Below are 72089 nucleotides of genomic sequence, written 5' to 3'. Positions count from 1 at the left end.
GATTTTTCTGCGATTTTTGTTTTTTTGGCCTGTTGTGGCCTTTTCACCAGGGGGTAGTGAGTGGTGCATGTGCCTAGTCTTACTGTGGGTTGTCTTGAATTTAAACATCATGGAGGGGCTGGATGGCTTGGGATTGTGCTGATTATTCTGTGATTTTCGTTTTTTTGGCCTGTTGTGGACAGGCCATGTGGCTGGGGGCCATTTTGAGTGCTGCTACAGGCCCTGGCCATGTGCTGTGACGGAGGGGGCCATTTTGAATGCAGGCAGTGTTCTCAGGCCTGCACCCATTTTGCCTAGCTTTCATCCATTATGCCCAGGGGTAGTGAGTGGTGCATGGGCCTAGTCTTTCTGTGGGTTGTCTTGAATTTAAACATCATGGAGGGGCTGGATGGCTTGGGATTGTGCTGATTATTCTGTGATTTTCGTTTTTTTGGCCTGTTGTGGACAGGTCATGTGGTTGGGGGCCATTTTGAGTGCTGCTACAGGCCCTGGCCATGTGCTGTGATGGAGGGGGCCATTTTGAATGCAGGCAGTGTTCTCAGGCCTGCACCCATTTTGCCTAGCTTTCATCCATTATGCCCAGGGGTAGTGAGTGGTGCATGGGCCTAGTCTTTCTGTGGGTTGTCTTGAATTTAAACATCATGGAGGGGCTGTATGGCTTGGGATTGTGCTGATTTTTCTGTGATTTTCGTTTTTTTGGCCTGTTGTTGTGGCCTTTTCACCAGGGGTAGTGACTAGTGAGTGTTGCATGTGCCTAGTCTTTCTGTGGGGTGTCTTGAATTTAAGCATCATGGAGGGCATGGGATTGTGCTGATTTTTCTGTTTTTTTCCCGATTTTTTTGGGGTGTATAACTGAACTGATGTTCCTCTGTCTTCCATTGCTTTTAGGTGCACAAGACTCAAGAGAACCACCAGTGCCAGGAAGAAGTCCTGCAGCGGTGTGTGTGTGCAGCATAACGTCACGCGACGTCACGTCTGGCCTCAGACAACTCTGCAATTCGTGCAACTGCGGCCTGCTGTCTGACCTGCTCTGAAGAAGATGGCCCCAAAAAAAGGTCTCCGTAGCTCCTCTAGCAAGAAATTTGCTAGTAAGGAGCAGAAGAAGCAAGTTACCAAGGAGGCTGGTGTGCCGGCCGCCGCCTTTTTTGGGAGCAAAAAAAAAAGTACGCCTGCAGCAGCAGCGGTATCTGCTGGGGACCAAGCTGGGAGCAGCACCCCCGCTCCATTGGGTTCAGTGCCTCCACCACCACGCCAACTTAAGTCAAAGCCCTTGAGTGCTTCAGAGGCCGTCAGTGTACTTCTTCAATCACCATCGACCAGTGATGTTGGCTCATCGCAAGAAAGTAGCAGCAATGTCCCTGAATCAACACAGGTTGTTGTAACTCATCTGACAAGTGTTGAACAACCACAGCCGCAACAACAACACCATGTGCAAGTACAAGCCCAAGTACATGTGGAAGGAGAGGCATCGCAAGGAGATGCGCAAGCAGAGGTGCATGGAGGGTCACAAGTGCCCACAATAGTTGTTCCTCCCGAAGTAGGGGCACATCAGGAAATTGACAATCAAACCGAGGTATCATTTGAGGAAGCCACTCCTCCTGATGATCATTCATTGTCTTCCACATCCCTAGCAAGGAAAAGATCAAGGGGGTGTCTACATCTTCTTCAAGCCCACCTCCTTCTGATGATCTGGATGAAGATTGGGAACCATCAGCACGGCAGTCTGAGAGTGAGGCACACCATGATCTGACAAAGATACCTAAGCATAAAAGGAAGGTCGTCGAAAAACTCATAGCTATGGAGTGTGATGAGGCTCAACAAGAAGTGACGGATACTGCTGCTGATGAAGCCTCTCACGAGTCACGACGACGAGCCAGTCATCATAAAGGTCACTGCAGCACCAGCGGGCATGCAGCAAAGAGACATTTTGACCCTATCCCGAGAAGCTGCTGAGCGTGATGATGATGTCGACGAGGAGGCAATGGAAACACAACAATCATTGGATTTGGAGTTAACTAGTACACCAACACCTACCGCTTCCATATTTCTTCCTCGCAAGAAGGGACCTCCATCCACCTCGACCTCAATTAGTGGTGGTGAAAGTGCAAAACGTACTGAAGTTCGGCAATCCACATCCTCCACTTCATCTGGCATTAGCAGCAGGACCACCACCACCAGTATCGCCGCCTCCTCCGGCCCCCAAAGACATTTCAAGTCTGCAGTTTGGGACTTCTTTAGTGTTTGCCCAAAAAAGGAAAACGTAGCCATTTGTAGCATTTGTAAGCTTCGAGTTAGTCGTGGTAAGTTTGGTACCAACTATGGTACCGGAGGCCAGAGAGGTCATCTTAGGAGAACGTACGCTGTCCAATGGTTTGCGCACCTAGAGGCGATCAAGGAAGCCCGAATTGCACGTAATGAAAACGTTGATGTTTCATCTGATGATCACGAGGAGGAAGAAGACGTGTCAAACACTTCACTTACACCCAGTACCCCTGTCAGCAGCACATCCCATGTGAGCCACACTAAGAGTGTGGGAGAGAGTGAGACACCAATGCGAAAAAGTTCATCAGTGAGCGTAACTGGGTCGAAGATATCATCATCCCGTAAATCCTTGGTCCAGGGCAACATTAAAAAGATGTTGTTTACAGAAGCGCAATATGAACGCAACCACCCACTGACGCGTCTGTATAACACTAAGCTGGCTAAAATGCTAGCTCTGGACCTTCTCCCTTTTTCTTTTGTAGAAGGGGTTGGTTTTCTAGAATTAGTGGCAGCGCTCTGCCCTAAATGGAAGGTTCCTAGCCGGTTCTATTTTGCCCGAGTTGCGGTTCCAGCACTACATGAAGATGTTCTGGAGGTGATTGGGGCAGCTTTGCAGAAGAGTGCTGTTCACACTATACATCTGACAACAGACATGTGGACCAGTGGCGCAGGCGCTGATTACATGTGCATCACTGCACACTGGGTCTCTTTTTCAGGGGTTAAAGCAAAGCTAAACGCAGGTGTTGACCCGGACCAAGTTTTTAAAGCTGCTCGGAAACATGCAACACTAGCCATGTTTGGTTTGGAGAAACGTCAAACAGCAGAAAACATTTTGGATGTGTTTAACACAAAGGTCCTTGACTGGCTGTCCCCCAAAAAACGCCAGGTTGGTTATGTTTCCACGGATAATGGCGCCAATGTAGTTAAGGCCATGCAGCTGGGTGACTATTTCAGAGTGCCGTGTTTGGCGCACTGTATAAACCTGGTTGTCAAAAAATTCTTGAGTGATAAAGACAGTGCAGCGTACAGGGTAGTGGACACCTGCCGAAAAATGTGCAACCATTTCAGCCATTCTTTTAAGGCCCGGAAGCATCTGAGGAGCCTGCTATATGAACGTCAAATGCCAGTGAAAGCGCTCATCCAGGAGGTGGCAACACGTTGGAACTCAACCTTCTACATGCTTGAGCGTCTGTATGAGCAGTATACGGTACTCGATCACTATTTCTTAACACAGGGTACAGCTCAGAAGGAGGACCTGAGGATGGGTGCGGCGCAATGGGACATAGTTAAAAGCCTGACACGCATGCTTCGTCCTATTGAGTTCTTCACGCGTGCAGTCAGCAAGGAGGACTGTAATTTGGGAAAAGCTATCCCATTGTTGTACATGCTGGAGCACCAACTGAAGGAGGTGTGTTCTGTGTTTGAAAAAGATGAAGAAAACCAAGACCCTTTTGTTCTGGCGGAGAAATTATTAGAGCACCTACAAGGTGATGAACGTCTTAAAATGATCCACTCAAACCAGCATTACATTTGTGCTACTATTCTGGATCCACGCTACAAAAAGGCGCTGGCAGGCCAAGCATTCTTTCCTTTTGTTGATGAAGATGTTACAAAGTACAAACAGTGGCTAGCCTCCTCAGCCAAGAGGTTTGAAAGAGAACTGCAGCAAATTGAAGGAAAAGGCAGTACATCAGCATCAGCAGGCCATCCCCAGTCACAACAATCCACTTCTGCACCTGTGGCTGCGGCACAAGTGACCTCTCAGCCGTTAAAGAGACTGCCAACCGGATCATCTGCACCACCAGACACAACAGTAACATTGGAGGCTGAAGAGGATTGGCTAGCTCGGCTTGGGTTTGGTTCTCAAAAGGTCACAGCAACAGCTATGCAAAGTGGAGGAACCTTGGAAGAGAACCTTGAGTCGATGGTGAAGGACTATCTGAATGACTCAACAGAGGTCTATGTTAATGCTGACCCATTGGCGTATTGGCATGGGAAAAAAGAAGTGTGGCCACAGCTCTCCAACCTGGCTTTAAACTACTTGTCTTGCCCACTCGCAAGCGTGTCTTCTGAATGTGTTTTCAGTGCTGCTGGTGGTATTGTAACTTCCAAACGGAGCCGGCCCTCGCCCAAAAATGTGGAGAGGTTAACAATGATCAAGATGAATCAGCACCTCATACCACCAGATTACAGAGTACGAGAAAGCGCGCCGGATGAAGACGAGGTGGACAGCAACATAGATGAGGGAATTTCTTCTCTGTCAGGTGACACTGAGCTCACCCTGCCTGAATTCGCAGAGTATGATGACGAAGCCTTATTCTTATTCGTGGACCGTGACACCGAGCCCTGAAAATGAGACAATGAATCAATAACTTTCTTTTTCGTCCTTATTCACTTTTATTCCTGTGTGTCTGTCTTTCTTTGTTGTGCACAGTTAATATAATTCAAACTTTAATCACCTAATCACAAAAGCAAGCCCATCAGCAGAACTGTCTTCACTTGTTTGCTTATTGATTTGAAGGTGCCGCAGTCTGCATTCCTCAAGTTCACAAGTTCAGAAGAACATGCTCCTCTATCCTCCTCCTCCAGACTACTATTTCCATCAAAGCAGAGGGCTGGTTTATGCCCAATGAAGAAAGACTCAGCACTTGTGGGGGTGTTGTTCTACCTCTTTGCGGGTGAGTTGGCGGCTCTGGGGGCATTGCTGGGAAGCTCTAATACCGGATAAAAGTGGTTTGGACCAAATCTGAGGCGGAAATTTTTTTGTGTTTTTGCTGACTTGCTTGCCTTTGAGGTGCTCTTAGGGGGGGTTCCGGCTGTTTGTGGGTGAGTTTCGGGGTCTGTGAGCACTGCTGGGACACTCTAATCTTGATTGCATTTGCTTTTCAGGAAATCCGTGGTGGTAAACCGGGCTAATGGCCTAGCTACACAGCGCGTTTGGACCGAAGGCCGAGAAATATTGTAAGTATGAGATTTTGCTTTTGGCCTGTTTGGGGGTGTTATGCTTTTTGGCGGGTAGGTTGGCGGGTCTTGGGGCATTCCTGGGAAGGTCTAATACCGGGTCGAAGTGGTTGGGACAAAATCCACGCGGAAAAGCCTTTTGGCACTTTTTGTAACTTAGGGTTCGGTAGGGTTAGCCCTAGCAGCAGGATTGCATGTGTTTCGGGGTGTTCTAGATTTTTGCAACTGAGTTCTGGGGTCTTAGAGCACTCGTGAGAATGTGTAATTTTGGTTGCAAGTCATTTGAAGAAAATCCATGGTGGGAAAGGGGGGATTTGGCATAGTTAAAGAAAGCCTTTGCCACTATTCTTAACTTAGGGTTCGTTAGGGTTAGCAGTATTTCTATTGCATGTGTTTGGGTGGGGGGGTTTTCGAGTCTTGGAGCGATGCTGGCTATGGATACTTTTGCTTGGTTGCTTGCAAGTGGTTTGAATACAATCCACGGTGGGTAAGGGGGTATTTGGGCCTACTTTTACTTTCAAAGTACGTTTTGTCACCAGTTTTCTGCTAGGCCTCGTTTTTTGAGATTTGATTGGGGGTCTTCTACATTTTTGCAACTGGCTTTAGTAAGGGTCTGGGTGGGAGCACTGCTGGGAAGATCTAATTTTGTTCTAAAACACAGTTTACAGTACACCTAGCTTGAGGGGAAAGATCCGCTACATTAATTTGCCCATACTTATTTATCCTTCAAAAGGTGACTCAGACAGAGTACGTACTTTCAAAAATATTGTACTGTCTACTAGGAAAATCAAAGTGTGACTTTTTGCACTCCACAGCCTACAAACCATATATTTATTTATCAGTGGTGTTGTAATATTATATCACTTCCTGTTTTTCGTTGAATAATTACAGGCCGGGTTTCAGTCTGTGCAATGGGGAAAAAAGGATGGAGTCAGGCTTCACATTAGCGAGCCGCAATTCAGCATCCGCCAGGCAGGCAGTGGACAGGGTGTCTTCTGGTCACCAACATTGATGGACGAAGCGTCAGATGGAATGGAGGAGTGCCGCTAATAAGAGGAATTTTTTTCTGCATGCAACTTACTTACCAAATTCAACTGGACAACTACAACAACATACAGATACAGTATCCATTGTTTCTTTCTATGACTGTGACTGCATTTCTTGGATCTCTCTCTGCTTCTAAATTGATCCCTTAACACATCACTTAGTCCACTCCACTATCACATCTGCACCACACATAGTCATTTGTAAGTGCTCCTACGTAATTCGCAAGTCGCAGCACGCCCCAGCCCGTAGAGGACTGGGATGGCCCCAATGATGAAGCATGTCACCAAGGGGCAACCCTGGTGAGTGAGGGGACACCTAGAAAAAGAGCAATTTCTCCTTTTCTATCTACTATACCTTTCAGACCAACCCCATTGAGTGTTGTGAATGGATTTATAGTGACCAGCAAGGTTCTCAGGTATCTGGCAACAGAGACCTTATGTTGAATATAGTTATCAATAATTCCACACACGCCCTGTACTGTCGCATTCTTTCTTCCACAGTTGTCGAAAGTATTGCTCAGGAGGACAAACCAGATTTCATTTTCTTTTTTTTCATAGGCATGCAACTGCCTCTGTGTCACACCACTAGTACCACCGCTATGAGGAAATTTTATCCGCCCAGGATTGCCAACCTTATTTGCTGTTTCCAGTGGAGCCAGCCCTGGGTCTAGCCCTACTTTCAAACACAAATTACAGGTAAGATAAGCGTTTGGTGGGAGGGAGTATAATGGAGTATTAGGAGAGACGAGAGACTGACGGTAGTACTACTAAAGTCCTAGGACTCTTGAATTCACTTCACTTACTTTGTGAGAGGCACTTAGTGTTGAAAACATTTGGGCATTTACACTTAAAGGAAGAAAATGGAACTAAACTTTCAGGAAAACAAAGTTACTGTTAAACCCCCACCCACCAGGCAAGCAGTAAAAAACAGGTATGCTCAGATAAAGTTTGAAAAAGTATATTTATATCCCTAACAAAATAATCTCCCGCAAGACCCTTCCTAACCCCAACGGTTGTCCTTTAAAAGTCCCAAACCCAACTCCTGATTCCCACCCCCCAAAAGTCTCTAAAAAAGGGGCAAGGGACACTATGGGTGGATGCTGTTTACTTTTTGGGCCAGGGCATCATACTCCTGGTGGAGCAAGGCGTGCTCTACGCGGAGCCCCTCCAACACGTTTGTAAAGTGGTGGAGCTCCTGCTGAAGGCGGGACACCCTCAGGGTACTGCGGCGCAGGCGTGCCTTGCAGTTGCAATGGCTGTGAGAGGCAGCTATTGTCCTTGCTGCTCGGCGGCGGCGTTTGGCTTTGGCAGCCCGGCTCAGTCTGGCTGGAGCACTGTGCTGGGTGGCAGCCCGTGGGGGCACGGAGGCCGATGCAGACGACGTTGTTGTCGTGGTCGACTGCACACTTTCGTCGTCCTCCAGGGCCACCAGCCGCCGATATTCTGCAACAGTGGCATCGATCCTCCGTTGCCGGGCCGCTCTAGGCAGCTCCTTCCTCCTTGTTGGTTTGGAAGGAGTATCTATATGAAGAAAGAAAGACATAGTCTGTAACCAATGCTCTTTAAGATTAACTCAATCATTCAGCAGAAATTTGTGTTGCAGTACAACTAGCAACTTGCAAGCGCATTACATAACTATTGAGGCCAGTATCTATCTAACCTCCCACTTCTTCATCCTTGCTCTAACATTAGTGGGAGTTTAAGGAACAAATTCTACGAGCACTATGGACTTCCATTGGAGTCGACTATGAAAGTACACCAGTCTTATTCTTCTTCTTGTCTCTTGTTTAGGAAAATTGTTACGTTATCTTCTGCAAGCCGGCATAATGCCAGCGCAGTGAACTTGCACCCGAGAAAAAGAGACGCACGCCATGATGAGTGACCTAGACTTGCGTTACTGTACCGTTCCAGTACATGCAGGTGGTGAAGCTCTTACTTTTCTATTACGGGTGGCACTGAGAATACTCTGTTACAAGGGCTACTGCTTAATTAATTTAACTTTCACCCTACAGTGCAAATGAGTACTAGAAATGGAAAAATGAAGAAGATAAATAATCTGATTATCTATCACTTCACATGGGGTGTTTTTGCTTACATATGGGATGACTTTAGGTGCTTTGCTTTTTATTGAGTGACCAGTGATACATCCACACATGAATGACTGAGTACTACTAAACTTATTAAGAGAGGTAGGGAGTGGCCACCGTAATAACCGGATCTAGGCTGTGCTTGCAATACAAACTACTGCTACTATTGATGGTAGTATTTGGACAAAATTACAACTTCTTTTCCTTGCCTTTCCTACACTGGAACGGACGTGCGGGTGCAGTGTTACATGCTCTTCAAAGTTACACTTAGTTCATCCACTGACCGTCTACTCTCTCTAGATCATGGGTACTCACAAACTTTCTCTCAGGGGCTAAATTTGCAGTGTAGTTTGTGGCCGAGGGCCAAACTGGTGGGGGCGGAGTCAGAGGGGGCGGGGCTAAAGCAAAACGAAAACTTGTGACCATGAGGTTGCACACAGGTCCCTGCAGCAGATGCCTTCATCCACTGAGCCACCAGACCCAGCATTTACATACATCTCTCTCCCTCCTGCTCTCCCTCCTGCCCTCCCTCTCCATCTCTCTCTCCCTCCTGCCCTCCCTCTCCCTCCCCCTCTGTCATCTCACTGTGTGTGTGTCTGTCTGTGTCAGCCTTCAGCCCGGGCTGAGACAGCTTCCTCAACGCGCACACACAGACAGCCACACCAAAGTACTTAACAGGTCTTTAAAAGAACATTAACATATTATATTTAGGCTTTGTTTGTTGTAGCGCCCCTGCATCTCCACCCTGACAATCACTGCTTGCCCGGCCCCACAGAGCAGAGGCTTTGTTCAATTTCACCTCTTTGTGGCCCTGCATCTCCACTCTGCTCTGTGGGGGCCGGGGGAGCAGTGATTGTCAGAGTGGAGATGCAGGGGCGCTAACAGGTGAAATACAACACAGCCTCTGCTCTGTGGGGGCCGGGGGAGCAGTGATTGTCTGCAAGGTCTGCGCACTGCCAAGGAAGGCTTGCCGGGCCGCCACCGGCCCGCGGGCCGTACTATGAGTACCCCTGCTCTAGATACACATATGCTATCTAAGAGTCAGATAGTAGCATGATCCAGGTATATTATGGACACATACAGTTTCTGTGTCACCCACCCAGGTTGTTGTCCTTCCACCAATCATTGCTTCATCATTCACCCAGCCATGCATCTCATATTCTTTCCTTCCCAGCCACGTCTTCAATCTCAATAAGTAAGGAATATATAAGAGCTTACCTCTGCCCGCCACCACCACCGTCTCAACTCTCACAGCCGGCACTGGAGCCGCCGCCTCTTCCCCTGAAGAATTGCCCTCCGCCTCCGTGTCGAGCACCACCACCTCCACGCTGGCCCCGCCACCAGATGTTCCACCGACAAAGTACATTTAAGAATGTTAGAATAAACCACTCACTAGTAGGAATGAAGACATGTGAAAGCAATGTAATTTGTGACTGTCTACTCGAAAGTAAAAAAAAATTTCCCTTTTTCCAGGGAAGGGTGTTGTCTTGCTGCACTTTTTGGCACAACTGATGAAGGCTGGCTTTTTAACACGCACCATTTTTCTCCACACAGACAGAAGATGGACTTCTAACAACAAGATCAAGTTGAAACCAGGTGAGAGCTCGGCCCGACCACAAGAAATGTCTCCAATTAATCGTCAGCACTAACCACTTTTCCATTCTCAGTTAAACGTTTAGTTTTTTTATTATGACTTCATTTTAATAAATGTGTTTACTTTTAATAAAGCTTTTAAACTTAAATAGACTCTGTGTTTTTTGGTCCAGACTAGAGTGACTGAGCGAAAGGTTTTGCAATTTTTGCAAGCATGAGTCCGTGCCTCTGACACTTCTTGACTCTGACTCCGAGTCCGTACTCTTGAGCTACGTTGGATAATCATGATTGGGGATCAATCATCGATGAATTCGGGAGGTAAATGACTGTGCCACACTATGAAGTCAGTCAGTAAGGACATTGGGGGTTCAAAGTCTGTTATCACAGAGGTATGTGGAAACTCTAACAGCGCCTATTATAATTGATAAGCAATGCACTATTTATTGTCCATAGTTCTGTTTCTGCAGAAGGATTGTCCCCGCAACAGTAGTGGTATGGATTGTCCTCCTATCCAAACCAAAAGGTAGTATCTTATTCTTTCTTAGTGGTCATTCACATTTTATAGTTGGGAATTTTCAAAGCAGATAGAACACTTCAAAAGACATTATGGACAATCCCAGAGGACTGCACTGCACTAAGTTGATAGAGCTATTGCTGACTAGAATGGGAGTTTCGCCAACCGTGCAATCTTAGTTAGCTACACAGACAGACTAATAAGAATAATCTAGTAATACCACAGGGAGTCATAGTAGAGGCAGGATAAGAATTTAGATACAGTCTACAAGAAGATCAAAGACGATTTTGAAAAAATCAAATGAGGAACGCTAGGAAAAATAGGTACTAGTCTAAAATGAAAACTTACTGGGGCCAGCAAAGGAGCCCTCGCCTACCCGATCCTGGCCCTGTTCAACAGCATCCGCCGCCTGCTGCTCCTGTGTCCCCTCGCCCCTGGGGGGAGCTGACGTACAACATGAAAGAAAGAACAGAAAACATGGATGATTGTTGCTTGTCAATGTCAACCAAATCAAACATTTCAAAACAACAATAACAAAATATTTCCGCGAAATTATATTGATTAGGGTTAGTTTTCAATGATTTGCGGACCTGCGACTTCGAAAGTCACGTAACTCACTAAACAAAGTACTGAAAGGTTCACCTAGGACTGGCAGGCAGCAGTCCCCAGGCAAGACGCAAAGTGACAGACAAACTCCATTGTGATTTCAGTCAGATCAGTGACAACACTAACAGTTGCCTGCTACATAACCAGTCATTTAAATAGTCAAACTATCAATCCACCGCCACTATTTTTCTTATTGTCAGGGGTACAAAGGAAGGGGCAGATTTAAGCCCCTTGCGGCTCTTTTGCTCCGTTCTTGCGTGACTTTTGTGACGCAGCAGCTAAACAAAAGAGGCGCCATAGTGCGGCGTATAATATTATAACAACGTGACGCATTTGGGAGATGCATCCCGTTATAAAGCCCTGCGCCATCAGGGGGCGTTCCGGCGCAAGGGAGGGCATTCCTGCGCTGGAACACATCCTAAAAGTGGCTGAGGGAAATCTACAAAATTTCAATCAGTCACCTTTAGGACAATGATGCGTCACACAAACCCTGCACCTGCTTGAAGCAGACGTACGGCTTTGACCCAGCATTGGGGAGATAGGGTACCCCAGAGCATTGCTGGAGCTGCGCCATCGTTGCGACGCAACTCCAGCAGTAAAGCTTCGGTGACGTTTTGGGCCCATGGTGCGCCGCATTGCAAATACGGCGCACCATGTTTGGTGGTGGTAGCGGGCCGCACAATTACTGGCGCATCCCTGCTACTTTGCAGGGATGCGACGGTAATTGCAATTCTGCACCTTAGGGGCATACTTACTTACGCGTTCTGGCGCATCTCCAGAGATGCGCCAGATCAAATGCGTCACGCAAAACTACCCTCGCGACACGGCAGATGCGCCTCATTTACAATGCAGCGCGCCCTGGCGCAAGGGTAGGCACTTGCGTGACGCATCTAGTCACGTAAGAGCGGCGCATCGCTGGAGTCACGTCGCCAACGCAATGCAACTCCAGTATTGCTCAGGGCCACCCAATACTTAACATGCTGTGTCAGTCCTTACGCCTGCTTCAAGCAGGCATAAGGAATTGAATTGACGTAGCAGCGTCGCAGAAGTGCCTGCGTTAAATCTTGTAGATTTCACGCAGGCACTTTTGCGAGGCGCACAGCCGCAGGACCGCCCACACTGCGTACTAGGAACGCACCCATTGTGGCGCAGGCCCATGGCTTTATAACGTGACGCATCTCCCTAGATGCGTCACGCTGTAAATGACTCGCAGGGATGCACCACGTTTACGCCGCTGTTGCGTCACGCAAGGCAACGTAAACGTGGCGCAAGGGGCTTGTAAATGTAATCTGCCCCCTAGTGTCTAGCATTACGCAGTTCTGTAAAGTACACTCATACATAATAGTTACTCAGGCCAATGAGACCACAAAATAGAAAACAAATAAGCATAGTAGCAACGCCACTGAGAAGGAGAGCAGTGCACCTGAAATGCACAGAAGATTTTGAAATATAATTTAACTACAATGTAATCGTCAGCAGCATTATTGGCTTGCTCCATGTAAAAAACAAATATTTGCAATACAACAACACAGAGCAGGAGAAAACATAGTAGTGAGTGATGAAATAGCTACTACTACTCACCAAGCCTGGGGATCTCCAAGCCGAGCTGGTCCAGCAGGTCGCGCTCCCAGTCCAGGACGTCCGTCCAGCAGTGGGTGACCTGGCTGTAGGTGCGCTGGACCCCGGAGAGTTGGGACATGGCCCAGCACACCTTCTACCACCGCTTCCGGCGCTCCCGGATGTTGTAGCCGCCGGCCGCGATCCTGCCGCCTCCCGCGATGGTCCTGGGCAGGCGGCGCTGGACGAAGTAGACCAGCGCGCCCACTTCCTCCGGGCTGAAGATCTCCCGTCGCGTCACCTGCTCCCCCCTCAATCGCCCGCATGCTGTCCTGGCACGGGGTCCAGGACTCCTCCTCCCCGCCGCCGCTGTGTCCCTCAAGTGCCTGGGCAGCTTCACGGCTTCTGGCTTCACCATGGTCTGGGCAGGTAAGGGAGGAAGTAGAAAATTAAGAAGGAATAGGATAGGGAAGAAGAAAAGAAAAGAGTTTAAAAAAGTAGTTTAAAAGTAAACAAAAATAGCAGAAAAGACAAAAATATACAGCTAGGAAAAGAGAGGGATAGATAAGAAGCAAAATCGTTCGAAAAAAAACTGAAAACAAGCAAAGGATGGCAAAGATAGCAAGAGGATAAACACCATGCCCAGACACAGGAAATGAATGAAAAACAAGATGGCCGCCCATTCACGAGCGCAAAAGTAAGTTCGCACGCGATTTTCCTCGCGATCTCATGCAAACTTGTACTCGCAATCAATCAATCAATCAATCATAGGCATTTATACCGCGCACTACTCACCCGGAGGGTCTCAAGGCGCTTGGGGGGGGGTCCGCACTGCTCGAACAGCCAGGTCTTGAGCTTCTTCCTGAAGGAGAGGTGGTCTTGGGTCAGGCGTAGGTCGGTCGGGAGGGAGTTCCAAGTCTTGGCGGCCAGGTGGGAGAAGGACCTTCCTCCTGTTGTCGCTCTGCGGATGCGGGGGACGGCGGCGAGGGCGTGACTGGTCGAGCGGAGATGGCGTTTGGGAGCGTAGAAGTTGAGGCGGCTGTTGAGGTAAGTCGGGCCTTGGTTGTGTAGGACTTTGTGTGCGTGAGTGAGGAGCCGGAAGGTGATTCTTTTGTTGATCGGGAGCCAGTGCAGGTCTCTCAGGTGTCTGGAGATGTGGCTTCGTCTGGGGACGTCGAGGATGAGTCTTGCCGAGGCGTTCTGGATACGGTGGAGTCTCTTGGAGCTTGGCAATGCGCTAACGGTTGAGCTGTGCTGATGACGGAATGGTTCCGTCATGACCACACCCAGCTAAGGAATGTCCAGCACCGGAGGGGAATCGGGGCAGCAGCCAAGGTGTTAAGGAACTGATAAATGCAGAGAGACGCAAGAAGTCAGTCAGGATGGGGCAACCGGTGCAGTCACGGCGGTTCAGGAGAGGGCTAATGGGGTCCTGCAATCACAGGGATGGGGCTCTGAACCTGTGGTCATGAGAGACCAATATTTAGCATGTGTGTGTCTGTGAGGAAGAATCTGTATGTGTTAGCTTGTGTCCGAGAAAATGAGTGAGAGAATTAGTGTCAGTGTGTCACTATTTGTGAAAATGTGGTGACTGTTTGAGACACATAGTTTCTGTGTAAATGTTTGCTAGAGTACACTGGTCTTTTACTTAAGGGGACTTCTAAATTATACAGTGGGAAGGAATTCTAAATGTGAGAGCCAAGCTCGAGCTGTTTAGGGAGGGGAGGGAAATCCTGCAACTTAAAGAAGCCGGTGTTTGTGGTGTGTGTCCAAAGAAAGTTGAGCATTTCTGTGCACCCAAGAAGTAGGGTTTTCAGGATATTGTAACCATTTTGTGAACACGCCCTAGACTACCGAACAAGCTGCAGTCTTACCGGCACAGTCTGTGTTCCCATAGAGTTTGTGCTGGGGGTGTAGAGGGTTAAAGTGTTCTCTGGTACCAAAGTTTCAATGGAGAAGACCGCGCTGAAAGAAAGTGTGGCAGCCGTTAAGTGTGCGCCATCCTGGATTGGGAGAGATGACATAGTAGGAAGGAAGCTTAGATGTGAGAGCCAAGCTCAAGCTGTTTAGGGAGAGAAGGGAAGTCCTGCAACTTAAAGAAGACTGCTACACATGTGTGCCAGTAAACAAGGCCGCTAATAAAGAGGGGCTGCTCATGCCATGTGTCTGTAGGAAGTGGAGCATTCCTGTTCACCTGAGGGTTAGGGTTTTCAGGATATCGTAACCATTATGTGAACACAGCCCGAGATCACTGAGAAGGTTGCAGTTTTACAGGCACAGTTTGTGTTCCCTCAAGGGACTGTGTGTTGGCGTTGGTTGTGTTCTGCTCAGGATGGCTCTGTGCTGGGGTCTAAAGGGTTAAAATGTGCTCGGGTACTGCAATCTAGCCAGAGCACATCATAGTGAAAGATAAAGCGCAGCAGCTGTAAAGATTGCGCCGTGGTGGAGGTGGGAGGGACGAATGCTGCATTAAAATGTAAGCAGCTAGGGTGCCGAAGCTGAACACAGGCAAACAGTAACTCAAGCAGGAAAGACATCAAAAAAATAGTCACCTAAACAACAGATAAATTACCACAGCATAAAGATACAGTACTTGGTCCCTGCTCTGTGGGATTACACAGGAGGACGAAGAGGAAGGACTTATTACTAGTAAGCAAGAATTTTTAAAGTACACTGAAACAAACAAATGAAGAGAAGGGGTGGCTTAAAGCACACAAGAGAATTATATGCTAAGGGACATAGAAGAGGTCTTGAATGCTTAACCTAACAAGACCAGAAGATTTCCAGAGATTCCTAATGACTCTGGATCTATGTCAACTGTATAAACTCAATATTATTTTACTCAAGAGACCTTACTTCCAAAGCCCTAAAATATGTTTGGGCAAGTAGCATGACCACAGATGAGGATTGCAAATCCTGTTTTATTATGATGTTCATTATTTTAAATGCCCTAGATTTCCCACATACATTTTTTTATTCTTTTTACATGATGGCTCTTGCTGGACAGTCAGTTCACGGAGTAAAGTTACTGTGCCACATTGAATCTGAGTTCCAAACCTACACCCATCTCTTACAATATTCAGTGTTTGCTCGATGCGTAACATCTTTTTTAAATTTAAGTTAACAAAAGGGAGAATTTAGGCTTTCAAAATCGAGTCTCATAGCATTTGCAGGATTGAAAAACATGTAGTAGACATACAGTCAAGTAAGCACCAACTGCCCAAAAAACCATATAAAAAGCATCGCAAGTGTAAATATTAGTTTTGGTAGAATGGTCGTTTTGACTTAATTTGCTTGCTCCACAACAGATTAGAAATGCAGATTTATCAATAAGACACTGCACCTTGTACAGGACTGTTGCAGTTAATCTTGCACCAGTTATCTAGATCTTATATCATATTAATTCCTAGGTATAGCATATCTTGCATTCATGCTGAGGCTACACTGAAACAGTCCTACAGGCCATAGCCCTGTCTCTCTCTTCATCTATTCTGCACCCAGACCCAATATATTTGATACCCTGGAATTTTAAGCACCAACCAATCGTTTATCAGCATACTGAAAGTAAATGCTGTTCCTGCAATCCATAAATCATGGTGACCCCAAGATGAATGACACTAGTTGCTGCTTGATGGATCTTGTGCCCTGCCCCCCGCCCGCTGCACTGGATTGAACAGACTCGTCAGACCTGTGGCGCTTGCCTATTGTGATCAGGTGCGTTACATGCACTCCCCGTATCCTTAACGGCCCAGATACAAGTCCAAGAGATCAGTCGCAAGCCACCACCCAGAACACGCTTCACGGGGTAGCCGGGGAAAGACACAGCCGACTCCCTATCCACAACTGGGAGATCCCCCCACAGGCAACTCTCCAGAAACGCCCCAAATACAGGAGAGCCTCTCCACCAGCTATCACCTGGGGCAACACTGACTGCTGCAGCTTTAGAAGCCCCTCATGCTTCCACAGTCATAGGTGCGGGGCTCCCCCCTGCCCCCAACACAACCACCCACCGGCGCTGCTACACACTGCACTGTTGCAGACCTCCTTTCCACAGTTGTCACAACAGGACCTGGTGGTTCTCCACCCGCTGGACTGTATACTTTCCGGGACTAATTGCAGGGGATACTGCCCCTTCCCCCAGTCTTCACGATGGGCAGAACGGAAGGGAAGCAAACAAAAATTCCCTTTGAAACCCACAAAACGCCCCGGTCTCAAACCGACAAGCACCTGGCAACAGAGCCAACTGAGTACCAAGAGAAAGACATAAAAGCGCTGTTAATAATGATGAAAAATAGCCTCACATCCATTGATGCAAAGATCGATGCCATGAACTCGCGAATGAACTAGGTGGTACATAAGCTTGAGTAGCATGACCACTGTATAAAGGAAGGCGGAAATTTCGCAGATGGACAAGTTGCTCAAAGTTATAGTGGAGAAGAACGAAGCCCTGGAGGCACGCCCCAGGAGGAACAATGTCCGTATTATGGGCCTGGCCGAGTCCACCAACACCGGCAGAATGGAGGACCTTGAGAGCCTATTCACTGACCTATTTGAGACTGACGCCTTTGCCAGGCATCTTGTGGTGGAGAGAGCGCACAGGTCCTTGAGTGCCCTCCCCCCTCCAGGTGCCCTTCCATGGCCTGTAATAGTCTGATTCCTTAACTACCGGGACAGAGACACAGTACTTCACCTTGCAAGGGAAAAATAGAAAGTTGAATATGAAAACTCAACCCTGTCATTCTACCGGGACTTCACGCAAAATGTGCAAGATGCAAGATGCAAATTCACCAACGTCAAGAAAAAACTGTTAACCCTGAACATACCCTATTCCATGCTATACCCAGCGCGACTCTGCATCTCACATCTGGGGAAGCAACACGTATTTCAGAACCCGCAACAAGCAGACGATTATCTTAAAACATGCAGAGCGTCCTCTCCGGCTGCGACATCCATCAGACCCCGCTCCATATCCGTGTCTCCATTGTCGACAGGAGATTGATCTAGTTCTTCCAGATAACAACGTACCGTATAAGGCCTTAGACGCTTAAAATGGAACTCTTTACAGGCTCCAGCCATCAATGTATCCTTTTCAAAAAGACAATGATAACCGAACTGTATTGCCCAGCCCCCTGCCCTCCCCCCGTTACCAGTGTCCGCCCAGTTAGGTGCCCGGCGGCGGACGGGTAAGATCATGGGAGGGTATAGGCATGTCCCGGGCCCCTGGCTGCACCCTCACAGGAGTACCCCTTTAGTGCTGTATCACTTCACTTTTTCTTGTTTCACAGTTGTGATTGGGTGGGAATAAATGCTTGAAAAGGTCAGGAAGTCGGAGTGGGAGGGGGGAGGGTGGTTTGCCTTGCCGTTCTTTTTACCAAATGTACAAAAGTCTGTCATTCCCAGTGCTCAATGCCGCATGATAGCTCAGGCCACAATGTTAGGTTCCATATTCGTAATCTCCAACACGCAGACTGATATACATTGCATGACCTGGAATATCCGGGGCTTAAATAACCAGTGTAAAAAGCGACACTCAACTGCTACGGTCCCAATGTAGACGACCCTGCTTTTCTTAACACCCTTTGGGGCAAAATACTTTCCATGGGCTTAACCTCTCTGCTCTGGGGCGAGGACTTCAATAAGGCCATCTTCGCGGCAATGGACAGATCCCACCCCACTACACTTCATTATTCAGCCATGCAGAGACAGCTAGCAGACATTGTGGCAGAGACAGTCTCCTAGATGTGTGGCGATACATGCAGCCAACAGTCAGAGAAGGTACACAATACTCGGCTGTCCACTGCTTCTGGTCTCGCTTGGACTATTGGTTCATGTCCGTTGGTATGACCAGCTGGCTTGATACAGTTACCCATATGGCGAAGACATTTTCTGACACTCCCCAGTGGTGGTGGTGCTGAAACTCCCCGTAGACCAATCCCCCTATATTAGGTGGCGGCTCAACCCACTACATCTTCTAGAAACAGTTTTCCGGACGGAGCTCGAGCGAGAAATTCAAGACTACTTTGAATGTAATGTTGACTCCGTACCTAGTCTTACCATGGTCTGGGAGGCCTTCAAAGTGACAGTCCAAGGCTCGTGCATTGCAAAGGGTGGGGGCATTCTAAAAGATATTCGTAATGCACTCACCTGGTTGGAAACAGATATCAAAGCACTGGAACATGAACTCAGTGACAAGGTAACGGCGGACATGACTAAGTCACAATTACGGGACAAATTTACGGACTACGCCACCACCGCCGAACGAGAATGTAAATTCTCAGGCAAGTACCATGTCGCCCGCGTATATGGTGAAGGTGATCAGCCTGGGAAAGTTTTGGCAAGCCTGGACATCTGAAGTTTTCCAACCATGTCATGGAAATCCATGATTCTGAGGACGAAGTCCACCAGCACATCCCCGGACAACTCTGCACCTTAATGAAATATTATAAATCCCTATACACATCACATAGGGGACAACCACTTGATCTTCCCGCATACTTTGAAGATTCTGCCCTCACATGGCTGGGCGATACTCAACGAGAGTTTCTTGGTGCCGAACTAGAGATAGACAAAATTACCACAGCAATTATGCAAATGAAATTGGGGCATGCACCGGGATTGGACAGACTCCCCATTGAATTTTATAAGACCTATCAGACGCAACTGCCTCCTGTACTTAAGGCTGTCTTTTACGAAGCCAGAGAGGAAGGACGTCTCCTGCCTACAATGAGAGAGGCCCTGATCACATCTCTTCTCAAACCTGACAAACCTCCCATCCAACATGAATCTTATCACCCTCTATCTCTCATTAATTGCGACACCAACATTTTAGCAAAGGTCCTTGCTAACAGATTGAATTTGCTAATGGAAAGACTGGTCCTACCAGATCAGTCCGGATTTGTCCCAAACAGAGCGATTCCTCATAACCTTCGGACCCTCCATACAGTCCTACAAGACATTGACCCCGACAGCTCTGCAGTTGCAGTTTTCCTCAATGCCACTAAGGCATTTGACTCACTTCAGTCGGACAACCTCCTGGGCACCTAGCGCTACATGGGGATGCCTCCATAATTTTGGGTTGGGTGGAATTGCTGTATCAGCAGGCCACCACTACAGTTCTCCTCAACGGAGCGAGCTCCCCAAGCTTTAGCATTACCAGGGGCACGCGCCAAGGCTGCCCGCTATCCCCCATGTTATTTGCATTGGCTATAGAGCCACTTGCAGCAAAAATCAGACAGCACCACAAAGAACGGGCACTGATCTATCCATCCAGGCAACTCATAATCTCACTCTATGTGGATGACATTACCCTCTATATCAAGAACCCACAAGAAAACTTAAATCCTGTATTACGAGAAGTCGCGAAATTTGAAGCCATTTCAGGTATCAGCATCAACTGGGCTAAGTCCACAGTTTTCCCACTCACTTACTCGACAACCTTGTATCCCTTAGACTACCCCCTGTTATGGCAGTCTGAGGAAATTAAATATCTGGGGATCAGGATCACCAGTAATAAGGAAGAGTTAATGCTGGCCAATTATGGAGTTGCACTGGACAAAGTTACTGAGTTGATAATGAGATGGTTATCGCTTTCCCTCTCCATGGCTGGGAGAATCTCCTTAGTGAAAATGGTACTTACTGCTGCCAAAGTTCCTTTATCTTTTTACCAACATACCATACCATCTCGGCAAGCATTTCTTTAGTGCGCTCAAAACACAAACAATACATCTAGTATGAGGAGGCAAACAAGCCCGACTTAGCTTAGATACTCTGGTCTTGCCCTATTCATGGGGGGATACGAAGTCCCCGACTTTATTATCACTGTGCCCAGGCACACTTTGCCACATACTGGTTGCACCCACCACTTTCATGCCTCATCTAGTGGTGGAAGAAGGATACATGGCCCCCACTCCTTTCTCAGGCTTCCTGTTCACCCTCTGCGGGGACCAAATACGCGATCCCACCACAGTGGCTTGTACCATTACAGCCTGGAAGAAAATCACTGCCAGGCTTGTAGCCCCTATATTATACTCCCTTAACATGCCCCTGGTGTACCACCCATCTCTTCAAGTCATGTACAAAAGACAATGTCGGTTTTTGTTAGAGAAACAGCACTTTACCACATGGGGGAACCTATACACAGGAGGAACATTCTGGTCAAGGAATATTTACTTGGTGTAAACACACCCACAACTATAAATATATTCATGTATGTAAGACTCGGAGTGTTAAAGCAGCCACACCTACATTCCCTCAAGAGCCGCCCACACTGCCACAACTCCATGCCCTGCTACAAGTAGCACCTCCCCGGCACGTCACCTCACTCATTTACCGTTAGGCACAAAATGCACTGACACCTCTGTTATAATTTGGCAGCGATCTGGATTAGCATCTAGCTGAAGTCATCTTGGATTTAGCAGCCATTTTGTATGCCATATGCTACCTCGTGCTCACCATGTGCTCTGTCCGACCTTTCTGTTGTCTGCTCTTGTATTCTGCCTAGTGACAAGGTATATTTAGCCTCTTCTGCTTTGCACATGCTCAGTTGAGCTTTTAGCTGTCTTTGCAGCTGCTATTAGTCTGTAACTGTCAGGATGTGTTTACTAGAATTAGCAACTGTTAGCTCCTCCCACTTGTTGATTGTACATTTTCTGTTTGCCCTTATATGTACTTAAAACCTTTGTTGTACTTGTACCGCCTTCTTTTGAGCCCCTATGTGGGTATAAAAGGACCATGCTCCTTCAGTTCAGGGTGCTACTTCATACATTACCGAAGGGTGTTGTGTGAATGTAGTTCCACCTCATGAGGTTAATAAAGTACTCTGTTTTATATTCCAGTTTCCGGGCCAACTGTTTTCCTATTGGTCTGAGGACTTTGTGCAGAGAAGGGTGAACCCCTAGCACAGGTAGGCCTTGCTGAGGCCCACCACGGCAAATTGGCGCCCAAAGTGGTGCTCATCGGCGACTCAGATGCCCGAAGGAGTGGTCGAAATGAAGGATTGGAATCTCGCTATGGATGATCATTGCCCGAGGAGACCCGCGTCTTGGCAAACCACTGCGTTTTTCCTCTCTTTCTGATCTGACTACCCAGGTGGTGCCGGTCCTTGACTAAGATCTCTTCTGTTAATTCGCCATACAGTGATCGTTTGGTCGATTTAGGAACTTGGCAGTTGGAATCTGGACACCAAGTGATTGGTAAGCGTTGTTTCATGCAACACTTGCTGTTGGTTTGACGCCTGGGATTGTAAAGGTCGTTTTTGCGACGCTTTCTGTGGCTCTGTGGAATTGTATTGGCCAATTTGGATTTGTAAGTGATTGATATATGAATTGCAATTTATATAGGCAGGTAATGAGGAGAATTTTCTCTGTTTTTAATTGATTTGAACGGCACGTCGTACAGAAGTACCTGAAGTGCTACTTTGGATATAATACTGCATATTCTGCACTATTTTTGGCATGCCTGTTTCTAGCACACTTTGAAGGATGTGTTGCTTTTGTAGCAGTACCAGTTTGAGACTCGATGAGGCACACCCGGCTCCCCCGGAAGGGACGCCTAATAGGGACATGTATATTAAATATGGTATTTCTTCTGTAATGTACAGCACGTTATGGAATAAATATACTCATAAGGATCCTGAGTTGCATTGGCCTATTCATGGGTCATTTGATTTGCGAAAGATTCAGTATGTGGAACAATGAATGTTTAAGCGAAAGGCTAGGCAAGACATGTTTGACTGTGTACGAATGTGGGAGAAAGAAGTGTGTGAGCGAAAGAAGCGTGAGCAAGCCTTGATTGAAAAAGAACAGCATAAGAATATTCATGCGAAAGCGTTAGAAAAGAAAATAAACGAAATGAAAGAACTAAAAGAGAGAAGATAGGGAGCGTCATTTACAGGTAAATGGCCAATACGCTGTTCGTAGACCAGGGCTTAATTTGAGCCAGAGCTTGCCGGTGCTTAGCGCCGGCACCTAATTATCAGGGCCGGGTCTACAGTCTCACTGCATTAAGAGCACCTGCTGCTGACGTCAGTAATTGATTTATGAGTCGTGCGTGGCACTGGCACTACTGCTGTGATGCCGTAAGTGCTGTGCTGCTGTCACTTAGTATAAGTTACAGACTCGTCATACTGGTTGTTGAGGGACTGATGTAAATTGTAAACACTTACTGTTTAAATGGTGACGTGACCTGGATGACTCAGACTCTCAATTTCCGCCTCCTCACTCTGTCTTCAAAACTTCCGGCCACGGATCAGGATCGGTAGGCGGGACACTGTAATAGTTGTTGTTGGGCAGGGCTTTGCTGCCCTGGGCTGGTCCTCTTCTGCGGGGGTTGGGGCAATGCGCGGCAGAGGCAGTGAAGCGTGCGCAGATTTTGTAATGAATGCGCGCGCATTTGCTGCTTTAATTTTGCTGCCTTAATTTTGCCTCAGCACGCCCGCCCCAGCATATCCGCATGGCCGCACCAGGGGCACCCACCACCACCAACAACCGTAAGTGTAGCAGCAATTGCCAAACTAACGCTGCTTTTTTCTTTTGTTTTGCGAGTTGGGTGGCGGGACGTGATGCTATTGTCAATGTGGTAGCTTCGGCTCCACATAAAGAATCGACGATTCCCGCCCTGTGGGCCCAGGCCTCTGATATGAGCAGTACAGCAGGCAGGCGCTGACCTAACTTTGCCGCTGACAAGCGTGGCAGAGTAAAGTGTGTGTGCGTGCAGCACAGACTAAAAGGTATTGCATTATACACGAGAAAGGGCTCATTTACATTTACTCAGGGTGCTTGGGAGCGGCGGAGTCAGCGCAGGGTTAAATTGCCCCAGTGCGGTGAACCACAGCCTAGCCGGGTGAGGGTTCATTGTATTTAAATGTGCAAAACTGTAAAAAAAAAAAAAAAGAAAAGAAAAAGCACTTGTAGATAGGACGTGGCCGGGGTAATTTAAAGCCCCTGCCCGGCATAGGCGACATCAGAACACCCTGGATCTGACTTCTGTCGGCGGTAACAGAGCACCTAACACTGATGGTGCTATCTTCCGTGGGAGGATCCCCCCTTTACTACTTTTCCACTGGGCGAGCGGCCCCCGATGTGGACGAGGCTGCTGCCGGTTCATCTGGACTTGCACTGTACACGGGCTGGTGCCCCCACCCAGGGTGCTGTGCTGGGTGGCTCTATGATCTCATCTGTGTGTGCTCCCACTGTTTGCCCGGTGCCTCCACCCTGTGTGCTGACCTAGGTTGCCCGCCCATGTTTTATTCTGTGTACAAGAGATCTTTACTGTGATGTATACAACAAGTGTGTTACAGCGGTGGACAGCTGTGTGTGTGCCCCCGCGGTGCCCTGCCGGCCGGATTTTGGTTTGTGCACATGTACCTGTGAGCCTCCTGTCCTTGTGTTATGTACCCCTCCTGCCCCAGGATACGTTATCTCCGTGATGTGCATTCAGCTGTAGTTCTGTCGGCTTCCCAGTACCGTAACAATGAAGCCATGAGCCCGGATGCAAGCAAGGAAAATTGTCCATTAACTGCTGCCATGTTAGTAAAAATGCAGAAATTATCAAGGTTTGTTGCGCCCTTTAGGAGCCTGGGCCAGATGCCCCTGCACCTGTTGCACTAATTATAGCTATGCCCCTGTAAACCCCCGCCATTTAATACCGCCAACTTGGCATATGCTTTCCCCCCACTGTGTGCCACCATGATACCGCCAGCTTAGCATATGCATCTAGCTGTGTGCGCCCTTGATATAGCGCCCCCTTCTTGCTCCAGTGCAGTCCCTGTGCCCCTACACTCCCGGCCTGGTGTGCAATATGTATATATGTGTCCCCTTCTGTAATGGAGCTTCATACTCTCAATACATTCACCCGTAGTACAGGCTGCTTGATTTGTGCACCCACTTAGGTGGTACAGACCTCCCAGCTAAGTAGCACACTTTATGTAGTGTCCTCTCTTCCTTTTTACTTCGCTTTGTGTGCCCTCCTACACTACTGGGGCTGTTGTGCTGATTTACACCTGTAGGCCCTTTCTTGGTATCATTTGTATATTTTCACGTCGGGCTGTGGACGGCGCCTCTCACACTTTGTGCCTCGGGTAATGCTATTGTGAATTCAGGACATAGGGTGCCTGTTGATGCCTTCTGCGTTGTCCACACTCATGAGCATGGAGTGAGCCACCCATGTACACATGTGGAGGAGCTCGGTGTGTGATTACTGCCTGCTCTCCTGACAGTAGGTGTTAAGTGGGTGCTCCTCGTGGGTGAGTGTATGCGGGCTGCTGCCTGTGTCCCCCCCTCACAGCTTGTTTGCTGTGGAGCCCGGCATTGTTCGACTTGTAACAAATCCCTTGGAGGCGACGTAGGACAACTTGCATGATTATAGAGAACATGTAGAAGAGTGGCCCTCAATAGAAGAGAGGTAGAAAGAAAGGTAGAGCAAGATTGATGAAGGGCAGAAAGAGGAGATGTTGAGAGAAAAGGGGTGAAACAAAAAGACAGAGGTGAGGTAGTGAAAGAGAGCTGAAGGTGAAACAAATCTAGAGTGGTTGAGGTAAAGACTAGGTAGAGAGTAAGAGGTGATATACAAAAGTTCATAAGCAGAGAGGGAGAAGTAGAGGGATGCCCCTTTGTGTCGTGACAGTGAGGAAGGGAGAGTGGGTTGATACTGGGAAAGGGGCACAGAAAGATGCGAGAGGGACAGAAAAAAGAAGTAGAGAAGGAGAGGTGTAGTAAGAAAGAAGCAAGTGGGTGGAGCTGGGGGAAAGTAGGTTTGGCCTCCGACAAATTTGAGCACCTGCACTTCATATTTTACAAATTAAGCACTGTCGTAGACCTCTTTATCCTATTGTTAATAAACCCCAAGATGATTGTCTTTTGTTAGATTGTTCTCCACCTCCGTATACCTTTCCTTCTGCTCCTCATGAGTCAGATGAGGACTCTTCTACAGAGCAGGAGAAAGCACAAGAAACTTGTTCTATGTTGTCCGCTGAGCGTGCGTCTGACATTAGATCTGCTGCTCGTAAAGCCATTCATAGTGTTGCCCCTGCTTCTGAACTTTCAAATAGCATAAAAGATTGGCTTGAAAGGGAGCAAATATATTTTACTGAAGTATTTGCTGCAGAGGTCATTGAGCGGTTTAGGAAACATTCTGAGGAATTGGAGCCCAATGATGTAGCAAAGGACTGTAAGCAAATGTGTGATGGTCTTTTTGTCTTCTCACGGGTGGGTGATACAATCAGACGTTTGGTTAAACTGCGTTCTGATGCAGTACGTTTGCGAGAGGAGAAAAAGGCAGCAGTAGCAGCTGCACAAACATCCCGGATTAACATGGCACGAGCTTCTACTTCTGAAACAGATAAGAATGTTATAGTCCATGTGAGACCTATGCGGGAAGCCGCACCTTTGTATGTTCCTGCTAGAGGTGCAGGAACAGATGGTAGTAAAGATTCTACTGATGCAAAGGTCTATTTTGTTCATAATTGGGTTTACACTCCTTGGAATAGAGCAGATGTCATGGCCCTTAAAACAGCATTACCTGATCCATGAAAGAATCCAGCAGCTTTTTATGAGGAAGTTGAGGGTGCTGTTAGTTCTTGTACTGTGACTCTGCCTGATATTGATCTGTTTTTTGGTTTGATATTGCCCCCTTATATGTGGAGAACTGTTCGTAAAGTTGATGATCAAGCAACTTTTGGGGCATTATGAAAAGATTTGGAACAATTAGATGAAGAAAGAGAACCTGCACAGAAACCGTGTCAGTTAATTTTAGATCTTCCTGCAGCTATAAAAGTAAAGTTAAAGACGATTATTCCCCCTAAAAAGATAGATTGGACTGTATTAGCGTCTTGCAAGCAAAAGGCAGATGAATCGGTTTCTGACTTCTTCACACGCTTTGAAGAGGCATTCCACGATTTTAGTGGCCAGTCATTGACAGATGACACAGGCAGGCATCTGTTCGTCAATAAATATATCGCAAACCTCTTGCCAGGAATAGCTAGTCGCCTAAAGGCCAGTAAGAGTTCATGGACTACCTCGTCTCCGGTTTCTCTTTTAACTATGGCTCAGTATTAAGAACTACATTGGAAGCGAGGATAAAAAGACTAAAGAATTCAAAACGAAGGTTATGTTGGCTCAGGCTTATGGTCCGCCTTCTAGAGGTAATGATCAAGGTGGATGTGGATCTTATGGTTCGTCTTTTTCTTCTTATACTCGTTCGAATTTGTCTGTTGATCAGTGTGCGTACTGCAGGAAATTTGGACATTGGGCTTCTGATTGTCCAGCACTACGTACTCAGCAGTATCCACGTGGTCGAGGACAAATGCGAAATCGTTCAGGATATTCAGGACCTACAGGAAGCATGGATGATCGCGCTAGGTTTGATTCTAATATGCGTAAACAGGATGGGTTTAACACTTTTGACAGACAAAATCAATATCAAATGTCCGATTATGTGCCGTCCGATTTACAAGATTCAGTTTATGCATAGGATTGCCTAGGATGGGGTAAGGAATCAGTTGAAGTTCCAGTAGATCAGAAGGGTCCGTATGTTACAGCGCATGTTTTGGGTTCTAATGATAGGTTTCTGGTTGATACAGGAGCTACTCGTAGCGCCTTATCTAAACACTTGGTTCCAAGGCTCCACTGTCTGGCTTAACTATTACATTGAAAGGTTTCGATGGAACACCTTCCCTTAGCCCACTGTCGCAACCACTTGCATTTCATGTCGATAAGTTTACTGCTCCATGTCCATTTTTGCTTTCTCCAAATACACCAGACAATATTGTGGGTCTTGATATGCTCAAACATTTCAGGGCTACGATATGATGTTCTCCGGAAGGAGTACGTGGTATTTTAAATGACAACTACCCCGTGATTGAGAGATCTTGTCTTGTTAAAGAGGATATTGCATTAGCTTCACTCCCTAGTACTTTGTGGGCTACTTCAGATACCGATGTAGGGCAAATGGTTATTCGGCCAGTGCATATTAGTGTCAAGGAGGGCGTTTCATTGCCACGAGTGCCTCAATATAAAATTTCTCAAGAAGGTGAAGAAGCACTTATATGCATTGTTCATGATTTGATTAAAGTGGGGGTCACGTTCCTCCTCACGAATCATCAGGGCTGTGTTGATGCTCTAAAGGGGCCCACCTCTGGACAGCCCCAAGTCTGGCATTTGGAGAAAATCACAGACTTTTGAGGTAATCGAGCGGGGGAAGGAAAGGGTAGGGACTGCGGGGAGGAAGATCTGAGGAGATAAAAGAACACAGTATAGCCACAAGTACATAGAATGAAATCTGCAGAAACATTACGTGCTGTAACATGTATTGAATGCTTCTCCCCCCTTCCCTCACCTGAAAGAAAATATAATTGGAACCCAGGACATAAAAGAGAGTAGAGGGCAGCGGCAATATCACCTCATCATCTAGAATTGAAAAAGAAAAGGTGATTATGTGATGGAATTTACAAGGGTAATACCCATATGACAATGTATACTTTCATATTCCTATAAACCTACCATAGTGTTTTGAAGTGATGTCTAGCGCCCAGCCTAGTTGGCACATATCCTCTCAGACCCTCTCTCCTATAAAGAAGTCAAAACAAACAAAAGCCAATAATACGTGAGGCTTTGACGTTTAGCACAATGAACAATATTCTTTTGTTTGCAGTCTTGGTCAAGCAAATATGAATAAAGTAAAACTCACCAAGAACTGATATAGTTATATATATCGCCAAAGGAAATGATTCCAGTAAATCTCCTCTTTACTGGACCAAAAGGAATTATATGCAAATGTTCCTTTTCAACCATCCGGTTCTACAAAGTAATTATATATACAGGGGCTCCTCTGTGTGAGACTTGGTGCAAACGATCCCAATCCAACAGAGGGGACAACAAGTCTTGGAATCAACAGTCGACAATGGAACACCTCTGCATCAGACCGCTACGAGGTCTCTTCCAACAGAGGGGCTCGGGACTGTCTAGATTCCTCAGCACGTAAGCCACGTTGCCTCCGAGAAGACCGGAGGGGCGCGGTACTTGCCAATACAAAATAACAATGAACAAGGAAATCACCTCTGAAACTGAGTTTTGCTCAAAATGTAGGCGATAACCAAGAGTTGTGCCTGAAGCACTCTTACCGCCTTGACAAGGTGTGGAGGTTGAAGTGATGTCAACCGCATCAGGGAACAAACCAGGATTATTGGCACTGCAGCTCTCGGGAACCGTGCTATGTTCTGGTTCCGGGTTTGCGTGCGTCTCACGTGCTACGTGAACAGCGAGAGCTGCCGGGAACTGTAGTTCCCATCCTCAGATCTCCCCGAACATCGGTAATAGCAGGCAGTGACTGCAGGCAAGAAATTCCTGGCAGAACATCCTTCTCCCAAGGTTCACTGACTGCTAAAAGGCTTGTCAGGATGCAAACGACGGAATCTAGCGACCAGTTTGGGCGCGTGTATGGCCGCAACAAGCTCCCATGAGTACTCTCCCGGACCGTATCCCTTCCAGGAGACCAAATACTGCAACTTACAACGTACTACATTGGAATTCAGAATCCCCCTCACCTCATACTCCTGTTCCTGATGAACCCAAATGGGTTTGGGAGGCCTCCTCACAGGACGGATAGAGGGTTTGAGGAGAGAAATATGGAAAACAGGGTTTGTACGGAAATGGGCAGGCAGGCTCAGTTTAACCGCCACAGGATTGATGTGTTTAACCACCCGATAAGGGCCAATGAACTTAGGATTAAACACGCTATACTTCCGAAATCTGATGTGCTTGGTGGATAGCCACACCCAATCCCCCTGTCTGAATATCTGACCTGGCCTACGGTGTTTATCAGCTTGCTTTTTATACCTCACCTTGGCTCTCAACAAGTGTTTCCTAGCCTCTAACAGAGTCCTACGCATCTGCAGCAACCTTGCTCGTAAATGAGGCAAATGGGTGTTTGTGTCAGGCAAGATCAGGGGAGTAAACCTTGGATGGAACCCATAGGTGCAGATAAAAGGGGAGTATTTAGTTGACAATTGTATGGCATTGTTGTAGGCTATCCCAGCTGCCCATAACCAATCAACCCAAGTGTCAGCAGTGGTATTGACATAGCACCTCAGGTATTGTTTTAGAGTCAGGTTAAGCCTCTCGGTCTGGCCATCGGTTTGGGAGTTGGAAACTCGTGGAGAGGGATGAGGGGATGTGTAACATGGAACACCAAGTCTCCCAGAATCGTGCCGTAAACTGAGTCCCCCTATCTGATACTATGACTTGAGGAAGTCCATGGAGACAGACTGTGTGTGAGAAGCAACTGAGCTAATTATCTTGCGGTGGGGGCTTGCTTCCAGGCAATGAAATGGCCCATCTTGGACAGGTAGTCTATCACCACTATAATTGCGGTCAAACCCTGGTCTTTGGGTAGTCCTACCACAAAATCTACTGAGAATCTTTCCCATGGTCTCTCAGGAGTAGGCATTATCTGGAGCAGTCCCTGTGCTGGGCGGTGATCCGTCTTCGTTTGAGCACAGGTACTGCAGTTTCGCACCCATGTAAGAACATCTGGTCTAATAGTTGGCCACCAAAACTGTCTCAACATTTTTTCCAGTGTCTTTTCTCCTCCCCAATGATCGGTGCATGGCAGGTCATGACACCAAGCGAACGCCAGTTTTTGGAGGGTGATATTCGGAACGAGTACTTGTGTAGCTTTCTCGGGCACACCTTGACGCATCCGCCACTCTGGATGAAATCGGAGCCATTTCCTCCATTCGAAGGTCTGTATTCCTTTTTTTGTTCTTTGAAGGAAATCATCAGTCTGTACCACACATAGGACTCTGCCAGGCTCTATGATGGCTCTTTCAGGAGACCCCTAGGGTTGGAGAGCGTGTTCTTGTTGTGTGAGAGCGTCTGCTTTTTTATTGTTGATGCCGGGACGGAAGGAAACAATGAACTGAAACTCAGCAAAAAACGACATCCACCATAGTTGACGTGGAGTGAGATGACGAGCCACTCGCATGAATTGGAGGTTACGGTGGTCGGTATATACCGTTACTTGATGAGACGCACCCATAAGCCAATGTCTCCATTCAAGGAACAATATAACGAAAAAACGTGCTAATGCTGATTAATATTCAGGGTCTATTTCTTCAAAATGCATAAACCATACACATTTGAAAGCTTATTAATAGCTTTATTATTGAGTTTTGTTCTATGTATCATGAAAAATTTCATACAAATGTTTTCTTTTTTTGAAAACAAACAATAACAAAATAATTTGGAGGACAAGGGGACCAATAGACAATCACACAATCAAACAATCATAATACATGCAATCATATTTCATATTCTACACCATACCACTCACAATCCACCTGCAAGGTACATACACACACCAAAGGTGATTAAAAATAGACTAATGGAGTAGCACACGGTTTGCCAAAACTAAGTTCGCATAAAAATTCAGTCAAATGTATCACGGGAATAAATCCATAAAACTGAATGACTTTAACACATGATTCCCTTTTTGCATTCAGTGTTATTACAGTATAAATCTATAAGACACAATCTTTTCTGTCAAACCCAATGGTCTACGCATTTCGAATCCCTGGTGTTTTTTTGGGATTCTCTTCAGGACCAATATATTCTGCAATGACAAAATGACAAAAAAGTCGGGTTTGTTTCTGTCATATTCACTATTTACAAGAAAAACTGAACGCCTGCCACCATTCTACAGCTACAGCTTACCAATATCTCAGAAAACCAAAGTCGATTTGTCTCTAAATCTTCTTTAGTGAAAGTTCTGTGAAGGAGAAGGGTACGGGATGGAGAAAACAAAGAGGAGAAAAATGCTCATCAGGACGTATTAGTTAGAGCCCTATTTCTATAAAGGTGGAGCCTTTTGTGGAAGAAATCTTACCTAAAGGTCTTCCCACTGTAAAGTATTCTTTTTAAGGGAGAGCGTTGGTAACTCTGTGAGAAACAGTTGTAGTCTCTCCACCTGTTTGAGGGCATAAAAGGTGGAGTATCAAATAAATGTCACCCCTTTGGGGGGTGGATTTTAGAATGCTTCTAATTCAGACTCATGATAGTACATGTAGCGTACCTCCAGCCTAATATGTCCTGACGAGCATTTTTCTCATCTTTGTTTTCTCCATCCCATACCCTTCTCCTTCACAGAACTTCCGAAATCTGATGTGCTTGGTGGATAGCCACACCCAATCCCCCTGTCTGAATATCTGACCTGGCCTACGGTGTTTATCAGCATGCTTTTTATACTTCACCTTGGCTCTCAACAAGTGTTTCCTAGCCTCTAACAGAGTCCTACGCATCTGCAGCAACCTTGTGCATAAATCAGGCAAATGGGTGTTTGTGCCAGGCAAGATCAGGGGAGTAAACCTTGGATGGAACCCATAGGTGCAGAAAAAAGGGGAGTATTTAGTTGACGAGTGTATGGCATTGTTGTAGGCTATCCCAGCTGCCCATAACCAATCAACCCAAGTGTCAGGAGATAGGCACAGCCTTTAGGGAGTTCTTTGAGGAGATTTACAGGGAAGATACACCCAACGACCAACCGGCTAGGGATTTATGGTTGGATCAAGTTCTACTACCAACCCTTCCAATGGCACAGAATAACTGCCTGGAAATGGAAATCTCAGAGGCTGAAGTGAGTAAAGTAATCAAGCAACTTAAGCATGGGAAGGCAGCAGGCCCTGATGGGCTGCCAGCTGAGTTATACCGAGCTGTGGGTGCCGCTATTGTACCCACACTTACCGTTCTTTTTAATGGTATTCTTAAGAAGGGGGAAGCCCCCCCAAATCTTGGGGAAAGGCGACCATAGTCTTGATCCCCAAGCCAGGGAAGGACCCTACTGAGTGCGGGTCGTATAGGCCGATTTCACTGTTAAACAGCGACTATAAGATCTTCGCTTCCATCATGTCAGCAAGATTGAGTTCAGTTATAGGTGAAATCGTACATCAAGATCAGAGGGGATTCATTAACCTCTTCGCCGCTAATGACAAGGGTAACTCGTCATGGACTTTCCATTGATTTCAATGGAAAAACAATGAAGAGTAAAATATTGCCTTAGCAGCCAAGTGGTTAAGGGGCGACAGTTATCTGACTTAACATATGACCTGGTGGGGGCAATAGATATAGCTTCAGCTTTTTCTCTTCCTTTGGCTACACTCACCTTAGATGCGACCAAAGCTTTTGATAGGGTCAATTGGCCCTATTTAGAAGCGGTCTTGAAGAAATGTAATTTCGGTTAGAATTTTTGTCGTGCCATTACTCTTATGTATGACTCACCAGAAGCAAGGCTGTTAATAAACGGGGCCTTGACAGATACGTTTAAAATCATGAGGGGGGTGAGGCAGGGCTGCCCACTCTCTCCCCTTCTCTTTAATCTGTATATTGAGCCGTTTGCCCAGCTTTTGCGGGGAGACGTGAATATTCCATCTTTCAGGTTTGGGGAATGGGAGAGGTGGGTAGCGCTATACGCAGATGATATCCTTATCCTAACATCGGATTCTGAGGCAGCATTCCATGCGGTTATTAAGAGGGCGGAGGAATTTGGTTGCATATCAGGATATGAGATAAATGCTAGTAAATCCGACATTATGCCATGGAACATCCCTAATTTACATCTGGAGGTGACCAACTCATGCGCTATCTAGGAATACGAGTGACCCAGGGAATTGGGGATATCGCCCAAGTTAATTTAGAGAGAGTGTACAAGGAAAGCAGGAAGCTCTTAAAATCCTGGGCTAATCTCCTGCTTAATATATTTGGTAGGGTGAGTTTGATAAAAATGATTATACTTTCCAAATTCATATTCATTTTACTATCCCTCTGGCTTTGACCATAAAACCCTAGATAAGTGCCAGAGAGAGATAAATTCTTTCATTTGGAAATATAAGTCATCCAGATTGGCATGGAAGAAATTGAGGAGGAGGAGGGAGAAGGGGGAGCTGGCCTTGCCCGATTTGTTGTACTACGCATGGGCTTTTCAGCTGTCACATTCTAGAATGCTCTTGAAGACTCCATTGGGTACATCATCTGGGACAATGTTTAAAGCCATGCTGGTTGGAGGAGCATTGCCAAGCGAGGGTTACCTGTTCAAATTGGGGGACCACATTTTTTTTTTTAAAAGTCAAATTAAAGATTCTCCAATCCCTGGCGGAAGCCTGGGTACAGATTAGGAAAAGACTAGGTCTACCTTATTTTTCGAACTTCTCCCCAGTGTGGGATTCCCCGGGCCTCCCAGTTTGTTTAAAAGATAGGCTCTTGATCCCGGTGAAGGAAGGAGGTATAACAAAGTGGGGAGAGCTGTTGGCTGGAGGATCGTTGAGGACATGGGAGGAATTACGGGCATTGCTCGGTCCTGATTTCTGAAGATTTAAATATGTACAACTAGATAGTTGGGCCAGGGCATTGTCTCGGAAGGGGATCTCATTGGGGAAGGTAAGCAATATGGAACAGCAATTGGTGGAACGACAAGGGGGCGGTAAGGAGGTGTCCCAGTGGTACTGGAGCCTAGTGGAGGAGTTGGACGGAGAGTTTACTCTTCCCAATGAGCTGTGGGTTGAAGAGGCAGGTGTACAGTGCAAAGAGATTTGGTTAAGATCTTTTACCCTCCTCTATAAGGTTGTGAAACCCGCATGGCAGAGGCGCAATCACTTGTTTACGGTACACCGCGCCTATCTATCACCCCTGGGATTGTCTAAATTCCTTCCAGACAAGAAATGCAACAAGTGCAATTATATTGCGGCCTCGGATGTTCACATGTTCAAGGACTGCCCCTATATCGCCCGGTTCTGGGAGGAAGTGGAAAGTACCTTGGATTCCATCTTAAATACTTCTCTGTCTATCACCCTACCATTAATTATCTTTGGCCTGGATGCTGGTATCAGCGGCCAAGCTAGATCCTTTCTGTTCTGTGTAGTACTTTTGGCCAGGAGACACATTTGCAAGGTATGGGTGGAAAATACAGCCCCATCACATTCAAGCTGGCTGACTTCCATGTATGAAACTTCTAAGGTGGACTTGGCTAGAACATGCAGTAAATGTAATTTGGCTTTTTGGGACCTGCTGATCCAGAGGGAATAACGTCCGGGTTGTTTTTTTTTCCCCCCCGGTCCTATGATTATGCCTATGGTACTCCAAGGACCAGGGTCCCTCGCTATACTATCGGTCTTACCAAGATGGAGTAAGTGCAGGCCCGACCCTATCAGCTCCCAATACCTCTCAGGTTTCCACCTCCCACCAATCTCTATAAATCGTGTCATTGAGCTGATCCACACAAACCTCGAGTGTATCGGTGTGGGACACGCCAGGTGGTTGAGGGTTACTAGAGAGGAGGGCAAGGCAAATGAGAATAAAAAATAAATTAAAAAAAATTAAAAGAAAAAACGATAAATAAAAAAAATACAAAAAAAGTAATTTAAAAAAATAACAATGAACAAGGAAATCACCTCTGAAACTGAGTTTTGCTCAAAATGTAGGCGATAACAAAGAGTTGTGCCTGAAGCACTCCTACCGCCTTGACAAGGTGTGGAGGCTGAAGTGATGCCAACTGCATCAGGGAACAAACCAGGATTATTGGCACTGCAGCACTTGGGAACCGCCGCTATGTTCTGGTTCTGGGTTTGCGTGCGTGTCACGTGCTCCGTGAACCGTAAGAGCTGCAGGGAACTGTAGTTCCCATCCTTAGATCTCCCCGAACATCGGCAATAGCAGGCAGTGACTGCCTGCAAGAAATTTGTGACAGTAACAGTCCTATTCTTCCTATTTTGAAAAAAGACACTGACACTAGGATTTACAGATTCATCATTGATTTGCGAGAAGTTAACAAGATTGTAGTACCTCAATACCCTGTGGTTTCTGACATAACGACACAGCTTACCTTAGTCCCTCCGACAGCAACTACTTTTTCTGTGATTGACCTGAAGAACGCTTTCTTCTCGATTCCTATTCATCCTGATAGCCGATATTTGTTCGGTTTCACTTTGAATAATCAATCGTACAGATTTTGTAGAATTCCTCAAGGGTACACTGAGAGTCCGAGCATTTACAGTCAAGCACTGAAAAGACAACTTGATTCTTTTATTTTGCCTAAAGGAGTGGCTCTCATACAATATGTTGATGACATTTTGTTGGCAGCCGATACACCTGAACAGTGTGAAAAATGTACTTTGTCTTTACTTTCTTTTCTTGCTATACACCACCATAGAGTGTCACGGAAGAAATTGCAATTGTAGACTGAAGGTTACCTACTTAGGTCACCTTCTGTCTAAGGAGGGTCGTGCACTTACACCAGATCGCATTCAAGCAATTTTAGTCACACCAGTACCTTCTACGCAGAAAGATGTCCGTGCATTCTTCCGTTTGACTTCGTTTTGCAGGCAATGGATATTAGGTTTTTCACACATTGTTAAACCCTTGTTAGCGCTTTTGACTAAAGACACTCCAACGCCCCTTCCATGGACAGATGAATGCCAGGATGCTTTTCGTCAGCTACGACAAGCTCTTTGTTCTGCACCAGTGTTAGGCACTCCAGATTATACGAAGGCTTTTACACTCTATGTACATGAGAAAGATGGGTGTGCATTGTCAGTTTTAGTACAGACACATGGTGACAAGCAGTGTCCCTGTGCATATTTTTCAGCGGTTCTTGACCCTGTTGCTTGTGCATTGCCTGGGTGCTTCCGTTCAGTTGCAGCAACAGCTGTGTCCATGCTTCACAGCAAAGGGATAGTTTTGTCACATAAACTGTTGGTGCTAATACCCCATGCGGTCGATGCCCTTTTGAATCAGACTAGGACGCAACATTTGACTAGTTCTCTCTTGACAGGATATGAGTTGACACTGTTAGCCCCTCACATTACACTGAAGAGATGTGCGACACTGAACCCAGCTACGTTGTTGCCATATCCAGCGACTCCGGCTCAGCCACAGGAGTTTCACGATTGTATCTTCCTTACTGAGGAACAGACAAAGGGTTGCGTCGATTTTCAAGATACACTCCTTTCAGATGTAGATGAGGAACTGTGGGTTGATGGGTCTTGTTTGAAGTTACCAGATGGAACGACTTCAGCTGCATATGCAATCACTACACTTGAGACAGTAGTGGAGACAGCTCGTATACCACAGAAGTTGGCTCAAGCTGCTGAGCTAATAGCTTTGACACGAGCATGTGAACTTAGTACTGGTTTGTGTGTTAACGTCTATACGGATAGCCGCTATGCTTTTGGAATGGCCGATGATTTTGGCCAACTTTGGAAGGAAAGAGGCTTTCTTACGTCCCACTGGATGCAGATAATGCATGGAGAATTAGTGCATAATCTTTTGACTTCACTGACATATCTAAAGAAAATAGCTATTGTGAAGTGTAGCGCACACAAGAAAGTCACTGATAAGATAGGACAAGGCAATGCCTTTGCAGATCGCGTAGCTCGTGAGACTGCAGTACAATGAAGTACTACATCCATGTACGTTGTCAAGTCACAAGGTGAGCGTTGGCATAATGCTAGGGAAGAAGTATTAGATATACAGAGATCTACCTCTGTGGAAGAACTTGAGCAATGGTCTAAAGAAGGACTGTTAGACAATGAGGGCTGTTGGCGCAACAAAGAGATGGATAAGTGGAAATTGCCTTCTGCTTATTTACAGCCTATGGTTCGAATGGCACATGGGCTGGCACATGACTCTAGCGATAACGAAATTGCTTATGCAAGTTTGGGAGCATCCAGAAATTGCCAGCAGCACAGCTAAGAGAGTAGTACGGTCTTGTTTGATCTGTTGGCAGTACAATCCTGGAAAAGGGTCACAGACTCCTACAGGAGGGTTTGCTACACCAACTGTACCTTTTGAAGTTTTGCGAATGGATTATGTCCAACTCGAACGTTGCAACAACTTAAAGTATGTTCTAGTGGTGGTATGTGCCTTCAGTAAATGGATAGAGGCGTACCCTACAAAGGATAATACAGCTCTTACTACAGCAAAGGTGCTTTTAAAAGAGTTTTTTCCTATATATGGTGTTTGCAAAATTCTGTGGAGTGGCAACGGTCCTCATTTTATTAGGCAAGTTGTTGAGCATGTTCTGAAAGGATTAGGGATCAAACAAAAATTCCATGCAGTTTTCCACCCACAATCAGCAGGATTAGTGGAGAGGTATAACGCTACTTTGAAATTGAAACTAGCGAAAATACTTGCTTCCACGTCTCTGAAATGGCCAGATGCGCTACCTTTGGCATTGTTGTCCATAAGATCAGTGCCACATTCACGATCTGGGCTTACGCCATATGAGGTGGTATTTGGGAGACCAATGAACATTTGGGGAGTTCTTAAACCACGCCCTGTACATGATGTACCTTGTGTTCTGATGAATGATTATTTGGCACAGTTAACCGACAGTTTGATCTCTATTCATCAACAGGTTCGAGAAGCTCTTCCTGACAGATCTACAGGTGGGGCCCACGAACTCCGTGCTGGAGACCACGTAATGGTCAAGGTCTTCGAGAGGTCTAACAGCTTGGAGCTGAGGTAGCGAGGACCGAAGCAAGCGCTCCTAGCAACGAGGATAGTGGTCCGAGTGATGAATAGAAAGAATTGGGTCCATAGCACTCACTGTAAGCGAGTGTCGCTTGCCTTGGTGGAACCTGCTGTGCTGAGTGATCATCGAGAGATTCTGGAAACGGAGAAGGGCCACGTTTTCTCACCTGATGAATCTGAGGGAGTCTTCCCGGACCACACGATCCCTGGAGCATCGCGATACCAACTGAGACCAAGAAAAGAATCTGCAGTGCTGAAAGAGACTGGTTGAGCAACCGCCCTGGGTTAGTGAAACGGAGTGCCGATGTGGCAAGGGGGGTGGATCAGTCCTGCGAAGTGACATCCGTCTTGGCCCTCGGTGAAGAAATCAACAGCTGCCCAGGAATAAGAGCTCCAACGATTGTTTTTAAAAACAAAGTGATCATGTCTGCTGAAAGATCAACTGTTGCTAAGAAGAAGATCACTTGTGCTGTAGGATTTGTTGTTGCTACGGTGGCTATAGCAGCAATAACCTGGTTGGTTGAGGAAGTGGCTTCTGCTCGACAATTGCTGATTACCACTACTCCTGCACCGGTTGAGCATCAGTATTTTTTGCTTCCCTATGATGAGAGGAATCATCGATAATCCTACTTAAACAAGACCTTCATTCAAATGCTGCATCATACACATAATGCCACAAATACCACCGACTGTTGAGTGTGTGGGATCATACCTGCTCACCAAAAGAAAGGGGAACCCCTTTTATTCCTCTTCCCTTTTCTCACAGCGGTTCTTGTCATGCATGGTTTGCGCTTTTGATTGCTTCAAAGAAAGCGACAGTTGGAAGGATTATTTATCATCTTAATAAAATGTGTTATCCCGATGAAGATGGTTACCCGCAAGCTAAAGGAACTAAATGAGAATGGGAAGAGTATCAACTGGACAATAATTCTGTACCATATGTTTTCACGAACACTAGAACTCTAAAGAACACTGGACCATTTGTGATTTCTGTGACCAGAGCTAAAGCAGATTTATGTATAGAAAGTATTGGGAAAATTGCAGTGGGAAGGAGTGAATGTACTGTAACATTAACTATTGAAGGTGCTACTAATAGTAGTTTTACATCGTCGCATAATACATATTTTGTATGTGGTAATAAGGGACATTATCAACTCCAAATTGGATGGTCTGGGGTGAGTTATGTATCATTTCTGTTACCCCCTGTGTTCCTGGCCCCTTCATCGTATCACCGAGATTTCAAACTGTATAATGATATTTCCAAGAACAGATACAAAAGAACAATAAGTACAGATGAGGTTGATCTGACTGACACCACTTTGCAACAATATGTCGACTTTAATTTGGGTTTGTTTTTCTTTGTGGGTGCTGCATTGAACAGTAGAAAGATAAGGAGATTGACTCGTGTTGTGGAAGCTGTCACCAATCAGACAGCAATGCCATTTGGGAACACTACTGAAGAGCTGCAGATTGCAAGGATTGTAGCATTCCAAAATCGTATGGTTCTTGATGTGATTTAGGCTGATCGAGATAGTGCATGCCGCATCATCGGTAGCAGCTGTTGTGTGTTCATACCAGATCACTCACCTTCGGTATATGATGCAATATCAAAACTGCATAAAATCGCTGCAGAGATTCACCCAGAGACTGGTACATGGACTTTTTCGACCTGGTTCTGAACACTCTTTGTCACTTGGGGCTGGAAGCTACTGACTATCCGATGTATAATACAGGTGATACTATTTACATACTGTGTATGTATACAATGTGGTCCCATGCTTTGCTCTATGTGCATCACTGCTTGTACACCTGCTAAGAGAAATGTTGCAGAAATAAAATCACACCAATTGTTAAATAAAGAGGTCACTGAGATGATGAACATCAATATATAAGATATGAACCTAGATTATCCCAAATGACAAATGTCTTCAGCTAATGCTAAAAGGGTTTTCTGTTGTAATTTGGCAGCAATCTGGGTTAGCATCTAGCTGAAGCCATCTTGGATTTAGCAGCCATTTTGTATGCCATGTGCTACCTCGTTCACCATGTGCTCTGTCCTACCTTTCTGTCGTCTGCTCTTGTATTCTGCCTAGTGACAAGGTATATTTAGCCTCTTTTGCTTTGCACATGCTCAGTTGAGCTTTAAGCTGTCTTTGCAACTGCTGTTAGTCTGTAACTGTCAGGATCTGTTTACTAGAATTAGCAACTGTTAGCTCCTCGCACTTGTTCATTGTACATTTTCTGTTTGATCTTATATGTACTTAAAACCTTAGTTATACTTGTATCGCCTTCTTTTGAGCCCCTATGTGGGTATTAAAGGACCATGCTCCTTCAGTTCAGGGTGCTACTTCATACATTACCGAAGGGTGTTGTGTGAATGTAGTTCCACCTCATGAGGTTAATAAAGTACTCTGTTTTATATTCCAGTTTCCGTGCTAACTGCTTTCCTATTGGTCTGAGGACTTTGTGCGGAGAAGGCCGAGCCCCTAGCACTGGTAGGCTTTGCTGAGGCCCACCACGACACCTCAAGCTTTGAAGACCCGTCATGAATGGGACAACGACTTAGGGAACCATCTGACAGACGAACAGTGGGAATTCATCTGCAAGCAAACAGAAGCCATAACAGCCAACAGCCGGTTGAGACTCATTCATTATAAATTCCTACACAGGCTATACTATACTCCAGCCATGCTCCATAAATACAAGCTCAAGGAGGATGATATATGCGCCAGGTGTGAAAAAGTGCCCTCTTTCTTGCATGGTATTGCGCCTCTTTTTGCTGAGTTGCTGATGTTCTTTGACTGACTGTGCCCTGGGTTCCTGCTAATCAGGTACCCAGGGCCTATGTTCCTTCCCCAAAACTGCATTAAAGCCTAAATCCAATTGGCATCTCTGGCCACATGCCAGCCGCTGGTAAATGGTACCATAGGTACCCAGGCACTGTGACCAGAGAAGGCCTTTAAGGGCTGCAGCACTTTTTGTGCCACCCTTAGAGGCCCTGTACCCTGACACTCACACACTGCCTTTGCAGGCTGTTTGTCTTGGTGCAGAACAAAGTGAAGAGTCGACATGGCACACATCCCTGTGTGCCATGCCCACAAACCACTGCCTTGGCATACATCAGTCACCCCTCTAGCTGGGTGCCCTATGCCAATGGTGAGGGTACAGGTACATGAGCCCTGCACCCCTACAGTACTCATGTCCATTCCTGGGCACTATAAGTGCAGTGCTGCCATTAAGAGTATATGGTGCTGGGAGTTTCACATTACGAACTCCACAGCACTGTAATGGCTACACTGAAGACTGAGAAGTTTTGTATTAAACTTCTCAGCACATTAAACCCACACTGATGCCAGTGTGGGATTTAATGTAAAATGCACCACAGAGGGCATCTTAGAGATGCCCCCTGAAACTCGACCAACCTCCAGTGACCTGGCTGAGTGGCTGCCTAGGCTGCCACCCCCAGACATGTTTCTGGACACCTGGATCGAGAGCTTGCTGCTCTCGGGGGCCTGAAACAATGCACATCCTGGGACGAGGTGCCAAGCCTCCTCCCCCAGGATGGGCAGGGTTTACAAAGGAGAAGCTTCAATGGCATGCCAACTTTGTGAGCCTATCCAGACCATTTGCTGCTCTCAGCAACTGGTCCCCACTGGTTCTACCCTCCACTTTGGGCGGGAGACCTGGAAGAAAAAGCAAGTGAGGAAGAGAGGTGTGCCCACCTCTGCCAACTCCACCCCTATGGTGGGGAAGGTGAGGTGAAGCACAAACTCGAGTCACCACCATCTTGAGGATGGGGGACCAAGCCAACCAAGGACAGGCTCCTGCCCTCCTCCCTCCTCCCACTGGAGAGTGGCAGAATAGGGGGTGTACCCACCCCAGGGAAGGGACCCATTGATCCCTGCCCTTTACCTACCTGTAACACCCCTAAATTTAGTATTTAGGGGCGCCCTGAACCTTCCTTCCTCAGATCCAGAAACCACAAGAAAAGAAGAGAAGAAGGACGAAAAGCTGTGCAGAGCTAACAAGAGGACGACGCCCACTGACTTGGCCCTAGCCCTACAGGTCTGTCTCCCATCGTACCTGCTCCTGCGAAAACCCTGGCATGTCCAGCAGTCAGTAGCCTCACAAACCCTGGAGAACCTGCCTGCCTTCACTTTCCTGCTGTTTCTCCCATGAACACCCGACGTGTTTAAACTGCAGCTACTGGTGCCAGCCAGGAACCACAAATCCAGCCCACTCTGCACCCGCCGCACCTGGCCCGAGCTTGAGTGGAAAAATACCACGAGGAGGTCCTCCCACGCGATTATGTCCTGAGATCCGGCAACCCCTGACCTGCCTCAAGCCTCCTGACGGCACCTGCAGCCTCAGTCCTAAGGACCCCCATACTGCGACCAGAGCGGGTAAGAAAATCCGACGTCCAAAGGCACCCCTGCACCGACGCCCCACGGCCTTGCGTGCCCAACTCAGCCGTGCCTAACCATCACTCAACATCCCAAGTTACCCCTGGAAGTGGTGGTCGCTCCTAGAAGATCCTCGTCCCCTAGCCTGCAGTGTTTCTTTGTCCCGGAGAATCTCCATTGACCCGACCTCAAAACAGCACCCTGCACCCGGCACCCTAGTGCCGCTGAGGGTGCCCTTTTTGTGCTAACTTGGTGTCCAACTTGCCCTGAGCTAAATCCTAGAAGCTTTGCTCCCACAACCCCGTGGCCTGCTTGCCAGCAGCCACCAACCGGAGTCCCCCTATCCTCAATAGGATAACATTGGGCCTCAACACTCTGCACCTGGCCGCCCGAGTGCCGCTGAGGGTGCAACAACAGTGCATCACTGACCCTGGAAGACCCCTGAGTCTAACCTTAAAACCCTAACTCAAAAGACTGATTACTTACCTCAAAACTGATATCCTGTTTTTCCTCATTGAATTACATTGACACTTTTTTCCCCAAAGAGTTTCTGTGTCCACTTTTGAAAATTAAGAATATTCCTTAAAAATCACACAAATAACCAAGACGCATTTTCTCAACTGTTTTCAGGTAATGTCCCAGTGCTGAATCTAGGTATCCAGCACTGAGTAAGAAAAGTAACGTTAAAGTAACTTACCAGCGAATTGAATTTCCTTCCATAGGATAACATTGGTGGTTCTATGTGAAAAATTTTGTGTCAACTTTTGAAATACAAGAATATTCTTTACAAATTGTACAACTGACTAAAACGCATTTACTCAACTGATTTCAGGAAATGCCCAGGTGCTGAATCTAGGATCCAGCACTGTGTTAGTAAAATTAATCCAAAAAGTAATTTAATTGCATTTTACTAAAAAAGCCTATTGATTCCTATATACTGAGTCTACTAAGTTTGTGCATTGCATTCCAACCCCTGTAAACTCGAATTGGTACAAAGTCCTACTGTATTTTGAAAGTATTCAACAACAGCATTTTATCTCTGAAAAGTAATTTAATACTTACCTGTGCCAGGCTTGCTTGGTTCTAAAAATAAACAACAGTATATTTTTTTATACAAAAACAATTGGCCTAGAGTTCTGTTCTTGAGTGTGTGAATTCATTTGCTGACTGAGTGTACATCACATGCTTAACACTGTCCTCTGATACTGCCTTACTGCTCTACCAAGATACCACTTTAGAGAGTAAGGTTCTATCTAACTTTAACCTCTGCCAAACCTCTGGAGACCCTATACATAGAGCCAGTTTCTTACACCAGGTGCAGGGGCGAGGGAGCAGACTTTCTTCATCTGGCCTGGCTATGCCCGACCATCCAGCGGTACTGGCTACAAGTGTTTGCTGGTATGTCTAAAATGATAGACACGCCTTTACAGGCCTCACCAAACATTGCTCTAGTAGGCTACACATATAATGTCGATACTGTGTATAAGAAGTTTTTAGCCCTAGGCTTTCTGATAGCTAACCGCAGCTTAGCCTGTCAATGCGGTAGGGGTCAAAGAATGGATACACGACCTTGCAACATGGCAAGAACACTCGCTTACCTACGCTGAACTGCTCCTGGTTACCTCCAGGCCTCGGGTTATATGGGGCCGCTCACATCATATCTCCTCTCCACAGCTTATGATTTGACTGCTCATCCAGAGGTGCAGGATGGGCCGAGGGATGGGTGATGGGATACAGCTACTTACCATCTCCTCATAGCAGTGAGCAATAGATATTAGAGGCAGTTAACCCATATAGGAAGTCATGGGGGCACCACAGCAGCAGGCTCCAAAGCCCCCACCTAACTCCAATGAAATTCAGGATCCCGGGAGGTATTCCAGTCTCCTAATGTTTCTCCTTTTATGCACTGGATATGCTTCTCATTGTACATACGGACATTGTAATTCTGAGCATGTCGATTCGGACTTATAGCGGCAAGTAAGGCGGGGGTCTTTATTTTCTTACTGGGGATGTATTTCACATTCTGCAATTATACCCATGTTTGATCCTGAATGCATATCTTTGCATCCCTGTTCACTTTTCCATTTAAAAACAATAGTATAGTGCATCAAAGTCTCTATCAAGATATTATGGATGACATGCCTTCATTAGCTACAAATTAGAGCCGGGTCTGTTGCATCTGAGATTCTCATCTCAGAGATCCAGAGTGCATTAGAGATACTGGATGGATCAGTTTACTCTACAAATTTAAAATTGCAAAAACTACGAACAATTGACTTTCTAAATCATAACGTGGACAAAATCTCCGATGGGGAGCTAATTCTACTGCAGATAGGAACAAATGTCCTAAATGTAATCTATCTGCTATTATTATTATTGTGCATATGTTAGAGTTATGTCCTGTTTTACAAGAATTTTGGGATGGGGTATTAAGTTTATGTCATACTGCTTGGGCCGCTCCGTTATAAATTCCACCAAGGAGCTAATGTTGGGTATCAAGTTTGAATATGATGGTGGTCTAGATCTTTGAACCACGATAATGTTGGTTTGCACCCGGCTTTGCATTGCAAGGTCTTTGGTCTCCGTGGCCTCTCCTAGAGCAGTTGAATGGTGTGCCCTCATCCAACAGATCTATGACTCTTAGTTAGCCCTGGCAAAAGCTAGAGGTTTATCTTCCTGACATTTTTTTGATCCTTTTTAGCTGGGAGTGTGTGCATTTAAAATCAAGAATAACACTAATTCCTCTAAGTCTTATTCTGTTGATCTTCATGCTTAAATCCCATGTTTTTGAGTTTTTGTGGATATTGTATGTTGAACAATTCTGAATTAAATAATAATATTTGTTTTTAAATAACGAATCTTGTGCCACTCTCCGGCTGCTTCAAAATACTGATGGAACACTCAGGGCTCATATCAAGCAATAAAAGGGTATTGACTCACATTAAACCGACTTAGCACCTAAATTACTATGATGATTATTTCCCAAGTCAGTCGGGCTAGCTTTATCCACCTGGGTAAAATAAAAATCCTAGCCTACCTAGTCCATAGTCAAAGCTTTTCCAGACTAAAAGGTGCGTACTATGTTACCAAGCGGAACACTCGAGAAGAGGCCTCCTGTATTTGTCTTCCCCACAGTCAGGTCCTCCAAATATGGCAGAAACATTGGTAGGCTTAGTTCTTCAACAAATGAGGGTTACAGGTAGACCACGACTGGAGTATTCATTGGCTAGCCAAGTACAGGGCAGCCAGGAATTGTCTGTGGCACAGTCAAAGCAGTCTGCAAATCGCAGCTCTCTTGCGGTCATGGCTCATAGTCAACAATTATCATGCTAGTGATTTAGAACCTTAGATGCAGCAATATTTTTGGCTCAGGGGATGGACTGGACATTGTTAGTTTTGCCTCAAAGATTATTTAACATAATCTTTGACCTGAAGTCTGCCTGGGGAAGGCGCCCCACTTTTCCCCTGAACACTCCTTTGCCAAGCGCAGCCCTACTACTGCCCAACGTTGTGTGGAGCAATGCAAACAGGATCATAATTGGGGAGAGGATGTGGTCTCACGGCTAGAGCTGCCGACTTTGGAGCTGGAAAACCAAGTTTCGAGCCTTGTGGTCTACTCCACACCCTGTGATTCTGGGCAAAATCACTTAATCTCCCCTTGCCTACAAAAAAAAGCAACAACAAAATAATTTGTCCTTGTGTAACGTAACTGGTGCTCATGTAAAGCACTCCAATAACTTTGGGTCGAGTTTGCGCTCTATAAAATTTGCAAAAAAAATCTACTTAGAAGAATCTCAGCCCACCCACCTCTAATTCTCTCTACTCCGGTCTGTGACCCTCACTCATCACATTTGCTACTACCCGTCCAGGAAATAATGGAGCACACCGGAAGGAAAATCATTTGCCCAAAGTCATTATCAACACCCACTTCACAGAGGGAAAAAAGTGGACGTCTTCATACCATTGTCTCGTAGCAGTAACTGAGAGGCCTACAACAAGCAAACTCGCCAAATCACATTACGATCTTTTAAGTTCATCAGTACCTTTTGTGTAGTCACACATACTAACAATGTGGTGGAAGAAAAGCGGTGTCACCTTAAGCACAATAACTGGAATTCTTAGTGATGTCGTTTTCTGCCATACAAATTTTAGGCATGTCTATTACCACAAGTTCAGATGGACATTTAGGCTGGTACGGAAATACTTATGGTATTTAAAACCTTCCTAACCAAACCTTTTTTCTAGCGCAATAATGAGAGATACATGTGCTGTGCTAAACCTTTCCAAACAGGCTTGATTTCTCTAAAAGCACAATCTGTTTCTTTTTTTGGGGAGGCAGGGGGGAGTTCTATACAACGCCAACTAGACTTGAAGATATCAGAGCGCTGTACACGAGACCCGGTTGTGTTACAGACGAACACATTCATTCTTTCCGTGAAATTAAGTGATTTGCCCAGAATCACAGGATGTTGAGCGTCCCTGCAGAGACTCAAACCCGGTTCCTGAGCTTCAAGGTTGACCTCTAGACTTTCGACCACATCATCTCCTTCTTATGTAACCGAATGCAGTGTTCTATGACGGAATAACTTAAACGAAACAGATTCATTGCTTTTAGAGAGAAAACAATGAATAGTTCCGTCAGGAAAGTCTCGACTGTTGCAAAGAGAAATTTTTGCAGATTCAGTGGCAGATCTTCAATTTAACATTCATAATTTACTATGCGGGAACATCTCTCTGTTTGCAGGAGTGATTGCAAAATTGGCAATAATCCTGGCCATCCTGTGAACACAATACACGCTTCACATAATATTGCACAGAATTCTCCTCAGGCTCATACAGCACATGCAGTGGCCCCCCATATGGCTACTTCTATAGCCCCTAATATGACCGAATTCCTTTCAGTATTGAATAGCCCAAAGGTGAACAGTAATAAAAATATAATCTGGACTGAGAGATATACGACACGTTTGGGCCTACCACCGGCAGCGACACCCTATGTGGTGGTGTTAACTAATGTTCCCAGACTTCAGAATAGGGCGGACGATATGTGGGAGAGGGAGAGGAATAAGGCTCTACACTGGATAGGAGTAAGGACGGGCCTCACTGAGAGACTATTTAATGAATTTAAGATCATCAGAAGAGTGAGTTGCGTAGGAAATGGGCCAAAGAACCAGATAGGGGACTGTGTAGTGTTGACCTTTAAAACGCCATAGCTGGATAGATTGATCCTGACAAGAGTGGGTAATTATCATTGTTCTCAGAGAGAAGGTGTTAATTTGGTCCCATTGAGATATTTTTACCAACCTATATCCTGTGTTGGCCCAAGGGACATGGGACCCCAAACTCAGCACCATAATCGTGGGTCAAACCTTTTAACCTTTAACTGTTTTGCGCCACTGGCGAACCTTGAATCAGTTGATTGACAACAAAAGGGAGTCTCAACATTGCATGATATAATTGAAGTAGTAGAGACCGTTTCCAACTTGTGTGAGACGGCAAAGCCAGTCAACATGGACCATACCTCTTCACCTCAGATAACTATGTCAACAAATGTAGAGTGTGTACATGACCTAGATTTAGAATCTTTGGCTGTTCCAGCCCCCTCCCCAATAGTACAACCTGAAATATTACCCATGATAGAAGTTGAAAGCGTGCGAAATAACATAGGTGTGGGGGCAAAGGATACTTATAAAATTTTGTTCTGGAATGTGTCAGGTTTAAAAACAAAAGTATCCAATATACAATGGTATGATTTTGTGAGCAAGTATAACATCTTGAGCTTACAAGAAACTTGGGCGGAATTACCAACTCACATTTGTGGGTACAAAACCTTCCATACGCCGGCAGTTCCATCATCACATGGAAAAGCGAAAGGTGGCCTTTGTACCTATATCTCAAACTATTTGAATTTAAGACAGATTGTTTTTAATGTTACAGATCAGTATTACCAAAATATCAGTTTTTTTATAGATCAAGCTTTAAGTATTAACTTAATGAATTTTTATAATAATGCTTCATCTGAGCAGATTAAGGGATTAATGCGAAAAGTGAATAGTGATCTATGTAACGCACAATCATGTTCATTAAAGGAGACATGTCTCATCTGGGGTGGGGATTTTAACTCCCCGATGTGCCAGCACTTGAATAATGGAGTATGTGGTATGTTGTACGAAAAGGGTTCTAGTTTTGCTCATTTCCCACACACTCCTTATGGTGACCTCTTGAATGATATTATGTTTACTTTTGATTTTGGGTTGGTTAATGACATATGTGTTCCTATGGTTCCTTTCCAACCCACTTTTAATGGTCGAGGGACCTTTTCCACCATTGACTATGTGTCAGCCTCAAGTAGATTTTCCGTGTGTTTATAAGATTTTACTGTACACGATGTAGCGTTGAGTGACCACTTCCCCATTAGTATTGGTGTGAAGGTGAATACCAATAGTACTAAAATTAGAAAAGATTCCAGCTACCTTGTAGAAAATATTTCTCTGAGTAGACAAAACGCTTACGCACGGAAGTGGGAAAAGGTGGACCCAAAGGCTTTTACTAGCAAGGTGGTATCTAATTGTAAAGATATGTTTTTAACTTGTCTGGAGGAGTAGAGGAATCATCTCATCAGGATATTTTAGATAACTTTTTAGTTATCTCAAGTTTTATTAAGGAAACACTTCATATGAACCCAAGTAAGAAAATGAAACAAACTCAAGGTTGGTTTGATACTAGTTGCACAAAGGCCTATTCCAAACTAAAAAAATCCTTACATGACGGGGAAAAAAACGGGACAATATTAGAGAGACAAGACGCAAATATAAGAAGACCCTCAGAGTCAGAAAGTTGGGGCTTAAAGAAGAAGCTTGGCAAGCCCTGTGTGATGCCTTGGTCAATGGGGACCCAGCAGCCTTTTCGTGATTTCTGCCTCAATAACAGCACATTAAAACAGTTCAGTTTCCGTGATTTCTGCCTCAATAACAGCACATTAAAACAGTTCTGTTTTAATGTGCTGTTATTGAGGCAGAAATCACGGAACCCATTGGAGGGTGAGAATTACTTTGCACAATACTTCGAATCCCAGCATGCAGCACAAGCGCAAATCAACAGAGACCCACCGGAGGGTAATTAACTGTTCAAATATGCAGAGGGGAAGAGAGGGTGTGTGAAGCCTCGTGAACTGCCAGCATGCCTTTGAGAAAGGAGCAAGCTGCTGTGAAACGCGTCAGGCTACAAGATTGATTGGGAAGAAAAATGCCGTTTTTTGAAATAAAAGTTCATGAAGAACACATCTACTGTGAGTGCGTCTTCAATTACGGGCATCTTTTGGAGAATATATATATATATATATACATATACAAATATTTAAAATCTTGCAGACCTATAAATCTGTACATTTGCATGGTTTAAGGTTTAAGGTTTATTTATTGTACAGTTAATTAAAACTCACAATTATAAAACGTACAAATTTTAAAAGGTCTGTTTCTTCGTTAAAACAAGTAAGGTGCAGTGGTTCAAAATCTAAAAAGTCTCAGCTTTATTTGCTTAAAAGTCTGTGGAGTTTTTGTGGGGTTAAATACTTCCTCTTTTGATGGCCATGATTGCCAGGGGTGTTTGTTTTGTTATTATTTGACTTCTGCTAGGGAGTACCCTCTGGTTTTTTCGTTCAGTCTTTTGGCCACTATATCAAAGTATTTTGTTATTCGGCAATTTAGCTGAGTTTCATTAGGGTTAAAACAGAGCATCACGGCCTGCCTGCAGCTCGTAATGCCCTTCTGGTTCCATAAAGCTCGAAGCTGGGAGCGCCTTATGTCCTGGAGGTTTGTGCAAATGCAGATAATGTGTATAAGGTCTTCTTTTGCAGAGAGACAGAGGCGGCAATGGTTTGCGTGATTTTCCCTTAACCATGGTGCCAGGTGCGGAGCTATGGGGATTCTACCCATGCGCATGTTAAAAAACTTGTTTTTAGTCTTCTGTGTGAGTCCCATCATTAGGTAGTCTTGTGGTTTAAGAGCGCTGTAACCGTTCAGCACCACCCAGCCGTGCGCTCTCTTGGCTAGGGTGGCTTTGTCCTCAAATGATGACACCATCTTGGTGACTTTTGACACCACTTTTTTAAAGGTACGAGGGTCAGTAGCCGACTCCCATAGGTCTGCAAGTCCTAAGACCTTCAGGGAGTCCATTAAGTAGGTTCTTGCAGGTGAGTTGTCTCTTATGTTTAGTTCTGTACATTTGCATGAATATTAAAGAATGGAATAATTAATTCATAAAAGGGCAAAAACACTCGAGTCTGCTCTTAATGAAAGAAATGACGTAGAACAGCCTGTCCAACCGCTGCATCTTCTTGATGCGAAGATTGAAGACAGTAATGCTTAGTGAATGTGTGGAAATGTTTCCTTGTCGCAGCACGACATATATTTTCCAGAGTTACTCCAGCAAACAAAGCTGTCGAAGTTGGTACTGTTCTTGTCAAATGAGCTTTGACTTCCCTCTGCAAAGGTGTGCTAGCCTTGTCATGGCAGAAATGAATAGCAGATGCCAGCCATCTGGCTATTGTTGCCTTTGTTACAGCATCTCCAAGAGTTGCTGGACCATAAGCCACAAACAGCTGGTTGAATCGTCTGGTATCCTTAGTTTTCTGTAGGTAGAATTTTAAACAGCATTTAACATGCAGACAGTGTAATGGTCTTTCAGCTGGAGTGGATGGATCCAGAAAGAATGTTTTTAATCTTACCGGTTCGTTCAAGTGAAATTGTGTTGGTACCCTAGGAATGAACCTGGGATTTGCTCAAAGGGTTACGTAGTCCCGGGCAAAATGTAAAAAGGGTTCCTTTATAGTGAAAGCTTGGATTTCACTAACCCTTTTTTTTGAGGTAAGAGCCAGTAAATGAGCAACCTTTCAAGTGAGGAATTTGAGATCAGCTTTAGGGATCGGCTCAAATGGACGCTTCGCTAAATGCGCTAGCACAGTGATGTACTTTGACCGATGAAAAAGTAAGCCCAGACTTGGCTAGAGAAAGCAGATAATGGAGAACTTGTTCTGCAGGAGCTTGAATTGAGTGAATATTATTCGCCTCACACCAACAGTAAAATCGCTTCCATTTGAGGCGATAAGTCTTGATTGTGCTTTGGGCACGAGATTTTGCCAATAATTCACAACAGTCCTCTGGTCCTTGAACTCTAAAAAATTGAGGAGCCATGCATGCAAGTGCAAAAACTATGGGTCCGGATGAACCGCTTGGCCTCTGTCCCTTGAGAACATCGTAGGCGTTGGCAGTAGGCGAATGGGCTTGTCTTGAGACAATAGTAGAAGTTCCTGGAACCAATATTGTCTTGGCCAACGGGGTGCAATCAGAATAAGATGGCAACCTTCCAGCTTCATCTTGCGGAGCACCTTCAGAATCAATGGTATTGGAGGAAAAGCGTACGCGCAAATCCCTGACCATTGCATCCCTCTTGATCCCTGTTGAGGGAACCTCCTGGCATAATATCAGCATTCCTTGTTCTCTCTTATTGCGAATAGATCCAGTGCTGGTTTGGCCCAAGCTTGGAACACTGGGATAGCCTGTTCCTTTTCCAGCTTCCACTCGTGACAGTCCGAATGAAACGTGCTCAGCGTGTCTGCCAGGGTATTGTGGAGACCCCTGACGTGTTCGGCTCTCAGGGCATCTTGTGGAATGTGACCCCCTTCCCACCACTCCTGATCCTCTTGCGAGAGCCTAGTTGATTTCGTTCCTCCTTGTTTGCTGATATAATACATGCTGATGGTATTGTCGGTCCGGATTAGCACAGAGGAACCCGCAATCCTCGGGAGGAATGCTTGGAGAGACAGAAAAACAGGGCTGAGCTCCAGCCTGTTGATCTGCTGTTGTTTTTGTCTTTGAGACCATCTTCCTTGAATCTGCAAGTCCTGCAGATGACCTCCCCATCCTTACCCTGGAGGCATCAGTCGTTAAATGAAATCTGGAATATTCTGTAGGAACATGAGACTCTGGGTTAGATTCTCTGTCTGCGACCACTAATTCAGAGAATTTATCATGCGCGGCGTGACCTCGATGGTATCGTCGAACGAACCCATGGCTTGTTGCCATTGAAGTTGCCGTTTCTCCTGAAGAGGTCTCATTTTGAGCCGTGCCAAGGGTATGAGATGTATCGCAGAAGAGCACATCCTGAGGAACGAAGCAAACATTCAGACTGAGACTTACCTTCTTTTTGAAATTAACCTTGCCAATTTTTGAAGACGTAGCTGGCGGCCGTGTGACAAGAATGCGTTGCACTGGACTGTGTCTAACCTTGCTCCGAGAAAAAACATGACTTGTAGAGGACGTAACTGTGATTTGCTGTCGTTGAGATCAGCCCCAGAAAAGAGAAGAGATGGGTACATTCTGCTGTGGCAATCTTGGTTTGGTGTTCTTTGAACAGCCAATCGTCTAGATAAGGGAATACTTGTATTGCTCAAGAACTCAATGCTGCTGCCACTGGGGCCAAGCACTTCGTGAAGGTTCTTGGTGCCGATTTCAGCCCAAACGGGAGCACTTTGAACTTATAATGGGCGCCAGCCACTTGAAAGCAAAGATATTTGCGCTTTTTGGAGTGGATAGGTATGTGGAAATATGCATCTTCCATATCCAGAGAAGCCATAAAATCTCCTTCGTTTAAACAACTCAAAATCTTGTGAAGGGGAGGGGGACCCCTGGGCGGAGTAGTAGATGGCTGTTTGATGAATTCCAGGGTGTGGCCGTTGGTCACTAGGTCTAGAACCCATTGGTTTAATGTAATTTCCTGCCACTTGTGAACAAAAGCTGAAATCTTCAGGCCCACGGGAAAGGAGGGTAAAATGGTTGGCGCCCTGTGGAGATCACTGCTTCCGGTTAATGTCTCAGCCTTGATACTGCGTTCTCTTTCAACCACCCTGACGGAAGATACTATTCGTAGACTATTGACGGAATGATGTCTGGCTGTAAGGCTGTACTACGATTGATACTGCTTATTCTGTTAGTTTTGGTATCCTCCTCTTGGTGAAAAACCACGTCCTCTCGCTCCTCTGAAAGATCTGCGCCCATATTGAAGGGTGCCCAAGGATCGTGCAGTATCCGTGTCAGTTTTGATAGCTCAGCGGGCTTCATCAATATGTTTACCAAACCAAAACTCTCTATCATAGGCCATTTCTAGAATCTTTGTTTGCCTCCCAGGTCTGAAAGTAGTGACTTTAAGCCATCCCTGGCATCTAAGCACTGCAGCCCCTGCTAGCTGACAGACGTTGGTGTTCACGATATGCAAGGCGCAATCTATAGTTTCCGATGCGGCAAGTTCTCCTTCCAACAGAATCTTTCTTGCTTCCTGCCTTCAGTCCTCCTGGAATGAGGTCAATGAGACTCGCCATGTCTGACCACATTTGACGGTAATAACAGCTGACTATGGCTAGAGGATTGGCAGCTCTAATAGAGGCCGCTGCCAACGTAGAGAATGTTTTGCCTATAAGGTCCAGACGACGTCCTTCCTTTTCAGGCGGTGTGGTGATAGGCGCTGCAAGATTTTAGATTGTTGTTGGGCGGCCTGTGAAATTACTGAATCTGGCTGAAGGGTGGCCTATCAGACAGGATGGGCTGTTAGCAGGTGCACAGTATTTATTTTCTATGCGTGGAAGCACTGCTGGAATAGACGTAGTCTATTATAGATACCATTCTCGTGATTTTCCTGGATTCTTCCTTGAAATCATGAAGGAAATATTCTGTCTTTTCGACTGTAACTCTGGCAGTTGAAATCTAGCTGCTGCCCGCTGCATTAAATTACGTACATGATGTTGTCATAGATGAGGCCATCGTAGACGATCTCATCATAGACTTTGCTGTCGTAGACATGGTTATGTAGGCAAGGTCATTGAGTCATAGATAACCGTCATGAACAACCATCATAGATGAGGCTGTTGTAGACAACAGTCATAGACAATGCCATCCTAGATGAGGCAATCATAGGTGAGGCCATCCGTAGATGAGGCAATCATAGATGAGGCAGTCTTATGATGGCCATCTGTGGATGAGGCCATTTGTGGATGAGGTGGATGAGGCCATTCATGGATGAGGCCATTCATGGATGAGGCCATTTGTAGATGAGGCCATTTGTAGATGAGGCCATTCGTGGATTAGGCCATTGGTAGATGAGGCCATTGGTAGATGAGGCCATACACAGATGATGAGGCGTCATAGACGACAGTCATAGACAATACCATCATAGATGAGGCAATCATAGGTGATGCCATCTGTAGATGAGGCAATCATAGATGAGGCAATCGTATGATGGCCATCCGTGAATGAGGCCATTCATAGATGGGGCCATTTGTAGTTGAAGCCATTCGTACATGAGGCCATACATAGATGAGGCCATACGTAGATGAGGCTTTATTGATAAGGCTGTCATAGACGACCGTCGTAGATGACCATAGTAGATGAGGTTGTCTTCGAGCTGGGGCTGTCCTAGGCAATGCCATTGTAGATTAGACCATCATAGACGAGGCTGTCATCGACGATCATCGTAGACGAGGCTGTCATTGACGATCATCGTAGACGAGGCCGTCGTCGACGATCGTCGTAGATGAGGCCATCGTCAACTACCGTCGTAGATGAGGCCGTCATCGACGACCGTCGTAGATGAGGCCGTCATTGACGACCGTCGTAGATGAGACCGTCGTAGATGAGACCGTCGTAGATGAGACCATAGGTGATCACAGATCCACCACTTCACACTGCATGTACATCAGTCTGCTTCTACTGGCATGTCATTCACACTTACAAGTGTTCTGTGACGAAGTCAGTGGCAGAGTTTAGTGCTGTTGTCACTCAATGCTGGTGCGGGTACACTCGGAGGGATAGTACATGCAGGTTATACGACTGATGAAAGAACTGCTGGCTGCTCCCAGATAAATGGGAGGCATGCGTCAGGACACAAAGGATTTACCCCATGGTCTGGATCGGGGGGGGGTATGTCCGCAAGGATTTCGGACACCTGCATGGGACTTTATACATCGATCCATGGTAATTGGTAAATCAGTTGAGAAGTGACTTCACAACTGATTTACCAATTACCATGGATCGATGTGTTGTGTACACTAGCATCTGGCATTTGCCGTGCCGCTTGCTCGCCCGCTCCAACCTCATAGCCTCTAGAGCCAAACCAGTCACAGACTGTAAAGTTTGATGTAAAGTCTTGAACAATATAACTGCACACTGGTCAGTCTCAACTAACTATGAGACTCCATGTCATGTCTCTATGGTATTCTATTCCACAGCATACTCACGTCCAGTTAGCACCAAAGGTTCCACCAGCGCTGTGTTCAATTGTCACGTTCACCAACACTGCTAGTTCTAGGAGCCTTGAGCATAATTCTGGACTACTATCAATCCTGCTCCCACCAGGCACAGGAACCTTCCCCACAAAACATTAGCCACCATCTCACGGACGGCTAATGCACATGAGTGCTCTGGGTCAATCTACTGGGGAACAGAGAAGCCAGGCCCGAGGTAAATGTCCTCATAGATAATACATATCTGAGACGCCCATGAGAGGAGGGAGCAAAAGTTATGAAAAACAATCATGTTATGACAATGACACATGGTCTGAGGATAGTAATTAGTCGCCTTCGACGAACACTAAAAAGCCATTATAATTGGAGCTTCCGGTAACATGGGGGCTCGTAAACTGAAATGGGATCAGCGCCTCAGAATAGGCAGTGATGTCATGCCAGAAAAGGGTGTTTTATACAGGCAGATAGTGCTAAGAGGACAGGCAGAGGCATTCATGGTCCGACAAGCTGCACCCTCTGAGGCCAGCCACCACCACCTCGCTCCACCATGGGCGGCTCACAAATCCGTTGCGTGCGCCCCCAGACAGTGCCATGATCAGGGTAAGATTGCATGCAAACGACAGGACCAGGACTGGACTGACTCTCAGGAGGCTCAGCTACGGGTGCCAGGCGGCAGACAAGGGGGCAGGCTAGAAATAATAAAATTAAGGAGTGCCTCCAGCCTCTCTTTCTCAGTCGTCTCTGGCCTCCTCAGAGATGCCTGCCTCCTCGACCTCGCCTCGCAATCATGCGCACTTTCTATTGCGCGACCCCCAATGCGCATGATCATCAGGTCCACTCCAGACCCCACCCAAAGGGTGAACTGTACTGCTGCGCACAGACGCTGTGGCGGAGAATAGACATCACTGCACGCGGCATGGGGCAGCCACCCAGGTGGATTTTTAATAAATAATAGCCCAAATGAAATAAAATCAAGTCACTCACGAACACGGACGGTGCATGCAGCAACACCAGCAGCTGCATTTTATGCAGATAGTTGTGCTTGTTGTTTGCTCGGTCACGCCTCAGGGTCGAAGAAGGCCCCTGCAACAAAACCGGCCCCCACCCCATCCAGCCTACCAGTGGATTGCCCGGTGCCCGGAATTACCAGTCCGGCTCTGGGCACTTGGGCCACAAATAGCCTTGGAAAATGTGCAAAGTGCAAGCTTTTTATTCTGGACCAGCTTCCCCGAGACACTGGGCCCTGCTGGATCATGCACTAGATTGCTACTAACCGTGCTGAAATGTTGGAGAAGTTTGGGAATAACAAAATTGTCTACAACTTATGTCCTGTTCCTCCTTTTGGGAGCCTATAAAAAACCCAAAGTTGCTTTACAGCTAGGCAACTCGAAGCCTAGATAAGAGGAGGGTTCAAATCAGTGTGTGATTGTTACATTTTAAGAGTGCAAAAGTTGCTTAACAACCAATTGAGGAGGACAGACACTAGTACAATGCAGGTTTCATGCCTTACTGGGTTCATAACAACTGTTAGTAGGTGGAATAATCAGCACTGTAATCTGTCCTATTACCTAATGTTCTTTTTACTATGTTGCTCTTCCGTATTTCAACGCTCTTCTATTATCAACTAAGTCTGTTAAGTTCTACTATATGGCGTCCTATCCAGGGCTTTAAGTGGCCCGGGTCTCACCAGTGCTGAGCACCGGCAGTTTTTTAAAGGAGGCCTCGAAATGGGTCTCTATCGGGCTCGGTTTTGTACCCTGGCACAGGCGGTCCATTTTTTTCCGAACTGCTGTGACAGCAGGCAGGCACATCAAAGTGCGGGTGCTCACACTGCTCACTTCTCACTAGTGGATTCTCCAGCATGACGTCATGCCAGCTGAGCGTTGTAGGGGAAGGGAAATCCTTTAAAGAGAGTCATTTTCTCTCTGGATTTCCTTTCTCTTTTTGAAACACAGGAGCAGCAACATTGTTGTGGTGTCACCAGGGCTTTAAGTGGACGCTTTTTCAATATTAACCCCTTCGATGCTGATGACGAGCTCAGCTCATCATCGGCTACGGCGCCCGTATGCTGATGACGAGCTGAGCTCGTAATGTTACTCGGGATTTTCGAAATCCCAGCACACAGCGGGAAAACCGCTAGCAGTCAAGGTGTTAATATTCTATACAAGCCATAGTTGCTGCTTATTTATCTTATGCAACTAACAACAATTGACAAAGCCAATAATCCTGACTTGTTGTAGGTATGATGTTACTTGTTGTATCATAAATCTAGATGCAATGACAGAAACAGCAACATACAAGTCGGGTGGCACACTATGCTAAGCACAGATTTTTAGCTTATGTGTTTTTAAGCCACGCCCTTAATTACATTGGCTGTGCCCCTTCGAGAGACCCCCAAGGTTTTTCATCCCTCTTAAAGCCTTGGTCCTACCCAATGCCTTGCATGTGCTGAGGGGTGCTGGATGGGCGGAACCTCAGTTTCATGAATTACTTCAACAACTGTTCAACCTGGTTGAAGGCAGGAGACAAGTCACATGCCTGTATAAGGCCCTACGCTCCTTGAAGAAGATTAGCTTGCAGAGCGTAAAACGCGAATGGGATCTGGATATAGGAAGGGAACTGTAAGACTGAGAATAAAAAGAAAGTATTTGAATACACCAACAAAGTTTCTAGAAAACCTCATTTCAAGCTTATAGGAATTAATTTTACACACAGGACATAATGGACTCCCAAAAGGCTCAATAAAATATATGCATAAAATTTTTATTGTGCTAGAGAAGTGTACACAAAGAGTGGGAATCTCCTACATGGTGTGGGACTGCCCTAACAATAATAGGCTTTGGACTGAAATCACTAGCATATTAGAGGCAACACTCGGCCCTCCATCTTGCATTCACCAGCACAACATCTGTTAGTTTTTTTTTCAGTTGTCCTAACACCGAGCTGTGCCCCTGTTACAGCTACATGGAAAATGTGATATGTCATGAGGTGACCAACCCTCGCCTCCCACACCCTGAACGAAATCCACCATGCGGTCTAAATTATAAGCCAACACACTACAACTCAAGTTTCAGAACGGTTTGAAGGCAAAATAACCCAAACACTCAGTACTGTATAATCTTTCATAGCCTTGGAGACTCTTGCTTCTTGCGCAATTAACTAATTTCTAGACTATTCCGTTTCAGAACGTTTTGACCCATGTTTATTGCTTGTGTTGTTCTCTTCTCCAGTCGACGTGTCCATACACTAGTAATGAGCGGCTTTGCACAATGTGAGTGTTCTTATCCCACCACATGCGACAAGGCATCTAAACAGTAACCACAGCAAAGCTAAATGCTTGATGTTACAGAGGGTGATGGCAATCACTTAGCTTGTTGCCCAGGCACAGAAAAAGGCAGAAAAATTACACTGGGCAATTAAGCAAAAGAAATGGAGAAGAAGTGTGTAGTATGTGTAATAAGTATATTGGATGGTCACTGGAACTTAACAATAGGACCCGGTGTCTTAAAAAAGGAAACCCATTTTCTTACATACATTACGGTCTTCTGATTAGATTGAATTCCAGTGAAACAGTTGTAACTTCCAGATCTTGCGGGATAAAAGGAGTCCATCTTTTACTCTTCATACCACATCATCAACAGACACCCTCCTGCAGGTGCTCATGATATTCTCACATTCAGTTTTGCATTATATTTGAAGGTCTGATTATTGCACGCTCTCTTTCAGACCCCTAATATAGTACCAATACTAGGGTGACAAAAACATCTCATATGTAGGCAGGACGCTGTTCATGTGTACTATGTAAATAGCTTAGAATAATAGGAATAAAAAATACCCACATGATATAATAATAATAATAATCTGTATTCAGCATATAGAAAAATATGACCATAAAAGATACACAATCCACAACACAACATTACAGTACATTGATCATCATATATGTTAGAGGGCAATCAGAGCACCACAAACTTATAAAACACTACTATAAACATGTTGATATTATAAAAAATACTAAAACTCTAAAAAGGAGCGCCAGCTGTTGTCCCCACTTATCGGCCAAATAATTTAAAATCTCCTATTATGAGCCCCTCGTATTTCTTAGCTTTAGGGCAGATCTTAAAAAACGCGTGACACATGATAATGTATAGACATCAGGGCACAGTTTTAGGAACAGTAAGGCCACCGGGGCCTGCTTGAACTTGTGTTTCCTTAAAAGCCCCTTGAGATACACTTTTCACGGGAGTGAGTAATATGGACACAAAAGGAAAAAAAATGGAGGGTGTCCTGTGAAGACTTATTGTTGCAGCCACAGGACCCCTTTTGTTCTAGTTGAGCCGTATACCCTGCAGGGGCAGCCAGTAAGTGGTGTAACAAGTCCAGTCTGAACCCCGTGATTAAAAATCTATCGTGAGCACTGGCTATTATAGCTAGATGCGGTTCTATGCTTTGTGTGGACGTAACTAAAATATAGTTCCTGACCGAGGGGGCTTTTTAGTTCAATTTCCTCCCTTTGGGCCTCAATTAATTTAAAATACTGATTTTTAATAAGATCTTTGACCCATGGGCTTACCTTGGCCGGGCAAGAGAACAAGTCTGCCCTGCCCAGTGTGGTCAGGGAATCTTGTACATATGGTAGCCACGGAAATTTTAACACGTGATCCAAGGACAGGTGATCTTGAATTACAAGCCTGTCTCCTCATTGGTCCACGTTTTCACCCAGCACAAAAGGGGTTTCACTTTCACCTGGTCCAAAATGTGCTTAATTCCCAACTCCTCATGTATAATGAAAGAGGGGGTGCTTTGGGGGACTCTCAGCAATCGCCTTAAGTACCCATTTTCTTCATTTTGTAGCTTGTGATTTTAGGACAGAGTCACAGCCACGCTCCACCTCACCCCCCATTCCATCCCCGGTTGTCGGTGGGACTGCCAATAGGCCCCACTGCCAAATTGCCGCTGACCGCGGGACCCGCAGGGGAGCATGGGCGGGGCAGCGCCTTAGTCCCACACGGCGAGCGACCCTCCTACCTGCGCCCCTCCCTGCGTCCACCTCCCTATCACGTGCCAAAGGGGAGGGCTCACATGGGAGGAGGGGCGCCAATACTGGCTGAGGGTTTTGTGGATGGCTTCAGGATACCCTACAAAGGGCCGCTGGGTTGCAGGGACGCTTTGAACCTCAAATCAGCCAGGGTCCTACCTCAGGTGGTTAGCGATAAGATTAAAAAGGAAGTTGAGCTGGGGAGGGTGGCGGGCCCATTCCCCCCCCCCCCCTCCCCCCCCCTGGAAAAATGTTTAGTTTCACCACTAGGAGTTGTGCCAAAAAAGCAGCTTGGGGCATACCGCTTGATTCATCATCTATCATACCCGGAGGGTAACTCTGTCAATCACTGGCTTGAGGAAGGGGTGTGTTCTGTGTCCTATTGTTCACTGGACATGGCCATAGATATGGTAAGGAGAATGGGTAAGGGGGCGTGGCTGGCCAAGGCTGACATTAAATCGGCGTTCCGCCTCCTGCCTGTTCATCCAGCCAGTCAACACTTGTTAGGCTTCAAGTGGGAGGGCAAATTCTTTTTTGATCGCTGCATGCCTATGGGTTGCGCCGTCTCGTGTGCCTATTTCGAGGCGTTCAGTTCTTTTCTCCAGTGGGTCCTCACCAGCAAGCATGGCATTTCCCAGGTCACACACTATCTGGATGATTTCCTATTTTTCGGCAGGGAAGGTTCTCAGGAGTGCACAGAAGCCTTGCGGGCATTTGAAGAACTGGCAGATCACTTGGATGTTCCCCTGGCCCCGGGTAAAACAGAGGGGCCTGCTCAAATACTCACTTTCCTGGGCATCGAACTGGATACCATTAAAGGGGAATCTAGGCTTCCAGCCGACAAGGTTGGTGATTTGAGGCAGGACATTAGGTCACTGATCGGCAGGAGTAAGGCAACACTGGAGGAGGTGCAGAGTCTGCTGGGCAAGTTGAACTTCGCAGCACGAGTTATACCAGCAGGCAGGGTGTTCTCTCGCAGACTAGCAAAGGCTACGGCGAACATTGCAAAAAAGCATCACCTGGTGCGCCTGGGTCCCGGGTTGAGAGCAGACCTCCAGATATGGGACGAATTTTTGAGGAACTTTAATGGCACCGTCATCTGGAGGGCACCTTGGGAGAGCAGCCAAGAACTTTGCTTGTTTTCCGATGCGTCTGGTAGGGAAGGTTTCGGGGGGATCTTTGGAAAAGAGTGGTGTGCCATGCGATGGCCAAACGCCTGGCGCAAGGAAGGGGTGACCGCAAACATAACAGTGCTGTAACTCTTCCCCATAGTGGTGGCACTACACTTGTGGCCGGGTGGACTGGGCAACAGGAAAGTAGTCTTTTGGTCAGATAACATGGCGGTGGTCCAGGCCATCAACGGGATGTCAGCCAACTGCCCAATGGTTTTGAGTCTGCTCAGGGAATTAGTCAGGGCAGGTTTGCGGGGTAACACCGAGTTCAGGGCAAGGCATATCGAAAATGTGAAGAATGTGGCAGCTGACGCTCTCTCTCGCTTTCAGTGGCTCCGATTCCGAGAGGCCTGGCCGCAAGCGAGGGAGGAGATGCCACCGTTCCCGGCGCCACTCTGGAGGCTCCTTCAGTGGGGGAGCGTTTGAAGATGATGGGACAGCGTTCTTTGGCACAGGCCACCCGGAGGAGATATGCGGCCCAGCTGACCACTTTCCGGGCAGTAATACAGTCATTGGGGGCATCTGCTTTAAGTCCCGTAGAACAGGTTGAGACTTTTGTGGTGTGGGCCAAGGAGACGGGCAAGGCACATTCATGGGTGTGCGGCCACCTGGCAGCGTTCAAACATGACACCAGGCTTAGCGGAGCCGAAGATCCCACGGGTGCATTCAGGATTAGGGCAGCACTCAAGGGGTGGGCTCGTGAGGAGGTCAGGTCCCCCGACAAGAGGGTAGGGATTGAATTCCCCGCATTGCAGCGCATGATGGACATTCTGCCATTAGTGACCAGTTCAGAGTTTGAGACCCAGCTTTTTTCAACAGCCTTCTGCTTAGCATTCTTTGGCGCCTTTAGAGCTAGCGAGTTAGTGGCCAAATCTAAGTCAGATAGATCAGGGAGAGCTCTGGATATGATGGATGTCTGTGCCAGGGATTCCCTGGCACTGAGGGTTCGAAAATCCAAGATGGACCAGGCCGGGAAGGGAGTGACAATCATATTGCAGGCCCTGGAGGACCCCCGATATTGCCCGGTTGCCACGGTTAGAGAGTACTTAAAGATCAGGCCACTGTTGGGAGGTCATTTCCTCATCCATGCTGATGGCACTCCACTAACTAAGTTCCAGCTTCAGCACGTGATGGGTGCAGCTTTGGCCAAGGCGGGTTTGTCAGGGGCCGGTAAAAAATTCTCCAGCCACTCATTCAGGATTGGGGCAGCTACGGCTGCATTCAGGGCTGGGTTGGGCGAGGAAGGAGTCAAAAGGGTAGGAAGGTGGTCATCCTCTTGCTACCAGCGCTACATCCGCCCTTAAATGTTGCTTGGGCGCTATGATTACAAAGTGACTAGGAATCTGTAACATAAGGAATGGAATGCTAGGATTTTGGGGGATCAGGTCACTGTATTTATGTATCATCACGTCTTTCAATTGAAGTTTGCAGTGTTCACTTATAAGGTTATGTCGCATCACGTCTTTCAAGTGTAGTTTGCTGTGTTCATTAATAAACAAAGTGTTAATGTGACGGTGTCTAGTCCTCTCCCTCCTTTTTAGTTGTGGCTTGAACATTGCCTTGTTTCTTTGCAGCTGACTGTTGCGTGTGGGTGATGGGCCATTCTTATGTTACCAGGCTGGAACAATGGGCGACGTCCAAGAAATGGAACTTGGCTTTTGCAAGGACACAAATTATGTGGTGGGGTGTTCCTGGGATGAAATGGGGTCACCTGAATTACAAGCTGGAACAATGCCTGGTGGTACGGGGCGGTCCTCCCAATATCCTCATTATACATTTGGGAGGGAATGATCTGGTCACGTTGGGGAGGAGGGCCCTGATTCAGGCCATGCAGAAGGATGTGGCAGCGGTAACTGCCAGGCTGGGAGCCACCGAACTGATTTGGTCAGAAATTGTCCCACGCAAAGTATGGAGGGGCGCAAGATCGCCGGTTGCAATAGAGCAGTCCCGCAGGAGGGTCAACAGGTCCATGCAGAAGTACATGGAGAGGAGGGGCCTGGGGTTCATTAGGCATGCACTCATACAAGAAAGAACCGAAGGGTTTTATGAGACGGACGGGGTGCACTTGTCTGGGTTGGGTATGGATGTTTTCCTCCTAGACATGCAAGAGACCCTGACAGCAGCAGGTTGTAAGTAGCAGGATGGTGGGGGGGCTCTGTCATCGACGGGGGCCTCCTCCAGAGCTGTGGCGGAGTACAGGGCGATCTGGAAGCAGACGGACAGTAAGGGTACCTCTGCGGCAGAAGGGTACAGTAAGGGTACCTCTGCCTGGCACAGTAAGGGTGCTTGAGCCAAGGACCGGGAGCCGAAGGAGGTTCCGGGAAACCGCGACGGCGCCCCGTTAGTCCTTCGGGCGGTCGGGGGGCCTGAACCGACCGGGGGTGTGCCACACCGCTCCGCCCTGACAGGGGGGGCGGGAGTATAACGAAATGGTAATGTGCTGCACCGTCAGAGCATCGACTCGCCGTGCAAGATGGCTCCTTAGGCATGCAGGACAGCGAGGGGCTGCCTGCTTTGGATCGCCCGTAAGATGACCCACCATAACGTCATACCTGTGTTGTATGAAATAAACCTGCAACAGTTCTTTCCCACAAATATGTCTTCTGAGTTTCCTTTGGGTGGGAAGTGTGTATTGTTTTAGCGGGGGGAGCGCATGGCGGTGTGGGCACTATGCCGCTGACCGCGGGACCCGCAGGGGAGCATGGGCGGGGCAGCGCCTTAGTCCCACACGGCGAGCGATCCTCCTACCTGCGCCCCTCCCTGCGTCCACCTCCCTATCACGTGCTAAAGGGGAGGGCTCACATGGGAGGAGGGGCGCCCCTTCTGTATTTAGCACTGCAGCACCATTGCTTGGCCTCTCACTCCTCCCGGATTCTCCCGCGGCTCTGTGCTGTACCCACCCTGATCCCTGACCCAGCAGCTAGAGCGGCGGAGCGAAGTTCTTGAATGTTGTAATGGTCTGGTTTTGTGTTGCAGGCGGAGTTACAGGGTGATCTGGAAGCAGACGGACGGTAAGGGTACCTCTGCGGCAGAAGGGTACAGTAAGGGTACCTCTGCCTGGCACAGTAAGGGTGCTTGAGCCAAGGACCGGGAGCCGAAGGAGGTTCCGGGAAAACGCGACGGCGCCCCGTTAGTCCTTCGGGCGGTCGGGGGGCCTGAACCGACCGGGGGTGTGCCACACCGCTCCGCCCTGACAGGGGGGGGCGGGAGTATAACGAAATGGTAATGTGGTGCACCGTCAGAGCATCGACTCGCCGTGCAAGATGGCTCCTTAGGCATGCAGGACAGCAAGGGGCTGCCTGCTTTGGATCGCCCGTAAGATGACCCACCATAACGTCATAACTGTGTTGTATGAAATAAACCTGCAACAGTTCTTTCCCACACATATGTCTTCTGAGTTTCCTTTAGATGGGAAGTGTGTATTGTTTTAGCAACCGACCGGCCGGGCTTGGCTCCGCCGGCCGGACCACAACTCCCAGCAGCCTCAGGGGTCAGCGACGACGCCACTAACGAGTTCGCCAGGAGGCGCATAAAGCACCGGCAGGTCCCTCGTCCCGCGAGGACGCGCGCGGGACGCGCCGGACGAAGCCCGGACTAAGGGCGGACAGTCTAAGACAGTCCGAGACTGGTAGAGACTGGACTGGGCCAGTTACTCTGTCCGATTTCAGGAGGTGAGCCATTGACATTGCCGGGGGTTACTTATCATTACTGTGCCTGTCCTGGTGTGGTTGAGCTGTACTGTGGGCTTGTGACTTTTTCTACTGACGTATCTATAAAAGGCTTCCGGGAGGGCACTGTTTATTGGTCTACGGTGTGTCATGTCTAGCAAAAAGATATCCCCTGCTAAAAACACTATGGACAACTATCTCTTCCAGTTAGTTGCCAAAATTAAGTGACAGGAGATCCTCACTTGGGCTGTGTACATCACCTAATCCAATCACACCGACTTTGCCGGTACCAGACTTGGCCCAATTCCTTGAGCTACACAACACCAGTAGCGGTTTAGCTGCTATACCTGACCATGCTGATAACGCCACAACGATTCAGTCAGTCTATGTAGCGTCGGATAGCGAAAATGAGGAGGAGGTTGATCAACATTTACTCGAGGAAAAAGCCCCCACTCCAGTGCCTGCACCACGCACTACTAGAGGTGCCAGAAAGGCTCAGCCCAAGCGTGGTGGGTTAAGATCAGGCCGGAAAAAGACTGCTTCCCCTCCCAGTAAATCCTTGGTGGAGGACGACGGATCAATAGATGATGCTTGTATGTCTATAACTAATGAACAATTTAAGAACTTGTTTAGGGGTTTTATTGAATAACACCTTAGTTGAAGTAGGCAAAGTGCCTGATGAAGTTGCCAACAGGGTTGAGCTAAAAAAGGCCTCCTCTATACCGGTGGGCGGTGGGGTTTTCCCTTCAACTGATCATTTGGTGGCTCCCCTGGTGTCCACATTGGATGGTGCGCAGGAGTAAGATGTCCCTCCCGTTGTATCTTCTGCTCCAGAACCTGTGAATGGCTCGGTTGAGATGATAGTCGAGGCTTCTCCGCTGGTCCTGGTTCTAGCTAATGTTCCCTTATTGGCTCCTGGGCAGGAAGAATCTACTTCATCCCTGTTGTCTAAAGCCCTATATTGGCTGACAAATAATATGATAATAACTCCCTGGGGTAAGCAACAGTTGGCCGAAGAACTAGTAAAAGCCAGGAGGGTAGAGTGGATAGGAAATAGTGTTAAGAAGTTTCGGGGTGATTGTGTTGTCTTACATTTCTCAGATCCAGAGGTATTGGCCAACATTCTGCCCAACCTTCTACCCCCACAGCGAAGATCCACTGAAATTATCCCACTCACCTTAGATTTCTTTTACCATCGTAGCGGGAGGGTTTCTAATAAGAGTATGCTAAGGACGAAGTGGAATGTTGTTTCAACCAAAGGGAGGAGGGCAGCGCAGCCCACAGAGTGGGGACTAAATTTGGAAAATAGGTTCTCAGCTCTTTCTAATTTAAATGACTGTGACTGACTCTCCAGGGGCAAAAGCATAGCACCCCTAGTTAGTGTGGATCAAAGCTTATTTAGCTTGCCTGCCCAGAATGATAATTGTCATAACAATGGGATGATGAATAACTCGGCTGAGATAGCAGTAGGTGAGACTTGCACACAGAACCTTATACCTGAAGCGCTAGTTGGACGCGTGTCTGGGGTTGCTAACCTAATCTCCTGGAATTTGGCTGGACTGTCCTCTAAATTAGACTGTGGGGACTGGCTTGGTTTTGTTACTCAATTTGATATTTGCATATTCCAGGAGACTTGGGCATGTGAACCTGTCTTTGTGTTAGGATATTTGAATTTTTCTGTGCCAGCTGTAAAGGGTCCGAAAGGTAGACCAATGGGGGGGCTTACCATTTGGATTCGACAGTCCCTAAACCTCACAATTAAAAGTATAGGTACTAGTCATAATGATATACAGTTGATCAGGATAACTACTGACACTCTTGGGTCACTTGATATCTATAACATATACGTTAGGAGTGCTAAAGGTGGCCGATCCGAAGTTTTAACAGCCTTGGATAACTTTCTTGATGATCACTCCTATGAGAACAACATTGTTATAGCAGGTGACCTTAACCGGATGTTTGAGCCTTTGGTTGTGGGAGAGGCCTCCACCGGAGCTGAAGAGGACTCTATCCGGGGTATTCCTGAGTTACAACTGAAGCCAGTTACTCGCTGGTCTGAGGACATATTAGCCATCAATGCAATGTGTCTTGAAAAAGGTCTGAGAGCTATGAATGGAAGAACAATGAGGGATAAAAGTGGCTCTATGACTTTCGATAATGGGAGGCACAAAAGCAGAATTGACTATGTAATCTGTAGTTTGCCTTTGTGGCCAACTCTCTGTGACATGGAGGTTGTCGTGAGACCAGAGAGTGACCACAACCCCTTATGTGTGACACATAAATGGTGGTCTGCTGAGACAAATTCTACCTGTACGAACAATCTTGTTCCACCGCTGACCATTCAAGAGAATAATATGCGCAGGCTAAGATGGGATATTGCAGTTAATAATCAACAGGCTATTGATACTATTAATAATGAAACTGACCAAGCTATTTCAGCTATGGAATTGATTAGTGCCTCTTCCTCTGGCTTGAGGGACGTGGTTAAAATTCATGACACCCTCTTCGCCAAGATCAAGGTGCACTTTTTAAAACCTGATAAGCGAAAGGGGGCAATGGTCCGCAAAGATGCAAGATGGTATAATACCGATTGTAGGAAGGCACGACTTGCCCTTGGTCATGCCATTAAGAGGAGAGACCCCGTATCTATTTGTCTTGCCAGAAAGGATTACAAAGCATGTATAGTAAAAGCCAAGAGAGAGTGGGACGAGCAACATTGGTGCAAATTGAAAAAGACTAGCGACAGGAAGGATTCCAGAGTATTCTGGAATATAGTAAAAGGGGGCACCGAGGGAGCTGAAGAGTCTCCAAATAACAATGTCTCACAAGAGGCCTGGGTAAAAATTTTCAGTTCACAATATACTCTTAACACCCTGGCCACAGATGAGGATAGTTTTATTATGAAGTTTTCCAAAGGTAGCCTCTTCATTTACCAAGAGATTATGTCTGCTATTTGTGCAGTAAAAAGAGGGCGTGCTCCTGGTTTAGATGGAGTACCCGCTGACATTTTTTTAAATGATAGGGAACGTTGGTGCAAATATATTTATTTGCCTATTAATTCTATTGCTAAGGGAGCTGATGTCCCTGTTTCATGAAGAGGTGCAGTGATCATCCTTGTGTTCAAAAAGGGGGACCGTGCTCAGCCATGTAATTACAGGCCTATTAGCCTTATTGATACTGTGCAAAAAATTGTCGGTCGTGTGGTCGTAAAAAGGCTCCTCGAATGGGCAGAGGATAATAACATCTTATCACCCTTCCAAGCGGGTTTTAGAAGGGCAACAAGCACGGTTGACCAAGTGTTTCGCTTCCAATTGCTACAGTGGAAGACCGTGGTGCTGGGGGGGGGGGGGGGACAGCCTGTATGCGGCATTTGTCGATTTGCGGGCTGCCTTCGACCTGGTTCTGCGGGCCAAACTGTGGCAAGTTTTGCATAGTTTGGGGGTCACGAAGGAACTACTAACTATGATATTACGCCTCCACGAGTTTAATATTGCTAAAATCCAGTGGGGCGGCCACGGGATGGTCACAGTTGATTTTCCCGTTGAGCGAGGAGTTAGACAAGGGTGCTCAATGGCTCCTACCTTGTTTACTTTGTTCATAAACGGTGTCGTCTCCCGTTTGGTACCTGCGCCAGTTGATGCTCCTTCTCTTTCAGGCCTAAAAATCCCCATATTAATGTTTGCGGGTGACACGCTAATTTTATCTAAAACCCCTAGTGGTCTGCAGCGTGCTCTGTCGATTTTTGAGAACTTTTGTGGGGAGCATGGACTCGAGGTGAACACTACTAAAACTAAACTCATGATTTTTAAGCCGCATCGCAGCTTTAAGTCCAAAATCATGATGAGTGGTCGGCCTCTAGAGTTAGTTAACTCATTTACATATTTGGGTATCCAAATCGCTGACAACAGGTGGAGTCAGCATTTAAATATTGCTATACTGCGACATAAGCAATTGGCGGGCGCCATCAACTCAGAACATAGGAAGTCCCTAACTAAACCAGTTAAACCAGCCTTGTTAGTCTATGAAGCTAAGGCAATTGGGTCTGCACTTTATGGCGCAGAAATGTGGGGCTTTGAAAATCTTAATTCTTTGCAAGCCTCAGAAAACAAATTCCTACGGGCACTTACTGGTACATCTAAAAGTACTCCATTGTTACCTCTCCGATATGATCTCGGCAGGAAACAAATCAAGGATCTGGCCAGATTACGCCCGATTTTGTACTGGCGTAGACTCTGGACTACTCCCGAGCTCTCACATTATGCCGCGGGTTTCGTGGATGTCATCAAGGCTGATGGCTTCCACAAAATTAGCTGGCTTAATTCATTGAAAGCTATTTTATTTGAGCTTGGGTTGAGTTCTCTATGGCTGGACCCTGCTGGTGCATTATTCCCCTCCAAGCTTGTCTTAAAAAATATCTTTTGGGAAAACGTTGCTAACAAAACCTTAAGCACTTCTAGCACTGGGTCTATGTCCATGTGCTTCCTTGAGGCCAAAATGTATCCAGCCTTGGAATCATATTGGGATACCATCTCAAAGCCGGGTGACAGGAAGCTCTTATTTCAACTGAGAGCTGGTGCACTCCCTATAAGAGCATTGACTGTTAAATGGGGAACAGGGGGAATTGACATCTGCCCAGCATGTGGAACGGGGAAGGAAACATTGGGCCACTTTTTGTTTTCCTGTAAAGTTTACTCTGTGCCAAGACGCGTCTGGTTAGCACCTATGTGCAGGAACCTTGGGACCACATGTAGTTCTGTAGCTATGTGTATCATATGTACGAGCTCACTTACTTGGATTTTGATAGCCACAGCAAAATATGTTGGTTGGGCGTGGGCGATCAGACAGACTGCTAGTTAAATAACTATTCTCTGTCTGAAAAATTGGTTCCCATGAATTTGATATTATTGCTTTTTTTTTATTAATGACTTTGTATTCAGCCAGAGACTGCTAGTTAGATAACTATTCTCTGTCTGTAATATTTGTTTTTCTGAATTTTTTACTACTGTTTTAGATCACCAACGTTCTATATCTTTAAAAAACGTTTTACCAAATGTATTAATCTCTTTTTAACCATTTAATAATTGTTGAAATGAAATTCTTTTTAACTGAATGTATTTTTATAGATCTAATAGTGCTGTGTCATTGTGATTGACTGAAAAATGAAATTCAATTTTAAATTTCTGTGTGTACTATGCTTTTATGAGTAATAACTCGAATAAAGCACTATTTGACTTGACTTGACTTGACTTGTATTGTTTTAGCGGGGGGAGCGCATGGCGGTGTGGGCACTATATTCCTTTACCCTATTGAATAGGGTAAAATCCCCAATTCCCCTGTGCAAGCATGCTACCAGTGGCAAACTATCAGACATTGCAGCATATTAGAATTAATGGTAACAGAAATGACATTCTATTTAACATGACAAGAGCACAAGTAGAGATATTGAACTATGATTTACAATCCGGGCGTTGGAAAAGTCTTGCATAGTGCATCCAACTAATGAGGGCACGTTCTAGAGAAGTGCGAAAGTTGTGAGTAAATCACACTGTCTCTTCTGTGAGGGCTACATATTACTTAAGGACGGGCATTTACACAAAAATAGAACAGAGGCTGCATACGCACAGCACATCTGAAGGCAGGATTGTAGAATTCATGGTGTTTTCACACGCACAAAACAGCACACAGAATGAGACTGTGGCAAGAAGTAGACATATGTTTAATCTTGACCGACTCGATAAGAACAGCCAAAATTGGGGGAAGCACGAGACATGAGATATTGTTTACATGACAGCTCCTGCCTCTCAAGACCAAGTAGACGAGAAGCCGGGAAAGCTTCCTGCGTTTCAGGCAGATACTGCTGGTAGCACAGCAGCCAATGAATGTGCACACGCTCAATTATAACCAGTGTAGGTGCACATAAACAACACTCAATGGCGGCTCCTCCGCTATGGCAGAGGAGCGTCGCCCGACTGCTTTTGGGCAGTGCAAAGTAAAGGAAATATAAAATGATAGAATCTTTGAGTTATTATCATTAATGTTTCCTTTGCAGGCGGGCAAGTGGGCGGGGCAGCACCGCTCTGGGAGCAGGGCAGGGGAGGAGTGGTTTGCCCAAAGTGCGCAATGACTGTTTGGTCGTCCCTCTCGGCCACCCAAAACAGTCATGAGCACTTTCCCTGTTCTCCATGCAGGCTGCATTACAGCCTGCATGGAGAACATGCCCAGACCCCCATTCCCTGGTTGAACATCGAACCAGGATGCTCAAAACCAATCACAACACTGCATTGCTGCATTGTGATTGGTCATGGGAGCATGGCTGTTCTGCCTGGCTTCCTGTCCCATGAGGAGAGCAGGAGCAGAGACACTGGACCCCTCGGCAAGGTAAG

The sequence above is a fragment of the Lissotriton vulgaris genome, chromosome 12 (assembly GCF_964263255.1).
Source record: "Lissotriton vulgaris chromosome 12, aLisVul1.2, whole genome shotgun sequence".
In the NCBI taxonomy this organism is placed as follows: domain Eukaryota; kingdom Metazoa; phylum Chordata; class Amphibia; order Caudata; family Salamandridae; genus Lissotriton; species Lissotriton vulgaris.
This window is presented reverse-complemented; position numbering follows the sequence as displayed.